Source organism: Megalops cyprinoides, chromosome 23 (genome assembly GCF_013368585.1).
Source record: "Megalops cyprinoides isolate fMegCyp1 chromosome 23, fMegCyp1.pri, whole genome shotgun sequence".
NCBI lineage: Eukaryota > Metazoa > Chordata > Actinopteri > Elopiformes > Megalopidae > Megalops > Megalops cyprinoides.
In genome coordinates, this window is record NC_050605.1 from 24409861 (window position 1) to 24481949 (window position 72089).

The window sequence follows — 72089 nt, forward strand, 5'->3', positions numbered from 1 at the left end:
AGCAGCAGTAACAGCAGCAGTAACAGTAACAGTAACAGTAACAGTAACAGTAACAGCAGCAGCAGCAGCAGCAGCAGTAACAGCAGCAGCAGCAGTAACAGTAACAGTAACAGTAACAGCAGCAGCAGCAGCAGCAGCAGCAGTAACAGCAACAGCAGCAGTAACAGCAGCAGTAACAGCAGCAGCAGCAGCAGCAGTAACAGTAACAGCAGCAGCAGTAACAGCAGCAGTAACAGTAACAGCAGCAGCAGCAGTAACAGCAGCAGCAGGCCTTGGGCCTGGCAGCCCACAGCGTGGTGCTGCTGTGTGACTGTATGTAGGTGACCGGGTCCTTCTCTTCCTTGTCTGTGTTGCAGTATGTGGACCTGAACTCCTCTCGGAACCTGCTCATCCTGGGCTTTTCCACCTTCAGCGGACTGGTCCTCCCAACGTGGTTCCACTCGAACCCGGGCATCATTGACACAGGTGGGTGTGACACACGCAAGCGCAGGCACACAGCACTGCTATGAACACAAGGTTTTAACGTGCCAGACTGAACAAGCGAGGCTTTATGAACCCTGTAATGGGTGGGGCTACCATCCGCTGTCACTCACTGACTCACAGGAACCAAAAATGGAAGGCCCTTTTAGCTTTGAAGGAAGGTGAAGACAGCCTTAATACTGTTGGAGTAAATGCTAATACTGCTGTTCTGAAAGCCACTGGAACAGGTTCTGTGTACTTGTGTGTATCTGACATACATTACTGCTCTTCCTCAAATATAACCTGAGCAGAGAGACAGTCTGACTAAGTGAGCCATGGCTATATTCACAAGTTTACCTGTTTATAGTACCATTTTTGACAAATAAATAGTCAACAGAGATTTTAAAAATGTATGACTATACAATACAATATTTCAAGATTATTATAAAGAAAAGGATTTGTTGAATATATAATCTCCAAGAAGGCAACATTGAAACCCATATTGCAGTTGTCATGTTTTAATGTGGAAGTGCATTCACTGTGTCAATGCACAGTAAAAGGCGGTCACATGTTCAAGACAGAGACCCGCCTGAGTCATGTGACTTCCGAGCTGCACACCGATAGGCTTAAACTTGGCATGAAGAATTGTCGGCTTTCTTTTGGTTGAGGTCATTTAACCGCTAATCCTCTTTCCTGTGCACTCAGTCACGGCCCCTGATCCCCCCCCCTAACACTTCAAAAAATTTCTCACAGCGTTTGATTCACTCATCACCTTTGGCCCATTCTTCATCCTCACTTTCACCAACAAGCCTTAGCCTGTTTCACAGAAATGAGAATGATTTTACTGTAGGACCTGAGTTCGCTGCCTGAGGGATCTCAGGGAATGCCCTGCGGCTGCCCATGGCATTAAGCCATTAAATGGACAATGAACTCTTGTTCACCTTTGGAATGGTTTTGTTTGGATCTGAAGAGACAGAGCCACTTAGGGCTGCTTGTTTGTAGGATTGTATGTTTAAATAAAGATGGGATGCGAGCAAAAACAAATAAAAGATTTGGATTTTTTTCTGGCGGATCTTCAGGCTGTCAACTTTAAATGGATTTCTGTCTCCCTGCAGGATTCAAAGAGCTGGACCAGGTCATAATCGTCCTTTTCACAACTCATATGTTTATCGGTGGGTTCTTTGGATTCGTTTTGGATAACACTATCCCAGGTGAGAAGAACAGGTTCATTTCTTTAACATAAATAATTCAGATGGACTGAGATGATGCTGCTTAGTAATACTACTGAATTATGGCATGTGAAAATTTGATTATACCAAAGCAATTTTGATTGAAAGTTAATTCAATAAAATATTCTTTTCTTCATCAAGATCACATAGTTCAGTTTTGGCCTCTATGGTCAAACAATCTCTTAGAGACTTTGAATGGTTATTTGTGGTTGTGGCTCTGTATTGGCAAGAATTGGGAAGCCCTCAGGAACTTTGGGCCATTTATAAACTCAAAGTCCCCCTCAGCCAAAATGCTGATGTTCTTTACAGGAGGTATGCATATACTGACATGTGCTGGGGGAATCCTGTCTGACTCCAGCTGACATGCATGGACGGACACACACACACACACACACACGCACGCACGCACACATGTGTATACACGTGCGCACACACACGTGCACATGGACACAAATTCTGCAATGCTTGGCATGCACCATATGGAAAAAGCGTGTTTAATCATTTATAGATGTGACCATAGCAAGAGCTTAGCTTTAAATTTGCTAACAATCACTGCTGGTTAGATGAGACCACAGGACTGAGCCTTCACTCATCACTGATGAAACACCCATCTGTGGATGAGATGGTGGAGGGCCACCATCTCATCCACACTTCTACATAAAGTGATCATATGCCAGACTCACAGATAAAAGTTCAAATCTGAGAAAGAATTTGTATCAGGTTGCTTTACTGGTAGGGTTTGAGCAGGGTGTTAAAGGGGTGGTGGGGGAATTATATTAGATAATTGATTCTGCGGTGAATAGCTTTGACCCTTCGTCTCCCCTCCTCGTCTTTGGGGTTAGCGAGTACAGTGGGGAGCAGGCGAGGGCTGCGGGGGGGGGGTTAGGGAGGCATGTATTTAAACCTCTGACTTAATGGAATTTCATGCAAGTACTGGGGACTAATCTGGATGCAGATTATCCAGGAGCGCAGGGTACATGGCGGCCCACTGGAGAGGGGGGGGGGGGGGCGGGGTGGGGGGAAACGACAGCATGAATGGCACGCACACACACATGCCCGCATTTTCACGGGAAACCCGGCGCCGATCGCAGCACAGTGCGGCCCGGGAGCGCCTCACCGCTCTGTGCTCATGTTTTCACTATGTCCGAAATGTCTGTCTGCAGCTTCCCCTGTGCCCCCTTCCACAGAGCCAGGAGGACAGTGTGAAGGACACCACAGTAATGTCCTGATGGATGCTTTAACATGTTTCTGACAGGAACAGACAGAGAGAGAGGGATCAAGAACTGGAGGGAGAAGGTGCACCAGGACGTGTCGGACTGTGACAAAGACCAGTCCTGCTACGACCTGCCCTTCTGCTCAGAGTTCCTGCAGAGGTTCAAGTGCTTCGTCTACATCCCCTTTCTGCAGACGTTCAGGAAGTTTGAGAAGAGAACGCAGCAGTGATGTGGCCCACCGGTGTAGCATCCGTGCAGCTCCATCGCAGCTCCATCGCAGCGGCGATCAGCCTGCGTCTGCACCCAATCAGCCTGCGTCTGCACCCAATCAGCCTGCGTCTGCACCACAGCTCTCTGGCCCTCGGACACCATCAATCTCACCACAATGGCGGCTGTGTAAAACACACACATCCAGACTAGAGTCCATCTGTTATCTGGGATTTTTCGTAACTGTTGTTTTTATTTGTTCATATTTTGTTTATGTCACTGTGGCAGGAGTAGCAACAAGAAGGGAGAGGGGCCACGAAGGCCACAAAGGGGTTAAATCAGCTACTGTGACTGATGTTGGAAAAACACACAGAATGGTGTTCCATCAGCCTCGATTGGCACAGACACACAAAACCAGAGAGGTCTCTTTACCACTCTCCTTGACACAATTGTGGTTCAGTGTGGTTTGGTTTCAGTTTAGATGCTTTTCACTTCCCTTCTACCTCAGTAATCCAGACACCTTGCTAGATACATGTGTGCAGAGATTTGACCAAATTCAAATCTAGAGAAATCACCAAATCAGAAAGTGTTATGTCAGAAATAAAGCCCCGGTGTAATCTGTCATGGCTGAAACGCAGTGGTCACAGTGAATGACCTCTGACTTCAGGCAGCTGTGTGTTTGGGGTGTGAGGTGAGAGTGTCTGTAACAGGTCTGTATGAAGCCTTATGTTTCTCCATGTCACCGCATACGAAAAGCTTCACCAAATAACCAACATGAATACATACCCATAATTTGTTCTAATCTGTCGTGTTCCTCATCCTATTTCTCCTTTCGTGCGAAACATGTGCTAAATCATTTTCAAGTTATGACTTATAAAAGTGAACAGAACTGCATGCACCACATGCCTTAACCTTCAGGTCACATGCTTCCAAAGCTCCTTTCACAAGACAGGGTAAGAGACCTTAGGGGGTGTTTTCACTTGTCTACACTGCCCTCTGCTGGCAGCCTTCCACAATGCAAGCAAATATGGGAACTTCATCCGTGGCATTTGAGTAATGCATGTGTCATATCTGCCAGCCTGGAAGGGCTACACACACAGCATACTTCCTTATGTGCCTTTTGGATTAATCATTATTTGTGATTCATTTCAAGCAACTACAGTCCCCAGAAATATTATTATTATTATAAACGGATTGCTTGAATATTTAGAAGATTCTAACTCAAATTTGAGACATAGTCTGCTACTGATTGATCCCTTGTGGATGAAATGCTTGTGTAGCCGTCTGAGAGGAATACTTTATTAATATGGGGCATTCTGCAGAGAGACTGGGGCATATTTTGGATAACACTGTGCTTTGAAACCAAAACTCTTTGCTCAGGAAGGGTGCGTTTGATCAGGAACTCTCAGAGTTATGTTATAAATGTGAAAATGCAGGAAAGAGCTGCAGTGGCCCTGGTTCCAGCCTCTGTTTGGGCCTGTTGAAAACCATGACAGCTGAATACCAGAAACTGCTGTGTACCTGGGGGGGGGGGGCAGCTGACAGAATCCTCAGGCACTGAGGGGGCTAAGTGGGGGGGGGGACTGACAGAATCCTCAGGCACTGAGGGGGCTAAGTGGGGGGGGGGGACTGACAGAATCCTCAGGCACTGAGGGGGCTAAGTGAGGGGAGGGTGGGGTGGTGCTCAACATTTCAAAGCCTGTCAGTTTGGGTTCTCATACGCTGCCCCCCCGCCCCGGAAAACATTGGACAATATTTCAATTCTGCAAATGGAAAATATTGGTAAATGGAGTCCTGGGAAATGGTCATATATCCCACCTTGAAATATCCTGTTCTCGAAACATCCTTGAAAGAGAAAACTGTCCTAATCTGAAAGCTCTTTTGTCTTTTATTTGTCTTTTATTTTCCGCTTCTTTCATTTTTGACATATGTAGTCCGCCACCTGCTGTGTGGTATGAGTTGCATTTCCCTGTAAGAGCAGCCGTAAAACAGCAGGGTTTTCCCCGTTTAACACCACATGTCTGGCTAACAGCAGTCCCAGGCAGGCATTCCGGGGCAGGTGAAGTTTTCTGGTGCCTCATGTTCAATGGACCAGAATCAGCTCGCTGTCCCGGCGTGATCTCGCACGCAGATCTCCCCCCGGCTTGCAGACGCGTGTCTGTATGCACAGGAAGCAGTCCTCAGAGCCCTTTCCTCCACCCGTCTCCGCCCCCATATTTTTGGCTCTGGAGCCTGCAGTGGGTGAGGGGTTAGTCCTTATCTTAATTGTTGTTTGGGTGGGGTAACAGGCAAAGCTTCTGGGGAAAAAAAAATTAGCTGGGTCACTAGGACAACAAAATCAGACCAAAAAGAAAAATTGACAAATTGTTGGTGAAAAGGTATTTGCATGAAAGTAGAGAGCATCATTGGCTGAGGCTGCAGAAATCCTTACAGGACCTCATGCTAAAGCCAGCCACACAGAGGGCAACACGCTATATTAGCTGATCTCAGATCAGATATGCTTTCAAATTAAACCGCAAGCACACACAAGGCCCCAAAACACAGCGTTCACCACTTTGTTGGTAAATATTGTAAACCATTTCATACAGTCATGCCTAAAACAAGAACATTATGGCCCTGCAGGGCTTGTGACAGGAACATTGCTATAGGATCAATAGCAAGCCAGCATTAAGCGGTGTGGTTAACAAGCAGCTTCAGTACATATTCATAATGCTCAGCATGTAAAATGCCAGCTCCTTTCAGCACCCTGGGTGAGGACGTGTGCCAGTCACATTAATGATGATAATAATGCCACTTGTTTAGCTATATATTTCCAGGACCAGGCAATGCTATTCATTCCAGACAATCACATTATCTGAGCTATTTGCGTCAATGCGCCTGCAGACAGATTAACCGAGAGCAGCCTGACATTTCGGTCTCTTTAAATGAAATTATTCAGTTGCAGATTGAGATTCCTTGCTAAAATGATTTACGGATTAATTTGTTTTGGAGTCATACGGTAAAGGGTTGTTGTTGTCTCAAAAATGCTTTATATTTCCTGTACTGAGAAGAAATCCAAGTACTTTAATATACAGGTTTATTGTCACGCTGTAAAATTTTGTGTTGAGATGTTTGCTACATGGCCAATGAATGAATGAGCAAATGAATGAATGAAGATAAATACTACACTTAGATGCAATTCAGTCATTCACTGTATCACATTATGGGCAATCAATACAGAAGTTTTATGCAAATTACTGTGATTCTAGTATTTCTGAATAAAAAGTGGTGTAACTGAGATGTGTGTTTCTGTGTAGGGTGGTCACTGGCGTGCTGTTACAATGTGACCCCGGTGTCTCTCCTTTCACATGAAAGTGGAGGAAGTATAGAGTTCAGCTCAGGATGTGGTTTGGTACTCAGAGTCCTGATTCCAAATGGGCCATGCATGCCTGCACTCAATAACCCTTCTGCAAGGAGACCGAAGCCTCAGGAACTCTTTATTGGGTGGTGCTATTGTGTTATCAGTGACTCACTGATTTGGACCAATCGTAATGCCTTCGCTACAGAGGGAAGTCATTTCATTGGGTTTGAGTCATTGATGGGCAAAACATGGTAGCTACACTTATTATGGCATTCATGAAAGCTTACTAACTTAGGTGCTCACACAGCCCAGGGTAACTAAAAATCCAAAAAAAAAAAAAAATAAGTGGAAAAATGGTAAAAGAAAAATTTCTGGGTGACATTAAAGGCCCTGTGTCCCAGACATTTTTAATCTGTGTGTTGTCACAGTCAGACAGACAGAATCCATCAGACTGCCTGAGACTGAGTAAAACAAGGCTTTTATGCGCTTTAGGCTTTGCTGTGACTTTGTAATTATTGTAATTGCAGTTGTTTTTTATTTTATTTAAAAGCCTGACAGTTGCTGGGCAAAGACACAAAAGGAGGACAGAAAGGACACGTCTGATTTTCCAGGTCAGGGGTAACGAACTGGGCGGGGAATGAGAGCCCGGTGTCGTTAAGAGTTTACCAGTGTCGTTGTGAGTTTACCGGTGTCGTTGTGAGTTTACCGGTGTCATTATGAAAGGGCCAAAGTGAGGCGCAGTTTGCAGTCAACACTGGAGAGTGGCAGCAGTGGAGAACTGCTAACTGTGTCTCTGCGTGTTATTGTGTTGTTAATATGATAAAACAGTGCAGCACATTAAAAGGTCCTTTCTAAAAGGAAACCTTCAGAGGCTAATACCGCGCAACACGAATAACCTGCGTCAGACACCGGAACAGCTCTGCATACCACTCAGACTTTGCGATAAGGTGGACAAAATAGCTTTATAAAACAAAATAATCCAATTAGTGGAAATAAAGGAGTGCTCAGACCTGTTTTCTATGACCGATGTTGGTTTTAACCCCTGGAATTTGCATTTGGACATTTAATGACAAATCTAAACAGAAATTTAGTAAATAAATGCATGACTGGAGCATATTTTGGATTACAGAGTTTTCACATTTTCCTGTTCCACGCATTTCAAACTTCCTGATTCAAAGCCTATCACACAGGGGAGCACAGTGCAGCCCTGTCTTCCCAACGCTCTAATGCTGGTATCCTAATGACTCAGCCGGATACTAGCATTTTCCCCAGATAAACATGTCATGAAGAAAATGAAATAGCAGAGTGGTTTCAAAATGAAACTGGCTTCCTAAGAGAACTCTGCTCATTATGAGAAGTGAATGAAGCTGGGGACAAATGCTATCAATAGTAGTCACAGTAGTTTTAGTTATACAGTAGTGTACAGGAGTGGATAGTAGTTAAATGGTAGTACATAGTTATGGAGTTAGGTGGTTATAACTGCCAGTGTAAACCCACTGAAGGGATTGGCTCATTCCTCTGGTTGTGCCTCAGTTTGACTTTCCGCAGCGAACAGGCTTTGTACCGTTTGAGAAGCGTCTCCATGAAAAAGCGGACGTGATTTAAATGCACAGAGACCCCAGCTGCAGCGAGCACATCAAAAGGCTAAAGCAGAGTGAGTCTCTCACGCAACATGGGTTTCAGGGCAAGGTAATCACTTCCTCACTTCTGCAGTCGATGTAAAACAGGACATGAATCCCGGGATGAGGCTCAGGAGATTCCAGCAGTCAAAGACCCAGGGCCCCGGCGTACTCATCAAACCGGGGCAGAGTACCTCGGAGGGGAGATAAACCCCTCCTCTCTCAGCGGGGAAACTGCCACAGAACTCTGCACTTTCAGAACTTAACATAAACAAGGATTACACATCATCAGGGGTTTGGCAGTCACTGAAACTAAAACTACAGATGAAATCTTAAATACAATGCCTGTTTAAATGTGTCACTCCATACTAAGTGGCAAAGCACACACACACAGAGCTTGGGCCTTATTAATATTGGTAGTTGTAGAAAGTACTCTGCCCCTAATTACACACCTCTTATCAAATTGCTGAAACTGAGTGATGATGTTATTTTTAAAGTTTTTTTGTAAACTGCAAGGCAGAAGCCTGCTGTTGTTGAGGGGCCGTGTAAATGGAACGCCTCGTATTTCTGTGCTACTGTGGAGCGGCTCCAGGCAGGGGTGTGTGCCACTTCCGGTGCGGGCCATGTGCTCCACGCAGCATGACCCCTGGGGAGAGGGAAACCCCCCTCTGCTTCAGGTCACACATTAACCCCAGTATGTGTGCATGAGTGCAAATGGAAGTGCATCACAGGGCGGCAGTGTAGCACAGTGGTAAAGGGCAAGGCTTGTAGCCAAAAGGTTACTGCTGCTGTACCCTGGGGCAGGGTACTTAACCCAGAACTGCCTAAGTAAATATCCAGTTGTGGATAACAGTGGAGAACATAAAAACTATAAGAAATGTTAGCTCTGGATTAGAGCATCTGCTTTAATGACAATAGTGTATTGTGATGTACTGTGGTCACACTGGACTGGTCCCACAGTGGATTTGATAGGCTGAAAGCAGCACTGATGATGAGTGTTTGGGGTGATTGAAAGACGTGGGAGTCTGTGTGGTTTGGTACCTGGGGAGGCACAGGTACCCTAAGGACATGGCTTTGGCACCTACTTCAGTCTGGCACATAAAAAAAGGTACAAGTCAGAATCCCAAATATTTTACAAAGGAAATAATCAAACAAATACATGCCATTATGACAATACAGTGGAATTCCCCTTCCAAAATCTCCCCAGGAAGCTGGGGAAAAGGGGAAGTTTCCTCACGGAGCTTTTCCTCATAAGTGGCTGTGAGGCCTTGCAGCAGCTCAGAGCAGCTCACCTGCAGCGTCTCAGCTGCAGGTCATTTTTACCACCACTGGAACCAACATGCACATGCGCCGCGGGGTCTGAGGTCGAGGACCGAGGCAGAGCTGCAGGTTATTGGGTTCCTGCTCGGCTTATAGTTCAGAGAGAGATGTTTTTTCTACAAATTTAGTTTAAAAAACATGAATAGAACAAACATGGCTCCACAATATTTCATATCAATAAACAGAAGGTTTTTACTTAACCCGCTCCTGGATATTTCTGTCCACCTGCATTTTATATATCCCCAGGCTTCCACAACACAGACCTCAGGTCAGTCTGCTGAACTTTGATTTTAATGAGCTCCTTCCTGCAATTAATGTCTCTGACTGGCCTGATTCCTGTCTGGTATGGATTCATGTACAAGCACACGGTCCTTCTTCATGCTGATCACAAACTGTCTGACATAATTCATAATTTGTTTCCACACACAGTCTCAGTCTTTAGTGTTTTGTTATGTTCAGTTTCCCAGAGCTCCACTCTCAGCTTCTTTTCTCTGCCTCTCTTTGCTCTTTCCAAACTCACAGAGAATGCTTGACCAAACATGATGTTAGCATCACTTCAACAAAACACAAGCATATAGCATATACACCTGCATATGACAAAGTGATGTTACTTTGTGTAATGTGTGTTTTTTTAAAGAGACATACTCAGTAAAACTCAGGATGTAAGGAAAGTCAAAGGTGCAATCATAGGTTGGATTACAATTGTACACGGGCACATTCACATACATACGTTTCTCTAACTGTCTTATTTATTCCTGCTTTTTTGTAAATGTAGGTTCGCAGGCAGCAGGAAGTAATCTGTGTTCATCACTCTTTGCCATGTGCAGAGTGACAGGTTTCTCACCGTCAACACATACTGTATATGCTACAATACCTGTGCTTCTGATTTTAAACGGAAGCAACTTGCCTCTCACCATATCTGCGTCTCTGCGTTTCTGTAATCTTTAATATACCCGTGGAAAGCCAGAAGAGAGTGACATCTATCCCCGCTGATTAACTGGCTGACTGATAGTTATAAATAACACATTTAAGCAGCACACAGATGCATCAAATTTATTTGCTTGATTGAAGTGCCACATCTCCTTCGCTCATCCAGTCCTTGGCATGAAAAACACCTCGAGATGCACATTAAGTCATATCAAGTTCCCTCTAGTCATACATTTTAAAGATTATGATTTGATTTCTAATCTGGTCTGATAAAGGTCATTACCCATAATGCATCTCTCCGCATTCTCCTTGCATTTGTTGTATGCTGGATTTGCATACAGTAGCACTGCTATGACTCATGCCAGCGGTGACTCTCATCCGCTTCCTGCAGGTTGTTAATGAGTGGCTACTGCTGGCAAAGACTGGCTGCCAGGCCTGCTAAGGAGTCACCGCATAAAGCTGCAGGAGCTGTGGAGACAGCGGCATGCCTTCATTTCAAGGTTATGAGACGGCAATCATAAGATCCAGCAATTAATTAATTTACCTATTAACTAATTTTTTTCTCATGTTTACTTCAACATGTGAATGAGTTATACAAGGCAGTGTTATTGTGCAACAAGGAAGCATAAAACTCCAGGTTATGCAATACCTCTTTGAAGCTCCTAATGGTGAAAGCAGCAGAGTTTGTTGGCCCTGTTCCCGGGCCAGAGGTGCGCTCGATGTCTTAGTGACAACGACAACAACGACGACAGCCGAACGGAGAGGAATGGCAAATGGGGAGCTGCACCTTTAAGGTGGTCCCCTGGCTTCATCTGCATGTCCTCTCTCCTCACATGCCACTCATGTCAGATGCAGTTAGCTAGCTGAAGATGTGTGCGCTCAGTGGACGCTACGCTGCCTGCGTTTCAAACTCAGGATTTTTTCCACCATTATAGGGTGAAAGCAGCTTTTGTTTTCAACTGAACTTGAAACTTCACTTTTGCCACAAATGGCAGCTTCAGGCATCTGCACAATTGAAAATCAACTTCAGGATCAGTCAAAACTATACATAGACACACACACAATGTGTATAAGATAAGACTTTATTGATCCTGAAGGAAATTATTGTGCCAGAGATTGCTTACTTTACAGTATCAGAAACAATGAAGATAAAAAATAAAGTAGGCAAGCATACAATAAATAAAATACAAGTGGGTAAAAAGAATATATAAATAAGAATAACGAAGTAAATGCAGAATGAAATATTCAAGCAACAGGTTGGGTATTGCACAACCATTAAGTGTTTTACTCAGATATTGCACAGTACACATTTCTATTCAGGTATTTAAGAGCACAGTTTCATTGCACACCAGTGATGTTAAGATATTGAATATCTACTGGTGCGCAATATTATATTGCACGAGGTAGATGTTGATGTACGTGTATATATTGCACAAGGAAGATGTTGATATGAACATATACATATTGAACATATTGGGAATGGTTAGGGAACAGTGCATAGCCCATGCCACTTCCATGGTTACCTGCAGTTTTACATAAATGGTATTTTCAGGCATCCATATTAATGAAGGATGTCATACACACTCTGGATGGGTGGTGGAATCCCTCTCTAAGGCAGGACTGTTGCATTATGGGAGTGAGGATTCAAAGCAGAGCTGGATAGCCACTGGGCCATGCCCATGTCCGATTTCCTGGCCTTGTGTGTCCACTTCAACATTTTTACAATCCATTGTGACCTCATGCAAAACTCCTTCACCCAAACCCTCCTCACATCTCAGGTGAGAAGCTGTAATTTCATGCCCTATCATACAGGTCAGCTCAACTCCTTAAACCTCAGGCTCAAACAGTTTCACACGCTGTCATCCGATATCAGCGCTCGTCGCAGACTCCTTCACCCACACATCTCCATCATCATCATTATGCCAGTGCGTCAGTATGGGCCTGTATCACGCCCACATCCTTTAGATCACTTTAGACAACATCTGAGCTCCTGCTTTAAAGCTGTTCCGCTTGATGGGAACGCAGATACACAGATGGATAAACTGACATTTTGTAGTAAAGCTGGCCGACACTTCTTCCCCAAATGAACAGAAAAGAACAAAGGTAACAAGAAATTATTTCAATTTATTTTAGAACCAAAAAAACAAGGACAAAGAAACCAGCCTACACCGACCAACAGCAGGAACAAAATGACCTCTGTCCTGCTCTCCAGCGGCATCTGTATGTAATCAGCCTCCAGTTAATCAGATGTGGTTCGTTAGCCAGTAGGCTGGTTCCCCAGACCAATTACACATGTGACCAATTAACAAATGATTAACGTTCAGTTTCTAGGAAGAGGTGAAGGCTCCCCTTCACACCTTTTACATGTTTGTATAATAATAAAAAAGACAGTGGGAAAAAGAAACAAAAACCCAGGCCATTTCCTGTTTGAGAAAAGATTACGTCCCCGAGCTTCAGATCAAAGGTCTATTTATGCAATGAAGCAAACAGACGGCAGGGAGGAAAGTCCGGCACCTTCCCTGCGAGTGTCGGCCCTTCCCTGACACACTGCACACTGGGTAAGGAGCTAACATTGCTGCATTCACCTCTCAGCCTCCTGAAAGAGAGCACTGCAGGTCGCTATAATCCGTGCACTAACTGAGGGAGAGTGACCTCACACGGCCTGAGGCTCGGGGATGGGATCTTTTCACTGTGTCACAGGCCTCTAACCTAGAAACAGAGCAGTACGCAAAATGAGGAGGCTTAGCGGGCACCAATCCTCGGTAAGTTACATTAATAGGATTAAATGGACAGGTGTAGAGCTTCATTGAGCGACGTCTCCAACCCCTGCCTGACCTCTGCAGCACATACATATGAGGCATTAGGGAAGGCCTGTCTGTCCTGGGTGACATCACCCCACAGAGCTGCAGCTCTGCCTCTAGCTCAGCCAATCAAAACTCTGCATCACCCCCTTTCATGACATGTTAGCGTCTATCACTGTTCCATTGCCTCAAAAATTATTTTTTTTTAACAGAAACACCTCTATGTTTTGGCCTCTCTGACCCGCTACAGCGGGTAGCTTTCAGCAGCTCCTTGTAACTGAAAATGGCAGGAGGAATTTGGCTTACAAGGTTACCCCATCTTTCAGAGGCCATGATCAGTCTCGTAATCGTTTGATAGTGGCACTGATCTAAACAGGTCTGTGTGCCTGGCAGAGGGCTGTTTGCCGCCTGCCCTGCAGCGTTTCATAGATTACGCCCTTTGGTGTCAAAGCCAACATGCTATGACTAAGTCGGTATGGAATTCCTCCTGAGAAAATGCTGTCAAAATACGATGCCTCACCTTTACAGGGACCCTGTCACCTCTCACTGACAGGACCTGGAGTGTTCTCATTGCCAAACAAACATCTCAGTTTAAGCATTTCCTGGAGCAAGATAATGGATTAATGAATCTCCAGTTAAATATACCCCACTGACCCGGGAGAGAGCCCAAGTTACGTGTGTGTGTTTTCCACAGGCATGGGGTATTAATAGTGTTAATACCTTCCCCCAAACAGCTACAATGAGGTCAGCCAGTACCCTCTGCACCATGCGGAAGGGCCAGCATTTGCTAGCCCTCTCATAGCAGGGAGGCTGTCCAAAGGGCAGGTCTCCCGCAGACAGCCACACCAACGCTGCAGTCTGGCGTTAACCTCACGCTCTGCACAGCGCACACTCAGGCCCGCTGAATGCTCAGCACCTCAGACTCTGAGGACGCAGAGTGGCACGAGCCGGTGATTAGGAGCGGCTCCCGGGGGTCAGCTGCTCCCAGGGGCCCCGGGCTGGGTGGGAGTGGTCGCCTCTGCTTGTGGCTCCGCAGACAGACTGCCTGTCCGCAGTGCGCAGATAAGCATCTCTCTAAATGGAGGTAATTGCTGTCATCTGGTCCATAAGACTTAGTCTGTTGGGGAGGAGGAGCAGGCCAGAGCTAAACATTAAGGCTCCTTATCCAGCTTTAGTCCCTGGTACAGAACATTGTGTCGTATTGAACAGAATCTCAGGGTTCACCGCGTGGTATTAACAGCTGCCGGAGGGGTCAGTGCGTTTTGGGCGCGTCTGCAGCAGGGGCGGGTGATCCACTTATCGCAGCGGAAAGCTGCTTCTCTCCCCGGGTCCGGCCAGGTTTGCATCACCGCCGCATGAAAGTGTGAGTGCACACATGCCACCTCAGGGGCCTCCCCGTCACCTCCTGCACCCTCCAGCTCATCCCGGGCTCAGCCTGCTGGCCCAACAGACCGACGCTTTTCAGTGAGGAGCCCATGACAGCGCCTCCGTGTGCCAGGCCAGGGTTACCGTGAGTCGCGGTGTTTCCCCAGCAGGGCTTCCTGTGCTGGGGCAACGCGAATGCTGTATGGCCCCTGTGAAGTGACAGGGGCAGCCCCTGAACTCCCACAATCCCCTGGACAGGAAGCTTCTGACTGACTGACTCACTCCCTTCCAAACACCCATTTAAACAGGGTGCCCAGCCGCCATGAGTCCCCTGGGGTCTTGAAAATCACACTAAAAATCCCTAATAACAAGATAATTCAAAGTGGAAAGTGGTGTTACCAGTTTAATTTTCGAATAGCACTGTTATTCTTTACATCTTAAACTTCTGTACCATCTCCTTATATCCTCAGATTATTTGAATTTGTGGATAACTACTGTTTGTTTTTGTCCATATGCAGGAAATATTGATATGCACATGATACCTGTTGATCTGGTTTGCAGATTCTGCAGTTTAAATGAAACAGAGATTCTGATGTTTGTCTGCCAGCCTTTGTTGTACATTGTTCTCAGAGCTGATGAGACATACATTTAATGTTTTCCTCTTGAATATATTAAACTGATTTTACTAAATTGAATTCAGTCTCAATTTTCATTCTGCAAAGCAACACCCAGTAAGAGAATGCCACAATGTGAGACTGGCAAAGGATGGCAATTTTCTTAATAATTAATAAGGAAATGATCTTGCTTATCAGTAAGTAAGCTATCTTTTAACAAAGTTGTGGCAGTTTCAGTGCCATCATTATGCAATAATCTGGAGGCTTTGCCATGAGGCAGGGGGTGTGGTGGCCTCTTTAGAGTCACACAAAGTGACAGGAATGCGCCCACAGGGCAGAGGCTGAAAGCAAGACAGCGAAATATGCAAAGGAACCAACAATTAAGTAAAATTGGGCTCTGAAATTTGTCTCTCCAAATCCCAGATGAGGCTTTGTGGTGAGTAAGTTCCTCTAATTAAAGCACAGAGAACAGCTGTCTTCTCCCTGAATGCACGGAAGGGTCAGCGAGATTCAGGTCGGTGCATCAGCTCTTCAAACTGCTGACAAACATCAGAGAACACCGTGGGAAATCTCACTACAGGAAGAGTTCAGGATTCACGGGACCAGTAAAGCCTCATCACCTCACAGTGAGACATACTGTAGCAATATCATGACTCCACTAATAAGCACATATTTCTCTTAGGAATCGTTTGATCAATATTTGATGTACTTACTACTGCTGAAAGCATTCTAGCACTGATGACATTAATAACAGGTAAAAAAAAAATATTCCTTTTTAAGGAATTTAATGGTTAGGGCGGTATTACCTTGTATGGACCCCTCCACAATGCTATAATTCACATTATTTTTATGAAAGAATAACAGTGGTAGTGAGAGTCAAGGGTTTTTGTATGTCCTGCTCTCAATGCCTGGCTACGCAATGCACTGAAGTGTGTATATAATCCTTAACCTGCACACTGTCCCAGAACCTGGGGACCTGGGGTATAGGAGGGAGACCAGGTCACTGTACACCCGCTGGGTGATGGTGTCAGACACAGAGCATACCACTATAAAACCACAATGCAGGACACAGTCCAACTCAACACATTTCCTGCTCTTCAGAGGCAAGCAGTGGGTGTGGTCTATGGTGAGTGTCACGTTCCATATTGTAGAGCAGAGTTTACATGGGAAACAGGACCATTAGATCAGGGACCGTTTACAGTTGTGTTTCCCCTTTGCGGCCCCTTCTTTATTCACAAACCCTTTGAACTCTCATTTCTTTGCTCAACCTTAATCTGACAGGCCATCAATCACTGTCTGACTGGGGGCGGAGTCTGTCATTCCTCTCCCTCATTGGTCCCACTCTGTATTTTGCCGCATTGACATTTCTTTCTGTCATCTCACATTCCACTTCCTCATTCTGTGAAATTTTACTGTATGTATACCAGCAAACTAGGCCTTTAAAGGGCCACTTTATCCAAATAATCATTTTATTTCTCACCTTTAAATGGGATCTACAACATTCTTTCCTGTCTGCTAACCCCTCCTCTGATGCTGAACGGAAACTTACCACTGCTTTCTGTCAGTCAGAGGTGAGACAGTGCAGAACCGCTTCAGATCCTTCAACAACCTACAGTGTGTGATTAACTGCAGCAGTAAGACAACACTCCTTCAGATGTTCTGTTAGCACCCCCCGTCTGATTGGAGTGCGAGTGCTTCACTCAGTGACAGGTGTAGCTTCACTGCTGTCTCCCCTTAGCGCAGGGCTCTGCTGGTATGCATACTAAAGAGCAAAGAGTGTGCATTGCAGCAGAACAATGCCTGCTTTCCTCCACAGGAACGATGAGCTCTGATGTTAGCGTGTGGCATTCCTCCTGTAATGAATGAGTGATGAGCGGGGATTATGTGAATGGTGAATTATGAATTGAAAAATGAGGACTTGATTTATAACCAGTGAGGAAAAAGAGGAGTGGTGGGGAACTCTGAGAGTCACTCTCAGCCCATTTTAGCTTGAGTGAGGATCTTTGAAGCACATTCATTTCATTGGTGTCTAATGCTGCTCTGCTACAGCAGCTTTGAGCACTTCATATTTTATTTTATATATATTTGTAATCACCCATCATGCATACAACACTGAGACGGGGTTGAATAAGTCATGTTTGTTGTGACACAGGAATCAGAGATTGGTTTTAAGCTGTGTATTACCCAGGTCTTCTGCTTCCTGTGCATTCACAGAGCCTGCTTTGATATGCCCGGAATGCGGAGAGCAAAGGGCTGAAGTATGAGTCACCAGGAGGAGGGAGGGGTGAGGCGGTGCAGGTAAGCTGACAGGTAGCACCCTGCAAGCTGGCGAAAGCTACAGGACACAACCAATCACAGGCTCAGGCACTTTCCCTGCGGCGCTGAACCCAGCTGCCTCCACGGCAACGATTGTTTTAAAGACTTTTCCGCCAGCCTCCGTTTCCCCGGGCGCTGTTGGTCAGGAAAGACCAAACGCACCGCGCTCGGTCTCATTGCGGCTGGAGGGGACGTGTTCCGTGACTGTGTGAATGAAAGCTGAAGGCCTCCTCTTTAAAACTGAAAACAGAGATTATTAGTTGACACTTTTGTCAAAGGGGGGCTTAATGAGGGCATCAGCAAGAAAGTATATACATTATCCCTCTGAACCGAAAATTGATTCTGAATTCCCTTCTAATCGCCCAGCAGTAGTTATTTGCATAGTACTGAAACCAAGTAACAAACCACCCGCCTTGGCTGAGCAACAGAGCCAGAATGCTGGGCACTTTATGCTTCTGTTTCCACTCACTGCCCTTAAACAGCATAACAGGAAGTAGAGGAACAGGTGGAGGTGCTTCGGTGTTTAATCTGAACATCAGAGAAACAAGCGAGAGCTCATGTGGCAGGTGGATTGGACCCTTGACTGATGTGTGTTAATGGGTCAGGCCAGCGCAGAGACAGGTGTGTGGGTGCCGGCCATGGTTCTGTCTCAACAACAGCCTGTTTATTCAGCAGTGAGGAATCCCCACACTCTGGAGCAGCTCTGGACAGGGCTCTATGCGCTGTGTCCCATCTGACCACAGCTCCTTACTCAAGTCTGCACCAGAGTGGGTCAACACGACTTCTGTAAAATACCCTTACACTCTGCTATGCACTAAAACTCTCACATTTACAGCAGGTATGTGCATGTGTGCATGTGTGTACGTGTGCATGTATGTGCATGTGTGTGTACGTGTGTATGTATGTGCATGTGTGTGTACGTGTGTATGTATGTGCATGTGTGTGTACGTGTGCATGTATGTGCATGTGTGTACGTGTGCATTTTTGTGCATGTACATGCATGTGTGGGTGTATGTGCATGTGTTACATGTGTGTGTGTGTGTGCTCTTGTGCATCCATGTGTGGGTGTATATGCATGTGTTACGTGTGTGTGTGTGTGTGTGTGTGTGTGTGTGCGTGTGCGTGTGCATCCATGTGTGCGTGTATGTGCATGTGTTACGTGTGTGTGTGTGTGTGTGTGTGTGTGTGTGTGTGTGTGTGTGTGTGTGTGTGTGTGTGTGTGTGTATACGTGTACATGGTGTGTGTAAATTCTCAGAGTGCACAGGCAGTCATTTCCTCTTTGATTGCTGACTCTTTATCAGCACAGAGCTCTAGATGCTTCAGCCCAGAACACCCAGAGCATGTCTCCCTCACGGTGCCGTCACCTAGAAACAGCCCTGCAGCCTGCAAGCTTCACTGGGCACAGTTACAGGGCTGAACGGAAGATACGGATCTAAAACCTGAGAGACAAAAGCCTATACGTTACTGTAAAAATGGAAATACGGTTACTGACAGCTGTGTCATAATGCAATGCTATAACATGAACAGAAATGAGGCCATCAGTGAAACAATGAATCATAAGAAATCACAAGATTAAGTTTGACTTTATGTAAGGTGTACATTTTTATGTAAGGTGTACATTTTTCTTTCCATAAACACTGCTTGGTGAGTACAGCAATTACCAAAATAACTGAAATTTTTTTATCTGTATTAAAATATAGCTCTTGCAGTTATCTGTGAGTTAAGTCAAAGTACAGGAAAAATGTCCAGGGGTTAATATCATATTTTAATGGCAGCTATACTAACTTGATACTATGATATCCATGTGGATTAATGTTTCAAACATGCCGCTCATCAAAATGTAAAAGGACTATGATATACCACTGCAGTGCTGTGTAATTATGGTTATTAATTATGTTATTAATAATGTTAAAATAACACTAAATAGTAACATAAAAATAATTTGACAACAGATCTATACAGACAGAGGCTTTGATGTTTTCGCCACTGACCTGTCAAATGAGAAGCCAGAGCATGCACACGCATGTGTGTGTGCGCGTTTGCAGTTTCTGAGGTATGGTGAGGCACACACACACACACAGTGTATGATTCAGAGGAGTCATGAGAGCTGCAGTGTGATTCACACAGGAAAGTGAACATGCAGATCTGACTCTTCATTCTCTCCATCTGTAAAATCACACAGGTGTCTTCAGTTCTACCTGTTACCTGCTTACTGCAGAACAGACTGACACACTTCAGTGGACAATTCCATGTAGCCAACCATGAACCCACTGGCCTCAGCTCTACGCTGAGCAATTTACTATTGGACATTGTCTGTCGGTCCTGGTCCCAAAATCCTCTGTCACCAGGCTAGTAACAGTCACCTCTTCCGAGAATAAACATTTGCTTTTTATGCGCGGGAAGCAGGAGCTGGTCTGCTAATCTCAGAGCCGCGGAGGAGCAGCAGTGGAACAGGGCAGAGCTGTGCTTCGTTAGCTCCTGGCAGCGTCTGGAGATTCCCACCTCCCATACCACAAACGCTCCAGGAATCCAGCAGATGAAAGTGTTTGGAGCAGCATAAATCCCCCTACAGCATGAAGATAAGGGATGTGTCAGAAATCGCTGACTGATCTGCAGGGCAGGGGTGGAACGAACTCTCCTACTGTTTGTAAGTCTAACCGGCTCTGTGCAATTTATTCTCATAGTGCAGACGTGGCTTTCAAAGCTTATGAAAACAAATTAGAACGAAACTGAGCAGCTTTTTTTTTTTTTTTTTTACAAGTGTCTTTTAGCTCTCGATAAATCATAAGCATTAGCTGACATAGAAAGTAGGCTTTGAAATCCAACCGTGCTCATAAAACGAGGAATTCACCATTAACTCAATTGTGGTTTTACCTGTAGATGCTCTCGTGTTCTTTACAAAATGACAACCTCACAGATTAATTTAGTGTTGTAAGATTATAATAAGAACTGCTTCTTGTGTATGAGATGTAAGTTTTGACAGAAAACCTCAGGAATTTTATTGCACCATATGTTTTTATTTGCAGGTATCATCCAAGTTGTGTTTAAGATCAGCTTCGCAGGTTAACAGTTAACAGAACCCACAGTTCACTCTTTGGCCTGAAGTGTGAGAAATCCACTCTGTGGAAACTCTGACATGTTGAACCAGCGAGCCTCACACTTGCAATAAATCAATCAGCTCTCGAACGCAGAATGCATTTATGTTTGTCATGGGGCCAAGCTACATGACAATCAAATACCCAAATGAGCTTTCAGCCAGAGAGCAGCCATCCTCGGGTGCACTGTTGATCTACTGTAATTATCATATGCACAAACAGGAAACAATAAGATCAAGGGAATGTGTATGTGTACATGTGTGCATAGCCTTCGCATGTTCACTACTGACGCTGCATGCACATACTTCACAAGCAGGTTGGCCTGGCTGAATATGTGCTTGAGAAACATGCAAAATGTAAGAGGGAAAGGGTTTGTTTCTGCAGAAAAATCCTGGCAGGACAGACTGAGCTCATCAGAGTGGCGTTATTGCAGAGGCGTTCGTACGAAAGGACAGCACGCGTTTCTCCTGTTGTGTTTTAGTTCACTGTGAACTCAGTTTCCCTCTGAGCAACTCACACTTCTGCCAACTTCATACCTCTGAGAGGAGCAGCTTTATGAGACAGAACCTGGGAATGAAAGCCCTGATGTTTGCATCTAAGTGAATGCAAATGTGCAACTGAAAACTCGAACGAAAGATCACATTGGCAGGATGAACTAAATAAGGTGGCACTGATTCCATGCACATTGGTGGGGTTGACCCATTTTGGATCAAATTAATGCCAAATGCTGGGATATTTTGTTAAAGACTACAAAGACACAGGGTGTGATGGCAGGCAAAACATAACCATATCACGCTTATCATTAATACCTCAAGTAGATTATCTAGGGGGATTAACAACTTTTATCCATTTATGTAGCTGAATATTTACTGAGGCAGTTGTGGATTAAGTGCCTTACCCAAGGATGCTACAGCAGGGCCCTAGCAGGGAATTGAACTGGCAACCTTTCGGTTACAAACCCCACTCATTACCACTATGCCACACTGCTGCTTTATAATTCAACACCCGTCCCCTGCATTCAGTGCCTTTGTAGGTCTCTATGACTTAAAATACATGGCAATATATTATTCAAAATTTCCCCAAAAATATAGTTATTGGATTAATAAAATAGTAAAAGCTGATGTCAGTTATCACCATTGGGGACAAATAAATAGAAATGAATGGCCAAAAGAGAATACAGTTGAACTGGAAGAAGGAACGCAAATACCAACACAAAGTCCATCCATGCCTTGGTCATGACCCAGGCACCTCATGTAAGAAGACTAAAATGCAGCACCCACAATTCACTGCTCAAAGCCACAGAACACCAATGTAGGTAATGCAGTCCACTGTCCTAAAGCACAGAACACCAATGTAGGTAATGCAGTCCACTGTCCTAAAGCACAGAGCACCAATGTAGGTAATGCAGTCCACTGTCCTAAAGCACAGAGCACCAATGTAGGTAATGCAGTCCACTGTCCTAAAGCACAGAGCACCAATGCAACTCATGCAATCAACTGTCTGAAACCAGAGAGCACCAATGCTGTTCACATGACCTGTGACAACTCCATGCATACAGCTTCAGTTGGTGAGCCACAGTGTCCAGCTGCCTCCGCCCTGGACAGGGAATCAGGGCCAGGGGATAATCCCTGGAGATAATTTGAACCAACCAAAGCCTGCCTTTGTTCAGTAATCTCTACAACCAATCAGCTGCCTGCTTTGTGTCACAGAGAGAAACAGCCCTTACAGGTAAGGCAGGGTGAGCGAGAGCGAGACACAGCTTGCTTTATAACCTGATTTCCATAAACCGCTGGATTTAATGGCTGTGTTCAGATGCATGTCTCTTCCCTGCCTCTGCCTCATCATGCCTCAGGGCCAGCGGGCTTGGCGTTGTCCTGAAACAACCAATCAGATGCATATATGCAAATGACAAAAACAAACAATTGGCAACAATCAGTGCAAACAGCGAGTCCCCTGGGGTCCAAAATGAGAGGGCATGTGAGCGGAGAAACGAAACGTACGATCAAGGATATCCACAGCAAGTGAATATTCCTGCAGCTCTCAGCAACGTTGTGGAGACACCCGGATTCCAAAGGCAGCTAAGATGCTTTTAAACACAACGCAGTCCTGGTACCTGCCTTCAGACACCCCATTTCACTTTTCCCCAAACCCATTTTAAAGATCACTGCTTCCAAAACCATCTGTGACAGATATACACTGAGAAGTGGTGGCACCAGCCCTGATATCAGGCGCTAAAGGAAGCCCCGAGTGCCGGGCCAGGGCTGGAGAGCGGTCAGCAGGTTCTCTCTCAGGACACCTGCCAGGGAAGTGAAGATTGTGGGCAGGATTAAGGATGCAGGGGAAGGTGGAGCTGCTCTGGCCTTGTGCCACTCAGCTTGCAGGGGATTAATTGGCTAAAGAGTTTGCATTGTGAGGGAACTTCCACTCAGCCGGTGCACAGATGAGTGTGCTGTGTGCCTCTAACCTCCTGCCTCACCTGCTGACTGCTCTCACAGCACAGCTATTCCTGTGTGTGTGTCTGTGTGTGTGTGTGTGTGTGTGTGTGTGTGTGTGTGTGTGTGTGTGTGTGTGTGTGTGTGTGTGTGTGTGTGTGTGTGTGTGTGTGTGTGTATACGTGTCTCACCATACCTCAGAAACTGCAAACACACACACACACACTGAACAAACCATGGTATGTTCCTTGTTTCCAAAACAATCAGCACCTTTATACCATTCAACTGTCCTGATCACCATCTGTAAACATAGAGGGTAGCCTTTAATTTGATGTTGAAATTATCCTTACTATCTTAAAAAAATATTTTTTCCCTTTTTTTCAGCAAATACCCACATATTCACAAAGAGCTTATATGTTACATATTAACCACTTACACAGCTGGGTTTTCTATTGAAGGAAGTAAAGGGTACAACTAGTCACCAAGGAATTGAACCTTCCGAAACTGTGGTTACAAGTCCTGCTCCCAAAGCACACCCCCGTCCCTAAAGCACGCCTGTGTCCCAAAAGCACGCCCCCATCCCATAGCACACCCCTCTCCCGCAGCAAGGTAAGGTGGGGCTCTTCCTCTTCCTCTTCCTCTTCCTCTTCTTTCCTCTGTACACAAATATGTGGTTGCTAAATAAATGCTCGAACAAGCCAGTCTCAGTTATCTGCCTCTGATGTGTCTCTGCTCCACAGGCTAACATCTTCATTTGGATTCCAGATTTGGATAACTTCTGTGTGAAGGGAACGAAAGAGGATCCAGATGATTGGCTGGCGCTGGGACCTGACCCCTGACCTCCCGGTGCACAGTGCAGTGACATCACCACATCGTTAAAAAGCCATGATCACCGCAATATACTGTCAATAAGTATACTCAACATACATGTGTGGGAGACATGGGTTTGTGATATTAAACTGTGCAGACTTTTGATAGTATGGGTAATTAAATTAATATGGAAAGTTTAGCAAGTAGCAGCAAGTTTAGTGAGGACCAGCAACCTATGAGAAGGATTCATATTTGATAATAAGCATTCTGTACTTCTTCCACCAGCAAATCCTGCTTACCAGCAGAACTCAGTGGAGCACAGTGACATGCACCAGCGCTCCTGAACACCTTTGGTCCGCCTTGATTAATCATCAGCAGTTTCTGTGCAGCACTGCAAGGGTTTTCCCAGCATGCAACAGGTACCAGTGGCAGATAACCCCACTTGGAAAACCCCAGACAAAAGCCACACCATACCATTCATTTTGATATTTAAGGTTTCTTAGGAAAATTACAGCCCCCACCAAAAAAAATGACATGAAAGCAAGTATACAGTCTGCTTCAAGACAAACCATTCTTTGGTCTAACCAAAACAATGAAAAGAACCAAATAAACTGAACTCAAATTGGAAGAAACATTGCTCACAATCTTCTCTTCTGGTGCAAAAGACTTTTTATCTCACTGGGGATGTTTGCTTTACTTTCTTTTTCTTTATCTGTTTTCCTCTCTTTATCTATCACCAGAGCTGCTTAGGCAACTAACATGTCTTTTTGATGCTTATTAACCATGTGTTCAGCTGGATATTTGATGAGGCTTTCTGGCTGCAGCCTGGCCACACTACCTCTACCTGGGGGGCAAAACCCGCCCGGCAAAGGGCCTGGCCACACTACCTCTACCCGGGGGGCAAAACCCGCCCGGCAAAGGGCCTGGCCACACTACCTCTACCCGGGGGGCAAAACCCGCCCGCCAAAGGGCCTGGCCACACTACCTCTACCCGAGGGGCAAAACCCGCCCGCAAAAGGGCCTGGCCACACTACCTCTACCTGGGGGGCAAAACCCGCCCGCCAAAGGGCACAACGCTCACCTTTCCTGTCACATGAAACATTCTGGATTTATTTGGCATCTAAATGAAAATGTCTTTTGTTTAAACAGTCTTTTCAGGAATTTAACTCAACAGCCAGTTCCTATGGTCAAGGAGTAATTTTCTTGTTTTTCTCTCTAGGACTAAGATTTCCAGTACATTTCAGCAGAGGTCTGTAGGTCTCAATGACTTAAAATATATGGTAATAGGAATATTATTCGGACTTTCTCCAAAAACATAGTTATTGGATTAATAAAATAGTAAAAGATGATGTCAGTTATCACACACCATTGGGGATGAACAAACAGAAATGAATACAGCTGAATCTGAAGAAACAGAAATTAACACAAAGTCCATCCATGCCTTGGTCATGACCCCGGGCACCTCGTGTGAGACTGAAACAGAAATGCAGTGTACATTTTGATAGGCTCATGGTTGTGTCCAGCATACTGTTGTCAGCGCACACTTTGTAAGCTTCATACCTGAGCCACCTGTTCACTTTCACTTTCTGTAATGTCTGCAGCGGCAGCGGAGGAGTTCTCTAGGTAAATGTGGGCTGCTGGGGGGCAGTGATTTCAGTGCCAGCCTGGGCACTGCTGGTGAATGCAGACTAATGACCCACCTGAAAAGAAGCCTCAATGTCAGGTGCAACATGTGGGACACACATGGAGTTTGGGATCAGATGTGAAACAGCATGATGCTGAGACAGGAGGGTGGGAAGAGAGCTGCGGGAGCTGCAGCTACAGCCGTCAGCACACCACAAGTTCTCTTACGCTGGAAACACCTCGAAGTGAACAACTGATATGAAACAACAGGCACTGTCTGTGACAGCGATTTTGGATCAAATATCAATGTCTTGGTCAGGCTGGTAAAGTGTAGAGGAGTGACCACTCAAATTCTGCTTTTTAAAATACAGAATTGGACCCCAGGGTCTACAGTACATACCAGAAGAGAACGCTCAGGTCCTTGTTGAAATAATCGACCTGGTACTACGGGAGTCTTTGCTGAATTCACAGCAGAAAGACCGCGTGCACCTGCCTTTCTTCCATTTTCATAAGAAAATTAATATGAAAACGCAATTCATAAGAGATTTATTCATTCATGTGGCATTCATTCATAATTCATAAGAAAAAAAATGATAAATGAAAATGACGGACACGAGATGTGTAATACAAATGGCTGTAAATGAGGTATTTGTATTTGTCTCACCCACTGTTCATGTTCCTCGTGATTCATCCTTCAGACTAAGTGATCTTACGCTAAAACGCACTCTCATATCGGAAAGCAGTGCTCGTATATGTAAACCAACAACCTTTTTGTATTCGTGAGCGTTTATGATCGTTACTTGGATTTTGCATTTTCACATATTTTTCGTTGAATATTTTGTTTATTATTGGCAGCTTTACGTACAAATGTATTACGATACAACTCTACGACACCTGGAGTGTTTTCCAAGTTTTGACTTGCGGCACTGATAAACTCCGTGGTTGTCTGGCGTCTCGGTGGTTCCCAGGTGGTCTCGCTCGCCTTTATTCTAGAGATTTCAAAAACACCGATGAGTACAAGTGGCCCATTTTCTTATTTAGAGTGTATTTCATGAGATTTGTGTTCACGTTTTAATGACAGTGCTCTAGTAGGCAGTCAACGTTCATTTCGCGATTATCTGTACAGAATAACTTTCACCTTATCATTTGCGGCATTTACCTAGTCCCTTCCATTGTTTATTAAAATTACTCTAATAAAGTAGTCTTCAGAGATATACAAATGGGATATTTGGATTTTTTGCAAGAAAAAAAATCCTGTAGAAAATTAACATCAGAAAATAACTATTTCGTATGGCTTTTCTGTAATATGTTTGGTGGCTGTTCTGTATTATGTTAAATATGATTTATTTGGTTAACTAATTTGCCCGACCAAAACGGGCAAACCCACATGTAAAGGCATATACGTACATATACGTATATGTATTTAAAACAGCATATTCTGTTTTACATGTTCTCTCTCACTTCAGGTGAACCCGTAAATCAAAAGAGCAGGAGCGAACCGGCCGACGTGCAGACGGGCTAATGCCTTCGCCGCTGTGGTTGTTCTGGAATGACTGCGGTGCTCGGCGCTCCAGCGACACTAGTTCGTGTGGGCGGCTCTTGCGCCCAGCATAAAAGGCGTGGGGTTCGAAAATCGTTTTCACATTTGCTTGGAACTGCTGTCAACTGTTGCCTTCCCTAAAACAAACGTACTAATGCGCGCGTCTGGATAGCCATTCTCATCACAGTTTTCCTGCTTGGATTCTGTTGTCGAGAACATTGGATATGTGCGCGCGGAATTATGAGAACCCATTCCCTCCCGTCAGAAGTAAGATAAAATAGGCTTTTGCACGCATTGGACTAACTCTTCTCTTTCCTTATGAAGAAGGCAAAAGTAAGTGAACGTTTCGATATATGACTTTTTAGGTGTTCATGCATATAATTCTTTGCTTTTTCAGGTAATTTGCAAGTGTCCGAAATTTGAGTAGGGTATTACATTAAAACAACTGTACAGTGTTAATTTCGAGTAAAAGTTTAATGACAATGTATAGGTATGCTATTAAATCGTGTTTGCTGCTCAACCTGTCCTTGATTTAGGCTTGGTACATATGTTACAAGACTTAAAATCTCAAGGGGTTGTACTGACATTGTACCGCACTCACAATCAGGAGAGGCAGCTGCCGAAGCCGGGACTGGCGCTCCTCGAGTGAGATCGGGGAATCGTACCAACACCTCCTCAGGTCACCGCATACATTACGGGGCCACGGTGCCGCCCATTGGGCACGGATTCTGCCCCAAACTGTTAAGCATTTACCATTAGTCCAGGACAGAGAGCCATCAGCCCTTTCTGTCAAGCTGCCCGGCTGGTTACTTCTGCGCATCGCGCTTCCGTAGTAGCTGTTTGCTGGCGGATACACACTCATGATACTGCCACAGCTAGATAAATTTCCGCTTCTGCCCACCCTGTGTTCTCGGCTTGACGCTGACATCTTTTGCGTTGCGTCTCTTCTATTTTGAGTAGCTGGTGTTTTGCTGCGGATCTACAGGAATCAGCAGCGTACAGAAAAAAGTTTGTTGCTGATATGTAATAGTTATGTTATTTTTAACTGACTGGGCAAACAGGAGGTATGGCAAGCTATTAGTAAACTCGCAGCGATGATTAAAACAGGTAAGCAGGGTCAAAATATTGTGCTTGGCAATACCTTCACCCATGAAAACAAGAGGCGATAGCCGAAGAAGAGCGAGTGCCCGGCGCCGAGCCAGCGAGGACGGATTTACGATGCCGAAGCAGCAGTGAGAAATGAAGACCACATGCACAAAACACCCCGGCTAAAATAAAATTAATTAGCACATGCTTATTTTTATTTTTTTAATTTTTGAATGAGAGCATTAATTCCTAACGTAGACAAAGTGTTGGCAAACTCAGTGCAATGGATACAGCAACTGAAAACCCAAACACCGAGAACGTTATAGCACAATTCAACCTAAAATGTAACTAGACATGACTAAATTTAGCCGAGTTAACTTGCTTACATTTACAGCGTGGATTTGATATTGCCCTTTAATAGCGTTAGTTTGGCTTATTATGTGAGTAGTCGAAGGCATGTAATCAGATTCATTTTGGGAACCGCGTCAGTATCATAAAGAGATACTGAGCCGCGGATGGATGCTGATGGAGAATATAATACTGCTGAAAAGGCATGCGGACTCACGCGTTTCTGATTTGCGCGTTTTGGCTGGACTAGATCGGCGGCGTGGATTCTCAGTAGACCCGGTGTAAGGACCCGCGGCCGCTTTCGCCCTGCTACAGGCAAGTGCTGTGCATATTGATGTCAGTGAAACATAATTCAGTCTCAACTTTTCATGGAGCTGTTTTTAGTGGAGCTACGTTTACATGATTTTTACATATCTAGACTGCATTCTTCCGATTGAAAATAAAATTGATGTTGTTGAAATAATAAAGCAAGAGGCAATTCATGCGATGTTTTATGATCTTGATGTTTGTTTGATCTTGACATCGATTGGTTTATCAAATTGCTCCATAAAATGTGATTTTAAAAAGCACCATGTCGCGAATAAGAGCCCCATATGAAGGTTTCTATATGGTATGCTGACTAAAATGCTCAAAGACGAGGCTGTGTTTGACTTGGGAGGGCTGAATACCAAGGAAATGTAAAACAGGTGTAGCCTGTAACGTTACTTCCACAGTGATTTACATGTCACTTTATCTCTGTTTTTCACTGTAAAATATTTCCTTTCACCAGTCTATTCGACTTTATCCTCACATTTTTTTCTGCGCGTGACTCCTTTTTGAAACAGTTAGGAAAATAGCGCAATATTAAGCTACGGAGCCGTGTTATTTGGCTCTCAAAATTCCCTTGTTATAGCGAGAGAATTACAGAATGTGTGCCGCATATACGTTATAGTACGAATGTAATGCAGCTTTTGATTTAACATGATAAAATTCAGTTTTAAGCAATGTAACGCGATATATAATACAATCATTACCTGTTTCTGTGAAGGATAGCCTCTATTGCAATACTCAGTTTAAGTATTATCCTATAGTGGCGTTAAGGAGCAGGGTTCGTAACCAAAAGTTGCTGGTTCGGTTCCTGGGGCACTGCTGTTCTGCCCTTGAACAACGTACTTAACCCAGAACTCCCCCAGTAAACATCCATTTGTATAAATGGATAACACGCATAAGAGCGTCTGTTAAGCAACTAAATGTACAAATTCATGTAGCCTATTCAAGTACATCAGTTTGCTTAAAAACTAAAGCAGGTGTCATGTTTGACCATGCGATGTACTGTTCAATGTGATTAAAAAAAACAATTCGCAACAATTTCTAGAGCTCCCAAAATCAGCTCTGACAAAGCGGTAACAGGTCCAGATGAAACACATTAGAGAATGGAAGGAGCTGATAACACCAAGTACCTCCCTTCCTCGCAGCTATCGTGATACTTTCCCTGGCGCACAGATTACTGGCAGTGTTTACGCACGGTGCTGCAGGTGTTGCGTTACGCGGCTGCACATCGCCAGCGGAGGCGCGTCTCACGCCCCGCTCTCAAACTGTCGGCTGTGAGTCCGCCTCGCTGCGGAGGTTGTGCGGGCGCAGAGATCGCGGGCAGGTGAGGGGTCGGGGTTTGGCAGATCCTCTTCATCTGAGATTAACAGCACCCCCGGGAGAGAGCCTCGTATTTAGAAAGAAGAAGAACTCGAGCCCTGGGTTCAGACCCTTCCGAATTTATTACATGCATGATTATGGGGAGATATATGTCCTCCGGGCCAGGCGCTCGGACAGGTGTTGCCCATAGTCGCTGACCTGACGTTTGGTCCACCAGATTGTATATATTTCACCTGAAAGCGAATGGAGTATTTTAAATCCTTAGAGGACAGCCAGGGCCGGTCGCTGGGAATTCAGCATAGTTACATAAATCATTCCGGGTAAATTTCAAACGGCAGTGAATCATTGATTTTATTTTTGAAAAAAGAAACATAAGGAACTTAAAAATAATCCGTAGGGGAAACATATTTGGTACATCCAGCTAAGTACCAAATAAACGGAACCAAAAAGTCTGGCATCTAAAAATGAAATTTATTGGCCACCCTCTTTGTACGCGCTAGTAACGTCCTCCCGGTTTACGTAGCCCTCAGTCAGAGGCGTCCTAGAGCCATAGGTACAGTGTGTTATCTTAATGTCCTTATCATGGTAATGAAGTATATTTATTCAATATTAAAATGTGTTTATTTAATGAATTACATATTGTAGATATATTGGTTTTAGATGTGATAATACCTTTTCCCATGAAAAATAAGCATGAAAAAATGTGAACCTGTCAAACGAATCGTTTACAAAGAAAGGCATGCATCCAAACATGTGAGTCACACTTTCTTTGAAGTTTATGATTATAAAGAATATTTATATTGACTAATGAATTTATATTGCCTTCATAATGCATCAGAGAGAGTCCATATTGGGTTATGATGTTCAACACAGGAATGTGTACTTACCCATGACTGCGTGTGGTAACCTGTATAAAGTGCATGATGATTATGTACTCTATACTGTAGGGGTAATGAATTACCCCATTAACTGGGATGAAAAGACTGGTATGCAGGTGACATGACACATTATGAAGCAATACTGCATGCCATAAATCTTAGATTAGCTCTTATGTGCCAAGTGACATGAGGCATTGTGTACTGCATTCATCGGAAAACCCTGCTGCATCAGGTCGTGCCTGCGCCCTGCGCCCTGCGCCCTGCACCCACAGACAATGCAATGCACAGGGCTAATGTCACTACCCAAACGAGCTTCTGTTGAATGCTGGGACAGATGCTGCGCGTAACCTGGATGTAGCCTCGGTGTAAGCAGTGGTGTGTATGTGAATGCAATAATGGCTTCTACGTGAGGAAAAAAAAATAAAGGCTTCTTTAAGAGGTGACACTGTCATTAATAAATGTTATGTGGAGTCACACCATCTGTGAAATTTTGAGCTGGTATTTGAATGTATGTTTGGAGGCCTTGTTAAGGAGAACCTTATTGCTGCTGAAGGTGTTGCAAGTTTATAACATGTATTATGTCTGCTATCCACGTGTTACACTGCCCTGGCCATGAGTGAGAAAATCCTCAAAATCATTCTTTTGCCCAGTGAACAACTGACAGCCTGTGTAGTAGCCTGATTAATGGCATTCTGCCAATAACTAGACTGCTAGTTTAACCAGGAGAAATTGCTGGGTCCCTCAGGAAAACACAAGTTTAGCTTAACATTACATATCATTATCTGGCAGTTCGGTAATATTAAGACATGCTGTCACCATGGATACCTGCACCCCCCGGCAAACAAGTATAGCAGCAGGAGAGCGAGCCGGACTGTCTTTGGTTCTGAGCTGTCCTTTAATCTGAAGGGGGACAGAGGGGTGCTGCTGTACCTGTGAGGCACTGAGTTAAAACGGTTTCACAGCGACAAAGCTTCCCTGTTAATGTTGGGGCTTTTCTGCAGTGTGATGACATGGCTAATGAACCGGGGAATGCTACTCTAAGACACACATGCTTTAGCACACCTGGTGCCATTGTGTGCGAGAGCTCTTTACATACATTTACCACACAACAAATCCCTGCGGCTAGTAGCCATCACACATGACCGTATATGACCTGCCAGCCCAAGGGCACAGAACGGATGCCTCTTAAAAGGGCCTGGTTGTTGACAAGGAACTCCCAGAATCACAGGATCAGCGCTGTTAGCAACTACTCTGGCTGGATTAGGGCACAGGGTCTTGTTACTGACGTTTTGCCTGTACTTTTTTGATAATTTCTTTTTTGCTTAACAAGGAATACTTGCACAGCAACACAGCATGACACCGGCTTTCATAATGTTTATATAAGAGTGTGTTCATACTAGAGTTCCAAAATTTGTGGCCAGTTTGGAGACGAGCATGATCAAAGTTAGACTGGGAAACAAACCGGAAAGACCCAGATCTTAACCGACCGAGACCACTTTAAAAGGTGGTCTGGGTCCGCTTGACAAGGGAATTCAGTGTGGATTGTTTGGAAACTTCTCAGTGTAGACACCAAGAGGTCTTAGCTCTCAGTAATGGAGAAACCAAACCATTCTGTTTGAGCTGAGATGAGTTTATTTCCTCTGTCGACCTGTGTGCCGCAGTAGTGGAGTTGTACAGCTGACAGGCAAGTGGCTGTTCACATCTGATATTTGGGAATGTTCCCATACCTTGCACAGGTGTGATGACAGGAACTGTGCACCTGTTCAGTGACTTTATCTTTTCACAACCTTAGGATGCAGATTCACGCTTAAACTCAGTCTTTCAGAACAAATAACTTTCAATCCTTTTTGCATCATAGTGATATGGACTGTGATGGTCACAGGTCAAGAAAAACAACTGTAAAGAATCAATGGTTCATCAGTCTTTCTGACATGTGCCATGTGACTGCCTGGGTGTGGTGTTTAATAATAATCTGACCTTTAAAGACAATACAGTATGAGTGCCAGGGAGCTGCAGATTCCTTCCTAGAATAACATCTGTAGGGTCCGTTTCTTACTAACAAGTCAACACAGCGCTCAGTCCAAGCCCTCTTGCTCTCCTCACTGCTAACACCAGTTCCTGCATTTGCCTCCATCCATCATACTGGCTGCTTCAGGTTAGCCGCAGCCCGTAGTGCTATTGCAAGAAAATAAACACAGTCTCACAGTAAATCACCACGTTGCCTCTAATGGGATGCAAGTTCAGTTTAGAGCACTGTATAAGCAATGTATTTGCCAAAGGTTCGCCCAAAGCTCAAGTAATAAAGGGTGCAGTGATTGAGTGCTTTTCTTTTAAATGCTGCATGTTTTGTTGAATTGCTCTTCCCATCTTTGGTTATTATTACTGAGACATGGGCATTTTTATTATCCCATCTTTATTATTATTATTACGTTATTATTACTGAGACATGGGCATTTTTTCAAAGGTTGAGGTTAAGTGTTTGAAAAACACATCTGTGGCCAAGTGTCAGCTTGGCTTCGTATGGAGAATTTCATTGTTCTTAATTTCTGCTGTAATCATTTTTGGTTTTATTATCTACCCAATGCAGATGTTTGCATAACATGTTGGAGGAGGACACCTATTGTAATGTCTGTAATTTGCGAGTTTTATTTTATTTTGCTGTTCCAAATACAACAGTCTCTTCTGGAATCCGTTTCCTCAGCTTGAGTCTCACATCAGTACAGCACGGCGCGTTTGCTTGCTTTCATTGACACTAATTTAGTCAGAAATTGGGCAGTTTGTCATTAGGTTTAAGCATTTCACAGGGCCAGATGTTCATGAGTTTTGCCATGTGTTCAGCATTGTCAGGTCAGTGTGGCTGGCTCTTGGCAAAGATGTGCATTTCCACTGGAACTATGCTGTTATTAGGGCTGGAGTTAAACCTGCTCAGACTGTGCTGTTGGGGTCGAGTGCCGTCTAAAAGTCACTCCTCACGTCTGCCAGGTCTTTCTGTCTCCACCATCGCTGATGAGGCCTAAACGTGCATGAACATGTAATAATATTTTACAATATTCAGGTTTCTCCCCCTTGGCTAAATACTGAATGTCAAGGTTACCCTCAAGTAGAAGCCCCACTTGAACGATCTGAGATATTTACATGTATCTCCTGATACCCTACCTGCTCTGTTGTGTAATGTAGGGCGTCTTAGCCCTGGTCCTGGGACCCACGGTGTGCGTGATATTGTTCATGCACCGTACTACTGTGAAGAGCATGCAGGAGTCCACACTGGAGACACAATGTCCAGACAGGGCCTTTGCTGTGACCTTTGACTTTTTTTCCCAGCCCTTTAATCTGGGAGTGCCCATTGCTTTGACCTATTTGTCCAAGTCAGGTCTTACACTGATTACGTTTTCCCTAAATTCGGACCACTGAGCTGCCAGCTGATTTCGGTTCCTTGGCTCCTCCCCTTCAAACTCTCTGATTGACCAAAGAAGGATGGGAAATACAAACACCAGGTCCAATCAGGTACTTCAATCCAGAAACCCTGAAACCACGATCCCTCAATCAAAACCATGGCCAAGGAAACCTGACCACCTCAGGTATCTCTGCATGCAGGAAGGGAGACAGGAGAAGGGATGAACTAACAAATATCTTCAGTAATAACTAAATAAATACATATTTAAATAAAGTCAGGGTCAGGATAGCGTGCTGTGCTTCTGAAAACACTGCCAAAGGTGCCAGCTTCCCAGCTTCGCAGAGCGCAGAGCGCAGAGAGCTGCTACTCCACCATTTCTGAGAGAACATTTTGGACTGCAAAAAAAAAAAAAAAGAAATAAATAAAATAAACGTGAGGAAAAGCAAACGATGTGAATATGTGAGAGCATAACAGTGAGCAGCCAGCTGGAGGGAGCGGAGCAGCGGAAGGGAAGACCCACCGCTGGCTTTATGGAGAGGCGCGAGAGAAATGAAGACCATGTGTTGCGCCACCATCGGCTTGTTTACGGGAATGTGGAACTGTACATTGAGTCTCTGGCATGGTACCATCTCACTGATGTGTCTCCTCAGCTCATACCATCCTCCACGTTATCCCAAAGGCAGCAATGAAGGGTTGAATGAATGAATGAAGTTGTGCTGTAGTTTTTTCCCTTTGTGGCAGAAATTAAACAGACCAGGTTCATGCCAAATGTATGTCCCAGCTAACACCGTATGGCATTGCATATCCTGTAGCTCTGTCTGCCTGCAGACCTGTGTCCATGTGAGAGAACTACTCTGCACAGCATGCTGTAAAAAAGCTCTTAGGCTCTTTTTTTACTGATAGGAGCAGCAATGATCATTTTAACTGTTTAGTCACTGCTAAAAAATCTCTACTTTTCTTGGGTCTTACGAAGCTTCATTATATCACTATCTTTGTTTTTTTGTAACAGAAATCAGATTGCAGGAACAGGGTGCATTTTGAGGTTTCATTTTAACTGTCCTGTTTGTAATTTTGTGCAAGTAGTGCAAAATTCATCCATAATTGATTAGAAGGAAAATGGGAAAAAAAAGCTGCTTGACTAAGCCAGATGTGAGGGGTAGAGGATGGGTCATGTGACCATCAGAATAGACAGAGCCGCAATTCCCCAGAGCAGAAACGAGCATAAAGCACCCACTAGATCTCCCTCAGGTTGTGTGTGTTTAACTTGGGAAAGAGGGTGACTCACCTGCAGATCCAAATACCACTCAGGTGCTTCACTGAAAGGCAGGTGAGACATTCAGAGAGACCGACACAGAGAGCCCCGGGGCACTGAACAGTATCACAATCACGAAACAATTTCTCTCTGGAAACCACACCTGATTGTACAAACTTTGCCAAGTGTGGCATGAAGCCAGGTTAATGAGTAAACAGGTGTTTGAGCCAAACTCATTTTTGTTAAAGTGTTCATAGAGAGGAGATGAGGAATGGGAATACCCGATTTCAGATGTTTCTGTTCATTCAGAGATTGGTTTGTGTTAAACTGCTGTGAGTTGCGCAGTGGGGGGTGGTGGGATTGGGCCGAATGGAGGCCTTCAGATACTCAGCTCTGATTTCATGGTCAGGACCACCTCACAGAGACTCCGCCTGCCAGCAGAAACACCTCAGAGTGGCATGGCATCCAGCTGGGCTTTGCGTTTTGTGTTTGATTTGACCTCCATAGTTCCTCCAAAGTGCAAATCCAAATCCTGGCTATGGCCTGTAGATTTGCAGTATTTTACACAACATTAATAAATCCAGGAATAAAAAGGACAGATTTGGATTACTTGCTTGGACATCATATAAAGGGGTTATGGAAGTGTGAGGCACAGTAATCAGGAACCCAAACGGAATTGCAAAATTACACCCTGCTGATCTACTGGATTTCCTTATGTTTCCACACAGACCTCTTAATCAGCCCCTGAAGGCTTTACATGCTTTTGTGTCTCATGTGGACTTACTTTAAAAGCTGAACGCTGCTGGAACTGAATGTATATTGGCAGGAGTGAGGGCTCATGACTGTAAATGGCTTTGTTCATTTGGAAATTCAAGGAAATGCATTGGATAATCGCTATACAAAAGGCCGTGTGTAAACGGCCGGAGCGTGTGAGGTGCTGGAGGTGGACCTGAGGACACCTGTGGCTTGTGATGGTGAAGATGGCTGGATTCAGCGGGGCTGAACACCAGCTGTGTGGATGAATACGTGTTTCAACAGCGTGCGGCACAGTGTGCTGGGAATATAGGGAATATTGGGAATATTGGGAATATAGGGGAATATTGGGAATATTGGAGGGAATATAGCCATGAGCTGTGATCTGAAGCTCTGTGCAAGGGTCCTGCCATTCTGCCCATGTGCTGCAGCCCAATGCAGGGATTTTGTGTTTGGGGACCCTTTGGAAGACAGAGCAGCTTCCAGCACATTGACCTCCTGCTGCCTCAGAGATGTGAGCAGACAGGACCTCCTGTCCAGCTTACAGGCTCTGCTCATGCACTGATCAGTGCCACACGACCGTGCTGATCTCATCAGCAAACCTGGGGCTTCATCCTGAGGCTTAATGAAGATAACTGAAATGGTGGTCTGACTGACATCATGCAACATCACACTGATTTTGTATATTTAACTCAGTCTCACTTTGTCTCATCACTCTTTTGTTTGTGAGGGTTTGATAGGACCAGGGTTAGGGTTAGGGTTAGGGTTTGGTAGGATGAGGACTACATCACACAGGCAGCCTCCCAGGTGAGCACATGAAGGTGAACCGCTGACCCAAAGAGCAAGAGACAGAACCCATGCTGGGAAGTTCTAATTGGACAGAGACGTTGTTTTGAGCCAGGGGCAACTAGACCATAACAGGTATTTTTTTTAATTAAATGAATACATGCTGAGATACATGCTTCAGGAATGTGCCTAGATTCATAGATATTAGAATTTGCATACTATCCAGGTCAGTGAGTTTTTATTTAAGCTTGATTTTCTTTCCTTCTGTCTGCAACAGTGTTGGACTGGGGTGGAATGGTATGACTGCATGTCTGAATGTGCTATGACACCCTTAATTACACGAAGGGCGGGATTATTCTGGAAAATTCTCGCCACTCAGTAATATCACTCACTGTGTTCCTGTAAAATGGAATAGGATATTAATCATCAAATGTGGTCAGTTAAAGGAATAATTTATTTGAAGAACCGAGTTATCAGAGTAATGCGTCTTATGCATCAGTGGCCAGGGATATGGGAAAGGGGTGATGTGGTCTTTGGAAGAGAGGTTTATGGCTCCCCCCAGGCCTGCTGATCTCTGGCTGAGTTACGGAGTGTCATCCAAGGGCATCTGGAACAGATGAGATAAAAGCAACCAGCTCCCAGTGGTCCCTGACAACTACATAATATGCAGGAGAGTAATGTGACCCTCCATCAGGAGTGAACGCGCCCAAGTAACACTGCTGTCTGCCGGCTGCAAATAAGCGCATTTGGGCTTGGTCAGCATTTAAATGGGAGAAATCAGGGCATCAATAGGGACACTGTGATGTAGGAGATAGCATCTTTCTGATGAGATGTTATACCAACCCTGTGATGGCCATTGAGGTTCCCACTGCACTTCTGGTAGATATTAAATATATCTATATCTATATATCTATATATAAGATAGTAAATAGTTCCTTGGTAGCCTGGTAAATTTATGGTCAGATAATTTTGCCAATTTTAAGCAGCAAAAAGATCTCACCTGCTCTTGTGGCCTGAAGTGGCTGCCCTGCATCACCCAGGTGGGCGCTACACATCAGTGGTGGAGGTGAGTCAGCCCCCCGTGCTTTAAGTTTCTTAATGTGCCAGATTTAATTCATAATTATTAGCAGATCCATCTTAGGTGAGATGTACCATCGTGAGACAAGAACAATAAGCAAGCGAGCACTTACAGCAGAAACCCATGATTGGTGCGATGCGCTGCATTTCCAGAAACAGAACATAAATCTGTATTTACATCAAACAATGTTTATTTTAATGTTCCATTACAGCACGGTTCCGGGAACAGGCAGGAGGCGTGCGCTCGCTGTTTTTGTTGGCTGGGTTAGAAACTCAGCCAGTAAATGGTAGGCCAAAGGGTTGGTTCTCAGGTGGAGGAACTTAACTGAGGTCACTAGTAAATATCCATATTCAGTTGCGGAAATGGCTAATGAGTAAAAACACGTGTAACCTCTTCCAGTGCCACTGCTCTTTAAACTCTAAGTGCAGCACAGGAGAGGTAGTGCATTATTTGTGTAAGAATAGGTTAGGTGACATACAAAGATACATTTTTAAGTAGTGTATTTACACAGCTGCATGTATTCAGTGAAGAGACTGAGGTTCAGAGCCATGCTTCAGGGCTCACCAGCACTCCCACGCCCACCCTCTCCCACCTCCCTCTACAGGCTGTCCTCTGTCACCAGCAGGCCACACTGCCAGACACGGCAAAACACCCCGTACAGCCCAACGTGGCAAAATGCAATTTGCTGATGCAAATCCAATTCGTACGGTATAGTAAACAGACTGTGTCTCCGACTGGTGGGAGAGTAAGTGTAAGGTTCTGTCTCTGCGGTGAGGAAGAGGGATCGCTCCCTGCTGGATGTAGAGTGTGCACAGACCCTGGTCCGGGCAGCCCCTTGTACAGAGTGTGTTGCTTGTGTGATTATTCAGATCTGTGACCAGTAGTTTCTTTCACTCTTTCTACATCCACTCATTTTTTAAACTTGTTTTCTAATAGCATTACGACAACAATATCACAACATTACCGCATTTCCTTAGCCCCAAACTCCATGGGGTCAGGAATATTTTGTCATCTTTGGCTAAGAAAGAATTTGCCCCTATTTTCCCTTCAGTCCCTCATGTAACCTCTCTGTGGATTTTAAACTCTTTGTTAAATCCAAATCCCATAATTCCTCTGGGATTATTTAATTGCAAAATATCTTCACATAAAATAAAGATCAAATAGTAGAGGTAGCTGGTGTTATGAGGTGGGGTTAGGGTTAGGGTTAGTCAGAGTAACAATCATTTTTTTCATGATATTTTTATGATAATTTGTGCATTGTTGAACTGTCCTCGCCAAACAATAGTAAAGCATAATGAACTACAGGTGAAGGCCCGTCCTTTTCATGAGCGATGTGTTCTTGTGACAGACCGCCACACATTACGGATCAGATAATCACTGCAATACATTACGCTGTCGCTACAGTCAGGCAATGTTTCAAAGACACTGACAGCAACTTACCAGCTTGCGATACCCTCAATAAAGATGTCAGTCTCTGTGTACTGTGCACTGAAAGTTCAGTCCCGAGCACTGCTGAACAGAAAGTTCCACAGCTGCTGTGGAAACCCTCATTTCCTGAGGGTTAGGTGTTAGCAACAGAGACTGGACTCCCTCAGCGGAAGCAGGAAGGAACACCAGGAGTAAGGTGGCAAAAGGTCTGTGGCAGATACGCGCGAGCATTAATCAGGTGATGCTTAGTTTGTCAGAGTAATACTGTGAAGGCCTCCCATATAGACTCAGTGCATTTCACAATACAAAATAATACTGTAATACTGATGAGAGTGAACTGCTGGTTAATGGCCTCATGCAGTGCATTAATGAGCTTTCTGCTTTCTGCTAATATCATTACACAGGCCTGGAAATAATGTCATTGTGGTCCACTAACAAGTAAACAAAGTTAAAGTTAGCAGAGACTCTATGAAAGATAAATGAATGGAAAATTTAATATGACATGAATGTAATTATGAATATTGATTTAAGGAAGTGGGTTCATACACTATCAGTTGCAGCATACACTCTGAGCTGGCAGTGTTCTATTGGAGACTTCCTCTGGTCTGTTTGTTATCAGTGCTGACCTTGGGAGAGGGCCTCTGCTAAATTGAGTCATAAGCACCTTGTCAATGTGCTCCAGTTGGGTTTGGTGCTAAATCTATTGGGCACGTTCAGGTGCTTTATGACAATGTTTATAGTCTAATCAGGTTAGATGGAGGCTGAGTACTTGTCTGGAGGTGTGTGCATCAGGTGGGCTGCCTCTCTGTGGTGCTCTGCCTTCACACAGGCCTCTCCTTGTGAGCAAACCAGCCTTACGCCACTGACATCTCCATCACTGCAAAAACCAGGAGACGCAACATCTATCGCTGAGCCATGCAGAACTCTGAGTAGTTTGGAAAAGGTCTCCTCAGTAGCCCACAGTTTGAGTTTGAAATGGAATGAAACATTTAGGCTAACAGAGTTCCCGTGAGAGGGCAAAGTCAGAGGATCGGAAGCAGAGCTATTGCAGTCAGACAGACAGGAGGAAGCAGAAGAGTTCTGAAAGAGTCGCCAGCAGGATGGGGGTTTGGAGAGAGGAACATTCCACTGGCACACACATAGAGCTCTGCCAGAGAAGCGGATGGGACTATAGGAGAGTTTTTATAATAGAAAAATACTGAACTGCACCCAGGTCATGCTTACTGATCCCTATACATACACACATGTATATATGTATGAACTCTGAGGGCATTGTTAAAGCATAACTTTTTCTCAGAGACATACCGGAACACTTACATGTAGATGAAAGGATAGGGCCATCATGGCTCTGTACAGTAACACAGCAAAGGGAAGGTTCTAACAGTACACAGCATTACCCGGTGTTACAGCTGCTAATACATGCCTGATAAAAGCCTGAGTCAATAGACGTAGTTATAATTAGATCACCCTTTGTCCTAAAATTACTTTTCTCCACAACATTCTCAATGAAATGGCTGATTTCTGTCACGGTGTTTGTTTTGGGTGTAAAATATTGCAGAAGAAGGAGGGAAACAGGTCAAAAAGGGACCTTTTTTCTATGCCAAGCAAAACCCTTGTAAAAAGTTGTGAAGGCAGGAAAATCAGAAAGCTTTGGTAATGACGTTTTGGCAATGTTTGAAGTGCTAGTTACTGCCAGGATGAAGCTGGAATTGATGTGTGTGAGGGAACATGTGGGAGGCATTGTGTGTGCGTGCGTGTGTGTGTGCGAGTGTGTGTGAGTGCGTGAGTGTGTGCTTGTGTGCGTGTGTTTGGAGGGTCTGGCGCTCTGGGTTCAGTGTGTGTGTGTGTGTGCGCGTGCGTGCGTGTGCGTGTGCGTGTGCGTGCGTGCATGCGTGCGTGTGTTTGGGGGGTCTGGCGCTCTGGGTTCAGTGTGTGTGGGAGGCATTGTGGGAGCACTGTGTTCACTGATGGGGTGATTTGCTGTTGGGTGGTGAGAACATTATTAAAGATTAACACATGGATGAAACTCGCAAATGCCCAGTGCATTATGGGAAGAAAATTAGGGATCAAATGTGAACAACTGTAATAGATGAGGAATGCAAAAACCACAGGAGTGAGTACTCAGTGAAATTTATTTCTTAAGGATTTTCTGTTTAAATGAAGCCAGGACTTGTGACTATGACATCAAATTTGTATTCAAATGGCTGGTAAAATTGTTGAGAAGATCAGGATGAAATTTAAAAATGTATATATTGATTTGAAATATATGTGGTCCTGTACTGTATTGATTTGAAAGGTACTGTGATGTTACATTACATTAATTTGTTGTTGCTGTGTATACAGTATGTGCATATATAATATCTCACAGGGTTAGAGGTGTTCAAATACGTGGATATGGATGTGTCATTGAGTCAAGAGTCAGGGATCTACTGTGAGCATATCTTAAAACATATTTAATCAATTCCATAACACTGTAGTTTCCATCAAACATTTTTTTCCTCTTCAAAGTTAAGTTTTTGTTAAAAGGTCAGCTTTGAAGTTATATTCACTATCAGGTCACTGAAAAAGGTATAAAAACTATAAATAAATTCTAATGTCCATAAAGATGTCTGTCAATGAATTTAGACTCCACAGCTAATGGATGCCCATGCTGACCTAATCAATGACTTTAATTCGGCTTGTGCCATTGAAGTGATTTATATTGTATCTCATCCTGTGCCAGATGCATGTTTTTGTGTGGGCTTCTCCCCGCTGGCTTTTGTAGTTATCTTAATGCACTCTTGTTAAATGGCTGTTGGATGTCACCTGTAACTGAGTAATGCGCTCTGTTGCAGATACTGAGGAGGGGGCATCATGATTGAGGGTTTTAAGTTACAGAATGGTAAAACGGCATGTAATGAGAGGATGAGTGTTCATGTTTTACAAGGGTATGCCTCATAAAATAATAAAAGCATTCTGCCTCAGGTGGAGGACATTCATCTCAGGCTAATAGAGCCACTTAAAGACTTTGGCGGGTCTGACCCCCTGACCGTAGGTGTCCGCCCGCGAGAGACAGCGTCCAGCCATGGCTGTGATATCTGTCCTGTCCCACATCAAACAGGCCTTTATGGCATACAGAGCACCTCCATCTACAGTGGGTACACAGCGTGGAGCAGCCATCCTACAGATCATCAAGAAATCCAGTTAGATATTTAACTCACAGTAGAATGTGTGTAGTAGCATGAGTATTAGTTCCTGTAGAATCTTCTGTCATTGGGCCAGCCTTTATTGGTCTGTGGGTAATTTGGCTGTGCTGTCCCCAGAATCTTAATCCGATGCAAACCAGAAGTTTTGCATCTCCGCTGTGAAGGTCACACACACTAAATGCAAACTGCACCTCGTGCTCCGCAAATACCAGCTTCAAGTTCCAGTCAAAATGATCCAGTGGTGTACATAGTATATAGAGGGAGTTTGCAGTGACCCAATAGTGTAGATAGGCCTATTGTCCCAGGCCAGCAAAGGGGAAGCAGCTTTTGATCCAGTTTTCTACAGGGAAAGTCATGAGCTGAGACTGAAATGTGACGTGAAAATACTACATGAGAGGAGCAGGCATTTTAAATAACGTTGAAAGATAGCTGGCCATCGTTTTTCCAGGCTTAATAGCATCGGCCTTCTCAGCCTGTCTCAGTGACCGAGAGGCATGTATTTGAACCTGGAAAAGGCCATGTTTAGAACAACAACATCTCTGACATGTTGGAAATCACAGTTGTAAAGCTGGTTACTGGTTACCTCTTTCCATTTAAATCTCCTATCGCATTTACAGGTTAAATTGTCTTTTGTGATGAGAATAAGACAAACAGCTTTATTACACAGGAAAAAGGTCAGACCTCTTTTAGAACTAATGCACTCACTAAGGCATGCATGTGTGTGTGGGATGCTGTGAATCAGACAGACAGTCTTCAGCTAAGTGCGTGAACTTTCAGCTATCCACAGCATCCACAGCATTAAAAGGATGCCTAAATACTCCTCAAACGTTGCACATTAAGGTGCGTTAACAGCATCACAGGGGACCGAAAGCAGCAGAATATGGAGCAAAGATGCAGAGACGCGAGTCACCACTGGGTGAACCCATGGACGTCAGAGCCGCAATCCTCAGATACATACCAGCCTCTGATCCTGCAGCCTTCAGGAAATGTGACTTTCCAAATCAGATTTGCCAGAAGGTTATATAATAGGAAGAGACTATTATCCAGCAGGCCCTGGCCCTCAGTCTGTTGGTCACACTCATCAAAGTTTAAGTATGAATAATGAATATATTTCCCTTTTTTGTCAAGTTTAATTGAAGCCCTCTGCTCTTTAATTTGGGGAACTTTCACTGCTTGCCTGTTCGGGTTCTGAAGCCTCTGGGTGATGCATGCATGCATGCATGCATGCGAGAGCTGCAAGTGACGGGCTGATCAGCTGATCTTGCCTGGCTGAGCAGCAGCCCAAACTGCTCTTTAGTGCTGAGAGCAGCTGGAGACAGATCCTTTGCAGGGCGTCCCTGAATGCAGCATCAGCAGTGTGAAGCTAACGGAGCAAGCCCTGCTGTGGAGCTGCTCCATGCCGTGATGTGGGCTGATGCCAAGGGCAGGGGGATTTCTGACTCTGCTGTTCTTTCACTGCTATATGGCAGAGTGACAGACATTCTGCACAAGAAGGAAACACTGACCAGTTTATCTGTATTTGCACAAGTATCATGTAGTAGGTATGGTGTTATGAGAAATCCCCTACAGTGAGAAATGCAGTTGGAACACATATCAGGTTGAAATTTTACAGCTTTGTTTCTGGAAAATATGGTCTTTAAGCAGCTACAAAAAAAACACCTTGTCCATGTGTAATTATTAGTTTACTGGCTGCTGTTGAAACTTGTAGTTATAAAGGAGAACATTATACTTTCAGCATTTAGACAAGATTTCAGACATTTCTCTTTCTGCCAGGAAATATGTATGCTGTGTCCCATAAAAAGTCTTTCCTTGTATTAATAATACTTTAATCCAGTAAAACAAAATGACTGGTAAACATGTACCATTGTGTGAGGGGGCGTGGCCTTGCTCACCATCGTGTGAGGGGGCGTGGCCTTGCTCACCATCGTGTGAGGGGGCGTGGCCTTGCTCACCATCGTGTGAGGGGGCGTGGCCTTGCTCACCATCGTGTGAGGGGGCGTGGCCTTGCTCACCATCGTGTGTGGGGGCGTGGCCTTGCTCACCATCGTGTGTGTCTTTGCTTTGTTTTGCAGATTTGGATAAGCGCTTGTGTCTGTGTTTTCGCTCTTGCCACTTTCGTCACATGTTCGAGTGGAATTGGAAACCCCATAACAGATGATGTCAACAAAGTCTCATTAGTGGTAAGCTCTTTATTTGACAACAACTGACTGTTGAAACTTCACAAATAACTGTCCTACATGTGGATGTTTGTATATGCTGTGTGAAAAAAAAGACAAAAGGGCAAAGTTCAGGAGGGACTGTAGAAGGGGAACAAACGTAGCGGACAATCAGTGAGCTGGAATTGAGTCCGATTCAGAACAGGGTGCAGCGCAAATGAGCTGGAATGGGGTCAGCTTCGGGACGGGGTGTTCTGCCTCAGAGGCTACTGTAAGGCCCAGCCCTGTCACAATCTGTTTCCTATTTATGAACCCAATCTAGAGATGAAAGTGACAGAGGTTCTTTAGGTTTAAACATTCATCCCTAAAATAAACGTAAGTGCCCAGCTAACAGCTGAAAGTAATGTTAATATAACACTAATCAATATGATTGTGTGGTTTCTCTTTTATTCTCTTTAACAGAAACAGAATATACCAAAAGATTACAAGATTCCTATATATTACATTCCTAAAGAAGTGGTAAGTTGACACAAATATTTGAATATAAAATGATGACAGAGGTTTTAAGGTTTTAAAAGTGTTGGATGATCATAGATTGACTTCTTTACCGGTCTTCTCTTTCAGAGTGGCACGTGTTGGCTTGAGCTAAATGTGTATCACCTGGAAGTGAGCTTAAACACACTGGCGCAAATGTTCGGAAACATTTCTTCCAACAAGGAAAACATTGGCATCTTTGTAACGCTTCTGCAGGATGTGCGTTACCGGATGGGTCCTGATCTGGTGAGTCTGCTCTGTCTCTGTGTGTGTGAGAGTGGGTCTGTGTGCATGTGTGTGTGCGCGTGTGTGAGCATGTGTGCGTGTGTGAGTGCGCGTGTGTGTGTGTGCGTGCGTGTGTGAGTGCGTGTGTGAGCGCGTGTGTCTGGTGAATCGTAGCACCCATCTTCCTTGTTTGTGCTTTCAGGAGGGGATGATGCAGGACTTTGAGTGCCATTACAGAGAGGAGAGGTGGGAGACGGCACGCTATTTCAACTTTGTGCAGGACTTTTTCATGACTGCACGTTCAAAACATCAAAGAGAGGATGAGGACGAAGGACGAAGGACAGGACAGAGAGAGGAGTGCGAACCTCCTCCCTGTCCAACAACACGAGCACCACTGGCAAATGAGTCCAGCTCCACAGGTACACAGCGCCTTCGCGCTATCGGAACGCTGTGAGTAACAAACTGAAAGCTGTCCCTTTAATTCTGTCAGCAGCCAAACATGTAAATTCAGGGCACCCTCTCTCAGGAGGGAGCTACTGTACGCCATTGTCCTTTTGGTCAGAACCAACGAATCAGAGCAAAGGGCAGCCCAGCTTGTCTCACAGTAGTTTTCTTTGCAGCCATAAACAGCTGTCATCTTCATTGCCAACAACAACCCCAGAAACAGTGAAATGAGTGTTTTTCTCTGCCGGGGCTTGGAGTCCCCTGTAAAATGACACCCATTTATGACCGAGAGAAAAGCCTTTTCAGTGCCCAGCAGGGAGGACGCCCAGGCCGTACACAAATCCAAGCCTTTTCAATATTACATATTTCATTTGCTTTGTAGAAGCCGTAGCCCATGGCAACTCAAACAGGCTCACGCATTCTCCAGTAATACACCTTGCAACAGCACTGCGTCAGGTCCATACTCAAGAGTTATGGAAGCAGATTCAAACCTATAACCTTCTGGTCCAATGAGCTGCTGAGAGACAAATGTTCTGGTTAACATCAGACTCATCCCCTGTCTCTGCCCCCCCGCAGGTCCTCGTTCTGCCACCGATGTAACGCCAGACTGTGCTTCAGCGGGAGACTGCAAAGTGAACAAAGCCAGTAAGCATGCAGAGATCAGCACTGAACTGAAAGAGGAAAACACCTCATGGAAACTTTGGAAAAGTCCCACAAACGCCCAAGTTTCCTGTTATATGATGGGCAGGCCCTTTTGGCTAGACCCCATCATTTCACACATTGGCTGTGCTTCCATTTAATAATAATAAAAATATAGAGTAGTCCTGAACACCGAAACTAAGGAGGAGGAGATATGGGCATTTTATCTGATGGTTATACTCTGCCTCTGAATTAATCTGCATGACTAGCTGGGAAAATGGTAACAGCATACCTTTTTGACTCTCACTGGACTCATATTACAACCAGGAACCAGTTTCTGTCTTCATTACCTTACAATCAAATATAGCCAGGCTGTCAGCTGAAGTAATCAGATAGGCAATCTCAAAAGGACTGGCAGCATCATTTATTCTGGTGAAATTCAGTGATTTATGGACCACTGAAAGACCAGCTAAATGGTGTCAGTTTCAGGGGCTTTTTAATTGCTTGGCTGTCCTGAGGTGAGGCCTGGCAGTGCCCGGGATCAGCTCCTCCCACATGTCCTAATGGACACATCTGTGTCAGTCACATTTATGATCATCTCACAAAAGCCGCTCTTTAATTTGAAGAGCGGGGCGTAGCTGAAGAGCGGGGCGTAGCTGAAGGGGAGAGGCTCAGCCAAACAGACAAGAGGAAAGTTATGGCAGGATTACTAGCTGGTGAACCTGTATTCAGTTTGCTTTGTAAATCAGTTTGGCAATGTACCTCCATGTCACTACTCCCCAAGACCAGCGTAATTCTATCCACAGCTAATTAAACATGATGCTTTCAGTGCCAGCCAGTGTGGCCAGTCTGGAGATTGTAAATCTTGTTGAAAAGATCTGAGCCTCTTAGCGAGGTGGGAGTCTCCTGCCACAAAGCTCTTACTAGCATCGATTGGGCAAAAGCATATAAAAGCGTCTTCAACAAAGCTGCTCAGTTCTGTTTCAACACTTTCCACACACAAAAGCTTTCCACACAGGAATGTAGATGTCAAGAAATGCAAAATTATTATAAATTAGACTTGTTGCAACCATTTCATCCCACATATTTATGCCTGTTGTAACAAGTACCAAAAAAATTCTTCAACCGAACGCCTAAAAGCAGGCACCCCTCTCTGTGTGGCTTCTGTGCCTGCTATCCTCCTGCAAAGCAAGGCTGTCATTTATAGCACCTGCTGGGCATGGTAATCAATTAAGAATCTAACCAATTATCCAATGCCTGTGCAGCTACACACACACACACGCACACACACACACACCCATACTTTCACACTAACAAACGTGAAACTAACAGCCTATACATTTCTAGGTTTGTAAAGAAGTTTGTTTGGAGGAAAGTGTGCTCATATTTGTGAAGTTTAGGCCGTGTTCCCACCGGAGAACTGAAGCAGTCAGCAGCCAGTTGCTTTGGCCTTAACTGGGTCCGGCCGCGCTGAAGTCATCATCAGCTGTGTATTTTAAAGGCTTAAAGACTCAGAGCTGCAGCTGACGGTGAGCTGGTCTCTCCCCTCACAGGGACGGAGCAGCGCCTCCTGTCGGACGCGGTGGAGAAGAGCCTTCTGTCGCTGCTGCTGCTTCCCCTGGCTGCTGCGGTTCTGCTGCTGTGGAAGGTAGGAGCCCCGCCACATGCACGATCCTGTCAATCACCCGTCGGCCTCCGCGGGAGGACTTCAGGTAACGCAGGTGTGTGCTTTGTGGCTTCTCCAGGTGAGAGGCAGGAGGAGGGGAGAGACTGAGAGGAAGCCTGAAAACGGAGAACTCTTCACAGCAGAGGAAGGGAATGATCCCCCGTTAAACGGAGAAACGCCCCATGAGAAGTAACTGCCACTCCCTCTTCTGTTCTTTCCTGACACTCAGATCAATCATCGCCATAACGGCAAATAAGCTCTTTTTAATTTAGTCAAAGTAATTTAGTTGAAAAGTAAATAAAAAGCAATATTGAATGTTGCCATTTCTGGCATTATTTAGAGGTGCTATATCAGTTACCTTTATCCCAGTTCAGAACTGAAAGTATTTGGGTTGATTTGGGCATGTGTATCTCACACGAGTACAGATTCATTCTTAATCTGATGAATTGATTCACTCATTTCCACAGGAACAGACTGAGCACCATGGAAGAAGTGTAACTCCTTGCACATTGTGAAATTTGGGTAAGAGAAACATTTTGAATATTGAAAATGGAATAATCTGGGTACCTTTATAGAAATAGTCCAGTTTGTTGAGCAAGCTATGAGGTATTTGTGAATGGGAGACAAACATTTAAGAGCAGAGAACTATTCTACTTTTCTATCAGTAAAATACTATATATTTAATGCCATCCTGTTTTTGAGTCAAAGGATTGGGGTCAAACAGGTTGATATTAGGAAGGGTAATGTCAAAAGACACTACATGGTTTTTCTTGTCATACTAGAAACTGCAGAGTTCTAGGAAATTGAAAGGGCAGCTTGTTTTAAACTGGAAAAACAAAAACTCAAGCATGCAGAACGAGGAGCTATGCTATCTGAATCATTCTTTTGAAGTTAGCATTTTAAGGACAAGCAAAGTGAAATGGCTTGGGCCGGTTCCTCTCTCAGCGGAGTGAAAATCATTTTAACTCGTCAGAGCTGCTGATGTGCTGTGAGCACATTCGAACTTTGTGGTCACAGCATCAGCCATTTTGTAAAGCAGAAATCTGCCTTCGCTGAATAAAAAAAAGCTCCCCACCCCTTACAAAACATCATGTGATCCTCATTGACACACGTAAAGCAGTACCTTCACATAGACTTACACTCATCTGTTCCAGGTTATGCTGCCAATACTTACAGTTCAAGTAGTATGACTTTTAAAATGAAAACTGTGTGTCAATGACAAAGTGTTTGCTAAATTATGAATATATTTAAGCACTCCACTAAAGGTTTGTGAGGGTTTTTGGCTAGCATAGCTACATGTGCAGCATTATGACAAAATTCTGTTTTGCTGACTGAATCCTGCTCTTCCTGTCTGTCTCTCTGCCACAGGTGACTGTACTGAAGCTCCTTTTGAAAAACAAAAACCTAAAACATTTCTCACTGTTCTCTGAAGTGAAGGACTTACTTTGGGCTTTGGGCCTGAACCCTGCAGCAGTACAGCACCCCAACCCCCAGTGCCCCGTCCCCCGCCCCCACCCCCCCCACCTCCTGGGCAGCAGGTGTGGGACACTACAGCGCTGTGATAAGCAGCATAAACGTCCCCCACCTTTAGCCTTGGCCACAGAGCACTCTACTGCGACCAGGTCCACACACAGAGGAATGGGTGCATCTTACAAATCCCCACAAAGAGACAAGAGACTGTTTCTCTGCACGGCCTCTGCATCCGGGCCCCAAGGATGTGAAAAGCAGAGAAATGAAACAGAAATATCCTGTGAGCTGTTGGACAGCACAGTCTGAAAAGACCTGGAGGAACTCGTGAGGGACTGTCTTAATCACCCAACTGTGCATTTTCAGCCTGGGATTTCTGCGCATGGCGAAGGGCCTCATCTCTGAGGAAAGGGCGAGCAGCGACACACTAACACCAGCCGCTTTCTCACACACGCGTTTGTCAGTGACTACCTCCAGTGACCCTGGTCTTCATCCTCATTTCTAACCACACTCAGTCGACCTTCTCGATTCTGGTTTTCCGTGGACTGTCTGAGAGCGTGAATGCTAGTGAATGTGCAGGATGCGTTCTGTGTGGGTTTGGGGCTCCGCTTCTCTGTGATGGGGGTGTGTGTGCGCATTTATTTATTTGAGCTGTACTGTTCGCCCTGACTCTACACTGGGGTGGTCTAACAAATGTGAACAAATTATGCTGCTTTCCTGACCATCACACTAAACTATATGCTATCTGTCCATAGCTCTCTGTATTGTAATACCCAAGAGTATACCCTCCTCTTTTAGACTGTTCTCAGCATCTATTTTGGTGAACGTCTGTGACGTAAATAAGGTTTTATGTTATATCCATATTATGTAAACCTGCATAAATAACTTACAAGTTATTGTCATTATTAGGGAAATTTCTCTGAACCCTGTATGGATTTATCTAAATCCAAGTAAAATGTTTCTGTATTTTATGCAAATGAATGTCCACCCACTTTCATTGACCATTTAAAATAAAATAAATGTCACTTTCAGTGAACTTAAATATTTAGCCAGCATATGAAAACAGCGTAAGGGCTCAGATGTCCCAAAGTGGACTTCAGTCATCAGAATGCATACAGCGATAGCAGCTTAAGTAATGTTTTTGTTCACATGAAAAACTGACTCATAGATTTTGGTATCATACATTTTCACAGTTCGGTTGCAGCTGCCAGACGGTGTCCATAAGAGCAAAGTAAAATGGTTGATTTACACCAGGAAACTCCTGTCTGCTATCCTCTGCCAACTGCTGTTCCACTATGTATGATCTTTCACGACCCAAACACAGAATTCTCAAATAAAAACACTTCTAAGAAATGTATGGTGACATCAGACTCACATCCACACTCCCAAAAACATCAAATGGCAGCAACTTTTTCATTATGTATTTCATATCAGAAATGTGTTGAAACATAGATAACATCATTAATAACATCAACAACTTAGAGAAGGGTTCTCCCTAGGCAGAGCCCTAACATACCAAGGCCATGCAAATGTAAATATTCTTTTATATATGCATTTTTTAATCTTGTAAATATGTTCAGTATTTAGCCATTTAATAAAGGACTTCCGTTACAGAATGTTTCCTTTTCTTCCTCTCTGCTCACAGCAGTTTTTCAACATGGTTTTTCATGTTATTTTAATTAGGTGTGTAACCATGAAAGTAGTTTTTTGTCTCTGCCAAAAACACTTGGCTCTATAACTTTGTAAACTCATTTAAAACTTTTGTGAAATGGATTGCACTCTTATTATAGGTTGTAAAGAGTTAACAGGTTTTCAGAAATTGCATAAGATTTGCACTCAGTGTTTCTGATGTAAAAGTGAGATAAATATTCAAAGGCGTAAGCACACTGCCGCATGCAGTGAAATGGTGTCACTCTGTCAACAGCTTCTTCATTAGAGAAACTGCCGTTCAGCACCTCTGTCAGCAAGACTGTTAATGAGATCTTCACTCATGGCAGAAAATCCAGAAAGGAAGATTCATTTTAATAAAAGTCGACTGTGCGCTTACTCCAGTTTACAGATTAAATGCAGGTGCACACACCCAAGAAATTTCAGTAACTGCATTCATTAAAGGCCTCCTCTCACTCCAGGGAGTGCAGATTCTGTAGGACTGGAGCTACTGAAATGTAAAACTATCAATACCAATCATGCCCTTGAATCAGAAAACAAGTAATGGAAAATAGAATGTGTAGTCCACCATTTTACTACCTGAAACTGCAATTTCCTTTCGACCAGCTGTAGACAATGTTATATTTGAAGTTCTGCTATTATGCAGTGTTATAAGTAATTATTTAACTTTCCCGCCCGGAACATGTATATTGTAACTGGGTGTGGAAAAAAAATTCTGAAATGAAAATGGATGATTCAACGGACTCACAATATGGAGGATGAGGAGAGAGGGAAAAAGAGCTATACATTAGTTTATGTATTTCCAAAACTTGATTTTAAAACTTAAATTAAATTAAATTAAAATTTCCTTTGAAGTGAGCATTATCAGTGGACGTCTTTGGAGGTTTCTGGAAGTCAATGTTTAAAATGAAGACTCAAATTGGTCATAATATGATATGAAATATATTAAAATTAAATACAATATATATATATATATATATATATATATTTTAGAAAGAGCTGCCTGCTGACTGCTGATGCCATAGCAGCTCATCCAGGTAAGGATCATTGTCCGGAAATAACCGTTTCTGTGCCTTACTGGACAATGAAACATTGTCAGTTTGGATACAGGAAATGGTCCTTTATCTAACATCTCTGTATTAAAAAGCCATTGTACAAATTCTGAAAACTGTCACAAAATGCTGTGAATCAGGCTTTTTATGTGAGGCTAGCTGAAGGCTCTGAGTAATCAGTGAGGGCTTTGAAACGCTCGGTGCTGCGGACGGGCTGACATGTGACGGGATGAGCACTGCAGCCTTCAGGCAGTTCCCGAGCCTCTGAGGGGCCAGGCTGTTCTGAGGTCAGTCTGTTGCCGTCTGGTCTTTGAGTCAGACCCACACCATGAATGGCCTGTTTTGTGCTTGGACCTGCTCTTTCTATTAACAGAGTTAGTGATTCATTGTGCGCGGAACAGCAGACGTGGAATGCTATCGCTAATGTCTTTGGCCGCATCGCTGCCTTTAGGGCCGTCAGCATCATGTAAATGAATTTAATTTGTACAGTAAAGTCCATGTTGGCACTGATGTTCATTAATGAATGATACATTAAATCTAGAAGAACAGAAAAAAAATTGAGAATGCTTATGAGGATACATCTTTGTATTGGGTTAAAAATGTATTCTACATCAGTGCAATATTATAATGATTGTTCTGTTGAGAAAAATGAACATAAAGTATTGGAATTTTGCACTGAAGGATACCAGGCTGGGTTGCACCAGTGGATCCTGTCGGTGTGTGGATTTTGTGTAGCGCGTTCAGTATGAGGAGCTGCATGCCTTAAGAGCTTCATTCCAGTCATCAACTGGCTCACAGATCAATGCAGTCAGACTGTGCACTTAAAAGGACAAAACCTAAGAGTGCCTGTTTTAAAGGTAAGCTTAATATGCTTAGATGTGTTTACACAGACTGCCTGTGCAATGGGAATTGAAGGACCTCTTCCTGAAGACCATGATGGCATCTGCCTTTGTTAGAGGGCTTTGCTCTGGCCAATTCCCTGGAGCCAGTTTCCCTCGGATTCGGTCTCCCTGGAGGCCAATCGCACGCAATGTGGCCCCTCCCCCACTCAGGCTGCACACAAGCGTAGCAGCTCTCTGACAGGAAGTCAGTTTGGGTGCCAAAGAAACCGCAGCTGAGTGGAGGTCTGGGTTACACCACACGTGTGAATAAGTGGCTCTGAACAAAGGGAGTTTATCTAGGGTTCCCTTTGTTTTGAGGATTAATTGTGGGCGTAGTAATCTTGGAGTCTCCACCTGATTATGTATAGAGAGCTTAACTTGTTTAGTTTTATCAGATATATGTGAAGCTAGCGTGCAGGCTACAGGTGTGTGGGAGGTGCCCCTGTGTGCCTTTTATGGCATATCAGAGTACAGTACAGAAACCTGCATTTGCTGTGAAATACTTGTACTGTATGTAAGAATGAACAATTAAGTAGTAAAGTAAAATAATGCAATAATTTGTTTCTGAAAGGATAGACCTCTGACCAACTGAAGGATTGTAGCACACTACACATTTCTGAGCAGGAGAATGCTGCTGTCAAACAGCGGTCACACCGAGGAAAGCTAGACTGTGCTGCAGACCTGCTGTGTTGGGGTTTCCCCACACAGCGTAATCCAGCTGTAACAGGCGTCAGAGGCAGGGGAGCGGGGAGCTCAGGGAGAGGGCTAACAGAGCAGCGGGTCTGTAACCACACGCACACAGGAAGGCACGTCTCCTTCACTCACAGCAGCACCTCGGCTCAGAGCAGGTGGAGTGAGATAAACGGCAAACTCTGTCTGAACTGTCACTCTAGTTTTATGCCTAATATAAGTCCCGAACACATCCGTTTCACTCCGTTTCAGGGGCGTGTTGGGGTATGTTCGCACGGGAGAGAGTGGAACTGTTCCACATTGTTCCCTGATGTCTATAAATACTCGGACAGGATGCAGCTCCCTCACTCTGTAAACAGACAATTCTCCATCAGGACATGCGTGCTGCGTTTTCTAGCTGCTTTTAAAGAGATCCTACTTTGCTTTGTGAGATCCTACAGTGCTATGCTACTCCCACAGTTGTAAACTGTGAGAAGAAAATCTGTGAAAAACAGTACAGATATCATATTTCATCATTTTTTAATCATTTAACCATCTTATGACTTCTGTTGGATTACTTGTGTAACTATTCATTAAAGGCCAGAATCCATGTTTGGATATAGTAACAATTGTACTTTGGAATTTGATTACTCTAAAAAGTACAAGGAGTCAGAGCCTGAGTAAAATAATAGATTGTTCAAAATGTATTTCTGATGTAAAGGATGAAAAGCACAGCTTGGGGTGAGCTCATAAGCGGACACAAAAGTTGCATTTTAATGGCCGTGAATCACTGTCCCGTGACATGTTGCATGGGAGGAAGAGGCAGCAGGGCACAGGGTCTGTGAGCACGGTCTCACTGCAGTCTGACTCACAGTGCTTCATCTCCCACCCCTTTCTCCGTCTCTCCCCTGTATAGCTGTCCCTCAGAGCCCTCCGTTTGGCCTTTGCGCCTGCTGTGGTTGCAGGCTGGTATGGTCCCACACCAGACCTCTGACAAAGACTCCTCACACATCGATAGTTTTCAGACGTCGTCTCTAACTGCTCTGATTGTGTCACCCTGCCGTGTACGTGTGCATTCAGCTGGTGAAAACGCTCCAGCAACAACTCCTGCCAGACTGCACGGATCATCTAGGGATTCTATTATTGTGAAAAGGCAATATTTATGTACAAAAGCCACTGGACATACTCTGGAATTTTTTTTGTTTAACAAGACACCATAAAATGAAACATGAGCCTTTGTATGAACCTATAAGGTTTTTTGCATGATGTAAAATTCATGATCAGAACAGACAGCATGTTTCAGTTAGCAGAGCCAAAATTAAAAACCATTTTAAATGGAGCAGAAACTGTGGAACTGTGGTGAAGACTTCATTACACATGCAGCTCGTTATAAGTTACTCATTGGAAATTTCTAGTGAGGACATGACCTCATAACAGCAAACAGTGGCTTAACTGGAGTGTTTTAACACCTTGGGGTCATTAAAGCATGTCTGATGGCTAATCTGTTTAAGGTTCTCTTTCCAGCCCTGAGAAGGTTAATAGATGTGTTATAATGCAGCAGCACAGGTGGATGTGTTATAATGCAGCAGCACTGTTGGATGTGTTATAATGCAGCAGCACAGGTGGATGTGTTATAATGCAGCAGCACTGTTGGATGTGTTATAATGCAGCAGCACTGGTGGATGTGTTATAATGTAGCAGCACTGGTGGATGTGTTATAATGCAGCAGCACTGGTGGATGTGTTATAATGCAGCAGCACAGGGCAAGCTGATGTGAAAAACGCAGCAGGTAAGCCTCCCTGCTCCTGTGTCACCGCTGGATGCAGGCAGAGCACAGGCAGGGCGCAGGCAGGGCAAAGCCTGCAATGCTGCACTGCGCAGAGGCAGAACAGGGCCAGGGAGAGAGGGCCCAAAAACTCAACCTGAATAGTGGCCTTCCTGCTAACGAAGCACACCTTAACAAAAGGTATTATCCCAGCTCTGAATGTGCGACAAAGCTCTTTATGCATTTCAGCTGTTTTGTGGGAAACCGCACAGGACATTAGTCATAGGTCATGTGGTTTAAAGTTACTAATGGCCTGGGCCAATAGGCTTCTGTTCTAGCTCCTCATTCTCATAAAAGCGCGTCCCTGTGGCGGGGGGAATGCGTCTCTCCCCCCAGCTGCGGAGCGGGGACTCAAAGAGGCTCCTCCCCAGAGACAGTAACCAGAGGCTTATCGGCCCACTTACCTGTGCTCTAATACTCCTGTGAAACAGCCCCTCTCAGGTAGGAGGTGGCAGTGGAAAATGCCACAGCTCTGAGGGTGGGGGGGTCTCTGGGGTGCAGGGGCTGTTTGTGTGGGATGAAGAGCCGCCCCCCGCCCCCTCCGTGGGATGGGTAAATCTGTGACAGGAGTCAGACAGTCCCGCAGAGAGCCCTGCTCCTCACTTGTCCTGTTCAGAGGCTTTTTTGTCAGGTGTTTTCAGCTGCTCCGGTTTCCCTCTGGCTCATTTTGGATTTTACGAGCGGTATGAATGAAATGCGTTTGCCAGGAGCGTCAGTGCGAGAAACACAGAGGTTTTCACTTCACCCCTACACCCCCCCCCCCCCCCCCCCCCCCCGCCCAGCGGTCTGTCTACGGTCTGCTCTCCAAACTTTCCAAAGACTTTCTTATCTTGCGCTTACAGCAGATACATTTGTTAAGAGATTACTGCTAATGATGTCCTACCAGTTAACATTTTTACAACCCTCAATACCCCACTGCACTTTTTATTACAGTTTACTCATATCCTTTTTCTTTCACACTAAGAGCTTGTCTCAGCATCTGAGGGGTAGATGCAGAAACTTTCCTGCTACCACTGGGGACTTGCTGTTCAGCAGTGTCACCACTGCTCAGACTGTCTGTGATTAGAAGTAATCTTCCTCAGAAAGGCAATTTACTGATTGTAATCTTTATAACCACAAGTGATAATTCCTTTATAACCACACTGGATAAGCCCTTCATATCCCTTTTAATCTCAAATGTTATCTGAAAGAACATCTAAGGCAGTCCGTGCGTGTGTGTGGATGGTGAACTCAAGTGCGTGGGTGCAGGATAATCAACCAGTTATCCTCTGTTCAGGAACATGACAGCATGTGACCTGATTAGAACTCATTACAGATACTGACTGATAACAGAAACGCAAAGTGAGATGTAGCCACATTATGCAGGTTACTCTATGAGTAACCTGCCCATTGAACAATTTCAAAGAGGAAACTTGATAACATTGTGAATGAATACAGACTGACAAGAAAAAAACACTCAACAAAAGGCCGTCTTCTCCCAAGCATCAGGTGAGGTGACAAGCGAGCTGACACTGTACTCAAAACACAATGTGATCATAAAGGAATAACTGTGAAAGCCGTCCAGAAACAATATACTCACATTATGCATGCAGACAGTCCCCCCTCCCCAACAATCGTAATGAAATAGTTACATAAGGCAGTGCTTTCTGGTAGAGGTTGACTTTAGGAGCTCATCTGAATGCCTTTCTCCAGAGAGCTCTGTGCATTTGTGACACAGGATGTAGGCCTCCATCTTCCTGTGTGCCTTTGGTGGGCTTAGAATGAATCAGCCAAAGTAGACAGACAGTCTGTATATACAGACTGCCTGTCCACTTTGGTTGATTCATTCCTGCCCCACATGTATAAAGTGCCATCTTTTGTTACTCTTGCATTTTTGCACTTTTAACCCTCTGAAACTGAATGAAGCACACTGCACCTCCTCTGCAGGCACTTTTCCCTCACATTAGTGTGAACAAGTACAGAACAGTTTTCTTTAGTGTCACCTGCACTCAATACACTAGAAGAAGAAATGAGATTTTAGTCTGCAAATGTGAACATGTAAAAGGATATCCATGGAAAGGATATCCTTATTTCATATCTTGTTTGATATCATTACATGTCTTTTGTAATAACTATTTCAAAAAAAATGATTTATATTGGGGTTTTTATTTTCAATTCTATTCTGAAATAAGAATGTTTTTGAATGCATGTTTTGGTCCGGGGGGTCTCTGCATTCATGAATTCCACAGCCACTTCAAGAATGCTTCTTGCTGTGAAGTTCCACATAACTCCAGAAGGAAGCTAGTCTGGAATCTCTATACTCCCCAAAAGGTTTACTTTGAAGGGACTTCTCTCTACAGAAAGATCTTTTTTGAAATAATTTACATAAATATTTTCCACAGAATTGTTTTCTTGTGGCTACTCTCCCTGCATTTTGGTGTTCCTCTCTTTCACTCTAGTCAAGAGCCTGCTGATTCACATAGAAATACGCTGTTTGACTATTATATAGACATTGTCGAATAATGAGATAAGTCATAAATCATAATTTAACCAGGAAAAGGTTTTACAGCAAGAAAAACTTGCTGCAAAACGTAAAAAAAAAAAAAAAAACCCTTTAGGGTTCAAATTCAAATAAGTTGAATCCCGCTCTCGCCAGCACAACCAATTTAAGGCTAGTAACAACAGTCAAGCATCATTGCCAACATCTCGGATCACGCGTGGCACAGTGTCAGGTACTTTTGTTTTTTTTACTTGTCTTTGTCAGAAGGGTTTGGCTTTAATTTATTACTTGGTGAATTGTGTAGTTGCAATTGCAAAACTGTTAGGATGTTGCTGATATCTGCAAGCTGTTTTTAAGGTAAACTCAGTGATACATGAATGTAGGAAAACACTGTAAAAATACATTTATTGAGTTTGAAAGTGCTGTACATGTGTACATGTGTGTATTGCTAAAACCAATCTAATAAACTGTAATATAAGGTCAGGAATAAATGCCTTCTAAAACCTTAACATTGCAAACCCCTGCAGACCGTGCAACATCAAACTCCCTGCAGACCCAGGGCTTCCTGTCCCAATGGACACACTGCGTGATGCGGGACGGGCAGACGCGCATCGCGTGACGCGGGACGGGCAGACGCGCACCGCGTGACGCGGGACGGGCAGACGCGCACCGCGTGATGTGGGACAGACACACTGAAAGATCTCACCTCTTGTGATCGTTTCTCTGACTTCATGGAGACTGAGGAGCAGAAGGCTGTTGCCATGTTTGTGATATTATTTTGCATGGAGAAACCAAAAGAGAAAGTGAAAAAGGAGAGTGTGGACCCATCCGTGTCTTTGGAGGTCTGGACAGCACAGGCCAGAAAGAGGTGAAGAGATGAGAGGTGTGTTACTACAGCAGCCTGTGGGTTTTGCACCGTTTTTAACCTCGATCGACTGACTGCATTGCAAGCTGCTCTGTGCCTGCTGGCAGTTCTCGCTCTTCTAAACTGCATTTTATTCATGTAACCACAACGGCCCTTTAAAGAGCTTCTGGCACATGTCTAAACAAGAAATAAACCACATCATCACGAAAGATGTGAGGGCTAGATGGTGCCAGGAGGAGTGACCGAGAATGCAGAATATATGCAAACTTAAGACACACCCGCAACATAGACTGACATCACTTCCTGATATTTCCCTGTGCAAAGGCCTGATATAAAACACTCTTCCTCTCTTCCATCTGGCAAGCAGACAGCCATTGTGGTGCAGGGTGGCCGGCCTTTGATACTGACATCACCCATCTCCTTTAAATTAGAGGCTTTCCAAAAATAAAGCACTGGCCTTTCCAATATGGGGCATCAAGTGTAACAGACCTTTTTTCGTAGACAGAAGGCCTTCTGTGCCACGAAACGCATAAATTCATTACAAAACCATGTAACACTAACATGTTTTGTCCATGAAAAACACAAACGTGTTAGCATTGTGTCCACAAAATACTGAAGAGGGTGATTATTAAAACAAATGAATTCGTAATGACGACAATCTGAATCAATTCACCAGGCGACTGACATTCATATCTGTTGTACCACATCGTTGTGCATGTAAGCGCGCTGTGCTGTGATTGGCAGATATTTTATGTTCAGTGTATAGTGCAATGCTATTGAGGATTTTTTTCTTCCTGACGTTGGAAAGTTTATGATCACCAGCCCATATTCCTTGCAGCCATAGAAGACTCCACTGCTTAGACTTGCCAAGCAGAGATTCATAGCAGGGGTTATTTTCCATATTGTCTGGAAATAGTTTTCTGGAGATATATTTCTTGATGAGGATGAAAATTTGTTGCCTGACATAAATAAAGGAAGAGATACTAACCAATGATATGAGCATTTGATGGCTTAATTTATTATTTCTATCTTTAGGATTAAATACATGCTTGCAAACAAGCAATTTTCATACCATATGTTGCTGATGAAAGGTTTGACTGAATTACATGTTGACAGTTTTGTTGTGAGTTTTCCTATTAAAACAATATCATGGTGAGTGGAAAGGTATGGAGTAAACACAGGACAGACTATCACAAATGGTTTGATTATTTTTACAGATTGTTATTAAAACTCTGTCCTGTGTCTTTGAATGACACCATTGATTCAAAAAGCCGAAGCTCATCTCCTGTGCCAGCCTGTATAAAATACGATTTTGCAACTGTCATCCATGTTTGACAGAATAAACAAACAAACACGTGTCTGGGTTCTTATATTCAAATATAATTCTTTTCACATGTCCTCTCACGCAACATGCAACTGTGCGACATACACAAGCTTTTTCATCTCTGTGGTTTTCATATTAAGCTGTTCCAAAGCCATACTGTGGCAAAACAAAGGGTGTGCACCATGTTCCCATGGCCTAACTCCGGCAGTGCATAGAAATGCAGCTCTTGTAAACCCTTCGATTTCCTGGAGGGAAATGAGCCAGCAGTAATTCTCAGGGAGTAGGAGAAACACAGAAAGGTCCATGCTTGGAGATTAGACCTCAGTTCCGAGGAACAGCGTGGTGGGAGTGTGCCTCACAGTCTTGTCTTGCTTCCTCCCATGCTGTTTGCTTTCAGACAATTCCTCCACCTGCTTTTGGCTCCGGTTGCCAGGGCGTGGCTCGAACCCTGGCCCCCTTCCCAGCTCTGACACTTGGCACGCTCTGGCTCCAGGAACGCACTGAAACCTCTAATGTGTTTGTTGGGTTGTTTATACTTTTAACAGACTGGCGCTGAAAACTCGCAACGCAACTCATGAGCAGTTTGTAAATGGCTTCTTACACTTTCCTGTGTTCACTTTGATGAGGTCGTTTCATTCATGTCACGTGTGTGAGCGGCTCAGAACTCGGTGTGTCCACCTGTAGGGGGAGCTGATAATACTGAACTCTCGAGAGCGAGCGCATGTTAAAGAAGGAAGCCGTTTATGCATGGGTGTCCAGTCCCGTCTCTGAACTGAAGCTCAGCGCGGGTCTGATGGGGAAGGGAGTGTGGACATTGTCTGCATTATGTGTGGGGAAAAAAGTGTGTGAAATTCCAAATTGCACTGAATGAAATTCCTCCATTAAGAGTAAATGTGTGAGGCACCATTTTCAAAGCCCCCCACCCACTCCTCCCCGGGTGGAATTCCTGCAGGTGATCTCTGGCAACCTGAAAGAGCAGCCCAAGGTGTGATTATACAAGCTCATGTCAGAGGAAAAGTGGTTTCTGTCCTCACAAAAGGCTTGTTTAACCTCACATGTCTAAACACTGGATGGAAATTGAGACAGAAATCCCATATTGTATTGTTCTGGGTGGATGTTTAATGAATATACAGTAGTACAATTATGATTTTTGTCAAATTACAGAAGAGTCTGTAATGGACATACAGGCACGTCTCACACGCCAGCCAATCACCTGCTGCCTCAGCGCTCCTCAGGAGCCTAGCGCCGTGCTGCTGTGCGGCTTCTTCATCGAAGCTCTGGGTGAGCTCTGACTTTCACCCAGGTAAAGTGACTGGAAAACAGCCCTGAGCCAAACACAGAGCACAGCCACACACAGCGCAGAGCACAGCCACACACAGCGCAGAGCACAGCCACACACAGCACAGAGCACAGCCACACACAGCACAGAGCACAGCCACACACCCGCGCACAGCACAGAGCACAGAGCACAGCCACACACAGCACACAGCACAGAGCACAGCCACACACCCGCGCACAGCACAGAGCACAGAGCACAGCCGCACACAGCACAGAGCACAGAGCACAGCCACACACAGCACAGCCACACACCCGCGCACAGCACAGAGCACAGAGCACAGCCGCACACAGCACAGAGCACAGAGCACAGCCGCACACAGCACAGAGCACAGAGCACAGCCACACACAGCACAGAGCACAGCCGCACACAGCACAGAGCACAGCCGCACACAGCACAGAGCACAGAGCACAGCCACACACAGCACAGCCGCACAGCCGCACACCCGCGCACAGCACAGAGCACAGAGCACAGCCGCACACAGCACAGAGCACAGCCACACACAGCACAGAGCACAGCCACACACAGCACAGAGCACAGCCACACACAGCACAGCCGCACAGCCACACACCCGCGCACAGCACAGAGCACAGAGCACAGCCACACACAGCACAGAGCACAGCCACACACAGCACAGAGCACAGCCACACACAGCGCAGAGCACAGCCACACACAGCACAGAGCACTGTCCAGAGCACAGAGCACAGCCGCGCACAGCACAGAGCACAGAGCACAGCCACACACAGCACAGAGCACAGCCACACACAGCACAGAGCACAGCCACACACAGCACAGAGCACAGAGCACAGCCGCACACAGCACAGAGCACAGAGCACAGCCGCACACAGCACAGAGCACAGAGCACAGAGCACAGCCACACACAGCACAGAGCACAGCCACACACAGCGCAGAGCACAGCCACACACAGCGCAGAGCACAGCCACACACAGCACAGAGCACAGCACAGCACAGCCACACACAGCACAGAGCACAGAACAGCCGCACAGCCGCACACAGCACAGAGCACAGCCACACACAGCACAGAGCACAGCCACACACCCGCGCACAGCACAGAGCACAGAGCACAGCCGCACACAGCACAGAGCACAGCCACACACCCGCACACAGCACAGCACAGCACAGCCACACACAGCACAGAGCACAGAGCACAGCCACACACAGCACAGAGCACAGCCGCACACAGCACAGCACAGCCACACACAGCACAGAGCACAGCACAGAGCACAGCCACACACAGCACAGAGCACAATGAATCCAAAATAAGCCCAGCTGTACAGCCAGTAAAGATGTACACATGTGATGCTGTTTCAGCTAACAGAACATGTAATAACCCTAAATCACCAGCCTCCATCTCTGCTGTGCATGAAAGTTAGCAGTAAGCAAACTAAGGTAACGATCAAAAGGCCCAAGATTGCCATTATGGCGTAATTATCTTGACAATGACAATATTTCCTAGCATTTCCAATTTAAAAACACTGGTTTTACAGCTGGCAAAGTTGAGACAGATCATCTCACTCTGGTTAGCACAACTTTTCAATTTGTAGACAATAATACGAGTAATCAGCACTACAGCAAGCTAGCAAATAAGACTGAAAATTGAGCTTGTTAGCTAGTGAGTGATTTTAAATTTTCACACTGACATGTCTGTACATTTACTTTACTTCCATTTTGTTTTAGTGTTTGCTGTGATACTAGCAAAACGCGCTTCATCCAGAGACAATCTTAGAATATCGGCCAAAGTTACAGTTTAGCTCATTTGGTCTCAGCTGATCCTAAAAAAGTGTACTTTCACTTGTCATGTTTGATGACAAAAATCTTCAACAGGTACCATGTGAAGCTTGTTTTAGATGTCCAATCTATAGCATCACTTCATGGCTGCCCATCTATCCCTGCATGTGCTTGGCTCTGCCAAGATAGTTATGCTAGCCAGCTATAATGAGATCAATCTAATATGGTCAGAAAACATTGCAGTTAACTTGTATACAGCCATCAACCAAATTTCTCTTGCTATACAACATGAGTATTTATGAAATACTCAGATGAAGTCGGGAGGTGTTCACTTTACATTTAGCCACAAAAATTGGGCCTGGTAACCTTACCTCACAAATTTGCATATTCAGAGAGACTGTACACAGATCACTCAAAATGTTCCTGCAGACCACAGAGAATTTTTGTGGATCCTTGACAATATTGCTAGCCAGTGAAAAGTGATATGGCCATGCCACACTCACACATATATATGTACACAGCGATGACACAAACTACAATGTAACCAGCACAATCATTTAGAGGGAACAGTTCCCCAAAATAATTTTAAATGCGCTGTTTATCTTCAATGATAAACTCATGGCAATGTGTCATATCATTGCAGCCAAGAATGAAATAATTCATATAAAACAAAACAAAAAACTGTGAGCTTTGGTCAAGACAACATCAGGAGACATGGTTAGTATAGAGCTACAAATACCAATACCAGCACAATCGCGGAAGATCAGACAGTTCTATCACAAAAAGGGGAGGGGAGTAGCAATAACAGGAAAAACAGCAGGTTTCTACCACATTCTGCTGTAAAAAGCCTGATAAAACTATACCAACACAAAACTATTTTCATAAAACCAAGATAACCTTCTGTTCGGGTAAATTTCCACTGCACATGGCAGCGCAGCCAGGAAAAGAGGGACACCCGTTTAGTTTCCCACAATGCTTTGCCCCTGGCCATTCGGAAATGTCTAGCTTGAGCTGGTCATTCCTCAGCCATTTCACCATGGTAACGTTTTGCCCACCCCCCTTCTGATCCCTTCTGGGTGTCCGGCTGTATGAACCTGATTGAACAGTAGCCATAGGAGGTTTGTGCTGGAGGGATGTTTGCCATGTCAGCCAGTCTGTCCTGGTCTCATGCTAAATGGTCTCTGGATCTCCTCTCCTCCATCATACACTCGACTCATTTCGCAGAGATGACCTTTGTCCTCTGAGGTGAGAATGCCATCCTCTAATTAGGTTTTCACGCGGCCAACGGCGGCTTTTTGCACTACACTCAGAGCGGGTGCTCAGTGGAGGTGCTGCTTCAGTGATGTCATTGAGCACCTCGCTGGCGGCAGAGGAGTTTCAGGGTGCCTGAGAGCGGACAGACAGGCGGGGGCCTGAGAGCGGACAGACGGCTGCCCCCTGGCCTGTCTCCCCGCTCCTGCACCCAGCTGTGCCTGCACTCAGAACAACTGCACTGACAGACTCACCGAGACTCTCCCTTTTGGTCTTTGGCTCACAGATGAATGAATAATTTTCCAGGATAAACCAAAAATGTTTCTCTTATCAATACCTCCTCAGAACTCACCCACAGCCAGAATGAAAAACACTTTCTGCAAAACTGTCCAAATCAACAACGCTTTTGTTGCCCAATGTGTATATATGCATATACGTTTTTGCTGTGGGTCATGAACCCATCCCAATATAACCGCTAAACATGTTCAGACTCGCAGCACTCCTGCAGTATTCAGCACATATCAGGAGTTTAACTTCCAGATATGTGTGTTTTTTATTTTTAAATTCTCTTAGCTTTGTTCCTGGCAATTCTCAATGTGGCAGTCACTAAAAACCAATAATGTGTGAAGTTTGGTCTGGTCTTGGTTTTGGTACTTTTTCTAAAACCTTATTTCTCAGAATGTATTCTTGGCTGTTGCTCAAAAATCACCTGGCATCTGGCTGGAAAGTCTTGTGTTTGACCATAAATACAATGCCTTGCAATAATTGAAATCCCTTGACCACTTTTTACTGAATTACAAATTTATTTTGGTTTCATAATTCCGCCAATTTGATATTTTATTTAAAAACACAAACTCAAAATTATTTTAAGCTGACATTGGTTAATGTTAAATATTTTTAAGAAAAAAAAATGTTTTTGCATAAGTATTCAAGCCCTGTGCTCTGGAAGTTTACAAAGATGAAAAAAATTGCCCTAACGAGGACAAAACCGCTTTACCATGGGCCTCTACCTGTGAACCATTAAAGTAGCTGTCACTTTCTAGAAAAACACTCTGCGATTTTAAGATCATTGATCATGCTGTGACTGATGGAAAGTCACTGTACAGCAGTTTCTCCCTGTGACAATCAGTGCTTTCTGGGTTTTTGTTTGAACAGTCTCCATTTTGCGTTGATGCAGTTTACAATACAATCTCCATTTACAATGTTAGTAAAATTCAGAAGGGTTTAACGTCACAAAGTTCTTATTTATGACAAGTAAGAGGCTGAGAAGAGAGAAGGAGAGAAAGAAAGAGCAAAAAAAAAAAAAAAAAAAGCAGGCAAGTTTTATTCCAACTTTCTTTCAGTGGGAATGGGCACAAGTGACCCTCCTTCCCTGGCGTGCACACAAAGTAGGTGAATGAAATGAGTTTAAGGTGCTGCATTCATTGCCCTTTGATCTCTGGCCCTTCTGCCAGGGAGTCACAAAACTATCACACACACACACACACACACACACACACACACACACACACACACACACACACGAGCTGGCAGGAAAAGTCCTGGGAAGTGGGAGAACTGATGTGAGAGCAGATTATTGGCATTATTATAACCGGCACTGCTAACATTGCTCAGGTCACACTTACTACACACATGAGTTCCCTGAAGGATTTTAAAGATGGTAATTGAGCACTTGAATCCACTTGGGGTGAAAAGTGTAAGATGTTCACTTGCTTGTAGTGGTTCTTAAATTACACACTCCTGCATTGTTATTAGTAGTGTGCTTTTATTTCCTTGTCAGTTTGAAAACAGGGCTCAGCAGTTTAGTGTAATTTGGTTGAATGACTCAGGTAAGCCATCAGTGATCACCTTACCAAAAGCTGACAGGTTACAATTGCCTCGTCAGATGGGGGCGACCATGCTGCCTGTCGTCCAAAACACACATCAGTCCCCAACACATCCACTCTTCCTGCTAGATAAGAGCGTGGTCTCGCCGGGTCCCTGTGCCACGTCTCTCCGGCCCCCCGCGGCCCCCCTGTGGCCCCCCTGCGGCTGGTGTGTCCTCCTCCCCATACCCGAACGTGCCCCTTTCCCTGAGGGAAGTAGCAAGCCACACAGATCGGCATGCCTGCTCCACCAATAAATTGTGATTAAAGTGATGCCCTCTCTCTCGGCTCTGTGTTCCTGCCCGTCTGACTTAATTTCATAGACACCTCGCTATCAGAGGAACAGATGCGTGATTTACTGCCTGGAACAGACTGAGGTAAGCCCTGACCGTTAACCCCAGCACGACCCCCCCTCGTAACCCCGCCAGCATAGGTGCGGTCCCTCCCTTTCCTTTGCGGCTCTCTGGAATGTGCCTTTTGCAATCACATGGTCCTGTTCATCAATGCAAACACATCTCCTGACCTTCCCCTAAACCGGTCTCCATTCCCTGCTGGGAAGAACAGAACTCCCCCCTGTAAATCATTCAGAGACAAACTTTTGCCGTCCTGTCTGGCATGCCTCTCTCCTCGCACCCTCCTCACCACCAAGCCGTCAACACCCAGCCGGGGAAACAGAGTGATTTTGCAGGGGTCACAGGGGTCAGAGGTCACAGCGATTTCTGCACTCCCTGCAGTTCCACCCCACATCATTGCAGTACAGGCTCCAGTTAATGGCCCACGTTCCACTAATTTAGCCTGACCACACCTGCAAATGATGGTTAACGAAGACCTGACTGCAAGAGCTACAGTACAAGAAAATAATATTAATAAACCTTGCAGTTTTGTGAGGAATACCATTACCATTAAGATAAATTGCAGAACACCTGATTGGACTTGATTAGACATGCATGCATACTAAACACATTAAATGTCATATATATTAAATGTGTTACACTAATTAAACATTGGCCAATGTTAAGCTGAGTTGAGAGAATAGATTCATGTCTTGGTTATTTTGTTTCTGTTCAGCTTGTGAAAGTTTACAGTAAGAAGCTTAAACAAAACATGGTGGCTGGAGACAGGCTCTCTGGTTAGCACCACGATGAAATTACTGACCTTGAGTGTGAAACCTCACAGCTGCATGAGACATTTAAGCACTACACTAAATCCACTCCTATGCAGAATTTTTCTTCAGATGCATTAAGATGTGCGAGTCTTGCAAAAAGCTACACTACACTACTTTATATCCATCATTCAATGAAAAAGCGCTGGCATTGACAGATCTAATGCCCATGATTTCAGTTAGCAAGGTCTCTGCCCAGACAGGTGAGAGGGATTCCTGCCACAGAGTGACTGACAGAATGAGAATGCTTGTGGCAGAATTTTTTTTTTTTTTTTTTTTAAATCAAAAGATACAATAAAATTCTCAGTGGTTTTTGGACTGTCCCAGGTTGTGAACTGCAGCTCTCTGCTGTGAGTGGTGATGGACCTGTCCTTCGCAGGTGTTTGTGTGGCCTGACAGTGAGGACTGAACCCTTCCCACACAGAGAGGGCCCCCGGGCATCATCTGCAGAGCCATGAACTCACACCCCTGAGGCCAGCGTGACAGACCACAGCACATCCTGTCCTTAGAAGCATGCTTTTCAGCGACAGGATCTTCACTCACTCCATCCTCCGTTCCAGGAAACAGCACAGACTGTCCTATGAAGCCCAGTCTGCCAGTGTACGGGCTTGTGGGTCAATCCTGCGACATCAGCGAGAAATTGCCATGGCACTTTCTGATGGTCTAGAAACCTGGCAAAAGGAAGAAACCTCACATAAAGGAATGATTTTGGAAAAAAAGAAGAAAAAAACATTTCTGCCTGACATAATTTGAGACCCATGTTTATTAGTTATATAGAACATGAATATTCGTTTCAGAAACAATGTTTCATTACACACACACACACACACACACACACACAATGAAAGTATCATAGACTTTTCAGTGTAGTGAAGGATGTCTGGTACTTTCTGAAATATGAGCCATTTGCCATTTAATGGAGACCTGCCCTCTGTGATTAGCCAGCTAGCTAGTTATGTTAGCTATTCACTGCTAAATGACATACACATTGCCTGTTATAACTACCCAAAAAAATCCTGAATAATATTTCTTTCCATCCTTCAGCGCTAGAAGAGGAACTCCACTATATCACTTTATGGGCAGATCTGCAGGCCTAATAATAATACTGTATTACCTTGGAATAGATTATGAAGACCTTTGATCATCCCTTCAGTGTGTAAAGTGATTTAATAATATTTTTAATGGTAGGAAGGAAGATTTTGCGAAACTTTTCTTTTCGTTCTGCAGACCCAACTCTGCCAGAGCCTCACTGAAATGGGGGAGGGAAATGCAGAAAGCTGAGAGACGTGACGCAGGCCTGAGGACAAAACATCCTCCGATTTTATGCTTCCACTGGTTTCGACAACCTTTTCAGTAAAGAGAATCAAAATACACCGCACAAATTGTGGCAAAACTCCAGATGAAAACACTAAAGTCAACACCAGAAAAGTCAACAGTATCCTACAGGTATTCACCTGCGCTACACACATGTACAGTATGTGCTAACATTTTATATCTGTCAGTGCATACATTTAATCATCTCAAAAGGTAAGCCAGTTTAATTTGTGTTGAACAGATTTTACACAGCCTTTAACATGTACAATACCTGTTAGTTGGTATGTATTTTGACAGGCCTGATAACCTGTCTAAGCTGCAGTTAGAAGTTAACTATATTATTATCATTATTACTGACAGAATTAATAATGATAATAATATTTGTGGTACATCAAAATGGGGTGGGGTTTGTATGTATAAAACCTGCTGTACTTTCTAACCGGTTCCTCCAGTAGCCTGTGGATGAAAATACCCTCACATTAAAAGCGGACAGTCTGCACTTCAGCAGTATCATTTCAAATGTGCTGGGGTACAGAGGCAAAACAAATTTGTCACTATTCCAGTACTTCTGGAGTTCGGATACATGCCAAATGATAGCACCAAGATAAAAGATGATTCATAGGCATTCATGTTGGAAAGGGACTTTTTGGTGGAAACAGCAGTACATGACTTTATAGCTTAGAGCCCCTGAAATAAAAATATTTTAATAGGGAAAACAAATGTAATCCCAACAACAAAATGTGGCATGGTTGTTTTTTGGCCTACATCCAAAATATTTTTTACAGAAACGTTATCAGCTTGGTAGGAAAGTCCTGCTGTAGGAGCCAGTGATCCTGCTCTCTTAGTATGACACCTGAGACGACTAAATCACAAATGACAACTAAACCAGTTTTTTGGTATTCAGTGATTCAAGGCCAGTTGTTTCAAGTGTTAATCAAGTGGGATGCTCCTTGGCACAGAACACTTAATCCTATGTACAGCCAAAACAGCACTGCAGCTAATTGAGGCAGATTTTGTGTTGTTGACAATGAATTCCTTTTGTTTGTTAGCTAGCAAGCTTTAACATGTGAAAGTCAGATATATATATATATATATATATAATCTCAAAATGAAGCCAGGTTACACTAAACTATTTGGGTGACATTACCTGACAAACTGGACACTCACAATTCAAAAGTTTTCTAAATTATTTTGTGCAAGTTGATCCAGTGTTCATTTATCATAACTTAATTCTCTGATTTTGAGGGTTTGGTAATTATGAATATTCTCCTAATCTTATCTGTCCTTGAGGTAATCCTGTAATGCGCAAGGGAGACAGTGCTGTCTTGCTGCAGTAATCGTAATCTTTCTTGAACTCCTGACACCAAGACTAGCTAATGATAATCCTGTTCCAAGCCACACAGGACGTCTAGACCACGCATAGCACACAAGCCTGCCTCACTGGTTCAGTGTAGCTGGATTCGGCACTGAAGCTGTGATGTACAGCCCTAGAGCCCCACTGGTGTGAAGCTGACAGAGGAATCAGAACATGACTAAATTAAAGTGATGGAGCACTTGTACCCCACTCTGCAGGAAGTCTTGGTGTGGGCTACCGGAAGCTGATAGTGCCTTTACATTCTCCACTGTGTGCACACAACCGAGTTAGAGCCTCGAGCTCCAGCAGCCAATCAGAACTCATCACCGTCACTCAAAATCCAATAATGGCTTTACAGCGTTTTGGAGAAACCTGTGTATGGAGACACTTCAACCCAGTCCCACCTGCTGGAAATCAACCAAAAAGGCAAACAGACTGGACAGTAATCTGGTGGGGTCTGTCCGATTATGGCTTTACTTCTCTATCCCAGCAGGTCACTGGGCAGGTTAATCTACTGTAAGAGCCATCCAGAAGCACACACACTGTCCCAGAGGATTATGGGCAATGTTTACGGGACGTGTATGAGCAGCACGGTGGCCATGCCCGTTCTTCTCTCGGGCTTTCGCTCCTGAACCTCACTCTCTGTCTCTGTCTCCGGTACTAGATAACAAAACCCCAGAAGATCTCTAAACATACTGCAAAGATCTAACTTCCCAAACACCCTAAAAAGGTGTTCTAATACACATTCTCTGATTCTTATGGCAAGACAGAAAGTAATCATCTTAATTGCCACACACCTCCATGACACTGTAGCAGTTATGGTCTCAGTCAACCCTTAATCAGAGACATACATTGAAGGACACAACCTTTTGGGTGAGGTCCAAAAGGAGGAAAGTTTGGACCTGGGTCAAAATGTTGTCAAACTGAGACAAAACCGCATCATTAAGGGGTTGCGCTTCCATAGACCAGGCACAGAGCACATTATCATTCCGTCATGTGATAGAAGAGTCTGCTGTCAACAGCACACAAATACCCATTAGAGTAGCCACAGAAATGTAGCAAAAGCGTTCCAATACATTTTCAATGACTTAGAGTGTGGTAATACTATAAAAAAAAGTGTTTCATGTTCATACAAGCATCAGTGCCAAACAGAAAACCAGAATGGAGCCCACTCAAGGCAGAGCTAGCCCCCGGCGCGGGTGCAGGAGCCAGGCCCCGGCGTGGGTGCAGAGCCCTCCGAAGGGAGGGTAGGTTGTTACCCATTTTCAGACGACTCATGCTGGACTGTATTAATGAGAAAATTTACATTCCAAACTTTGTGTTGGACTTTAATGAAGGTTATTTGAACCTTCAAAATATTTAGTGTAAATAATGTTAATAAACATTAACATTTCATAAATGATTGATGTGTAAATGCATTAATAGCATTTCAAGA

At 44.4% G+C, this 72089-nt stretch overlaps 2 protein-coding genes across 2 annotated transcripts in view; both read left to right on the top strand.

Annotated features, from left to right (window-relative positions):
• The window catches only part of si:dkey-106n21.1 (solute carrier family 23 member 2), a 19476-nt gene extending 16345 nt beyond the window's left edge, over positions 1-3131 (top strand). Inside the window, exons 10-12 of the mRNA XM_036517639.1 lie at positions 357-465; positions 1575-1670; positions 2944-3131. Of these exons, the coding sequence (XP_036373532.1) occupies positions 357-465; positions 1575-1670; positions 2944-3131 (393 nt within the window). The remainder of the gene's footprint in view (positions 1-356; positions 466-1574; positions 1671-2943) is intronic.
• A 23897-nt stretch (positions 3132-27028) lies between these two features.
• kitlga (kit ligand a) lies at positions 27029-49902 on the top strand. Its single transcript, XM_036517978.1, has 10 exons — positions 27029-27245; positions 44802-44909; positions 45348-45404; positions 45510-45665; positions 45847-46063; positions 46665-46733; positions 48281-48375; positions 48473-48582; positions 48861-48915; positions 49762-49902. Exons 1-9 carry the CDS (start codon positions 27231-27233, stop codon positions 48889-48891), a joined length of 858 nt encoding a protein of 285 aa, XP_036373871.1. The 5' UTR covers positions 27029-27230; the 3' UTR covers positions 48892-48915; positions 49762-49902.
• The last annotated feature ends 22187 nt before the right edge of the window (positions 49903-72089 follow it).

Coding starts and splice junctions, on each gene's coding strand:
- kitlga (XM_036517978.1), top strand. Junction 45,666..45,846: donor ACCGGATGGGTCCTGATCTG/GTGAGTCTGCTC, acceptor TTGTGCTTTCAG/GAGGGGATGATGCAGGACTT. Junction 46,064..46,664: donor AAATGAGTCCAGCTCCACAG/GTACACAGCGCC, acceptor GCCCCCCCGCAG/GTCCTCGTTCTGCCACCGAT.